General features: G+C 38.5%; 2 protein-coding genes across 9 annotated transcripts; one reads left to right on the top strand and one right to left on the bottom strand.

The window, feature by feature from the left end:
- Nucleotides 1-32,267: 32,267 nt before the first annotated feature.
- Nucleotides 32,268-45,686, top strand: LOC107829874 (DNA polymerase eta-like). 4 transcript variants are annotated; one of them, XM_075244023.1, is made up of 16 exons: nt 32,268-32,484; nt 33,009-33,129; nt 33,235-33,346; nt 33,427-33,591; nt 34,065-34,229; nt 34,366-34,469; nt 34,720-34,839; nt 36,468-36,591; nt 36,807-36,920; nt 37,028-37,243; nt 38,946-39,054; nt 39,147-39,271; nt 41,910-41,970; nt 42,068-42,219; nt 43,889-43,994; nt 44,823-45,686. In XM_075244023.1, the coding sequence occupies exons 1-16, from the start codon at nt 32,409-32,411 to the stop codon at nt 45,074-45,076; spliced, it is 2,124 nt and encodes a 707-aa protein (XP_075100124.1). In that variant the 5' UTR covers nt 32,268-32,408; the 3' UTR covers nt 45,077-45,686. The 4 variants fall into 4 exon arrangements, with proteins under 4 accessions (XP_075100124.1, XP_075100125.1, XP_016512827.1 ...); XM_016657341.2 differs by having other exon boundaries at nt 32,270-32,484; nt 42,077-42,219; XM_075244024.1 differs by lacking the exon at nt 37,028-37,243 and having other exon boundaries at nt 32,269-32,484.
- Nucleotides 45,687-48,104: 2,418 nt separating this feature from the next.
- Nucleotides 48,105-61,794, bottom strand: LOC107829875 (putative RING-type E3 ubiquitin transferase C3H69). Of its 5 annotated transcripts, none has more exons than XR_001658031.2 (6): nt 61,656-61,794; nt 60,447-60,534; nt 59,827-60,359; nt 59,167-59,236; nt 53,378-53,730; nt 48,429-48,563 (listed from the first exon to the last, which is right to left on the bottom strand). XR_001658031.2 is itself a non-coding variant. In XM_016657344.2 (5 exons), exons 1-5 carry the CDS (start codon nt 61,664-61,666, stop codon nt 48,339-48,341), a joined length of 927 nt encoding a protein of 308 aa, XP_016512830.1. In that variant the 5' UTR covers nt 61,667-61,794; the 3' UTR covers nt 48,105-48,338. The 5 variants fall into 5 exon arrangements, 3 of the variants coding, with proteins under 3 accessions (XP_016512830.1, XP_016512831.1, XP_016512829.1); XR_001658030.2 differs by lacking the exon at nt 48,429-48,563 and adding an exon at nt 49,870-53,057; XM_016657344.2 differs by lacking the exon at nt 53,378-53,730 and having other exon boundaries at nt 48,105-48,563.
- Between the last annotated feature and the right edge of the window lie 10,295 nt (nt 61,795-72,089).

Raw genomic sequence — 72,089 nt, 5'->3', positions numbered from 1 at the left:
GCTGTGGAGAAGAAGAACTCGTGTGAAATATGGACTGAATCTCATCACTGTTCTGTTTTGGGTATTTAAAATCACTGGGCAAAAATGCCCTATGCGATCGCGAAGAAGGTAATGCGATCGCATAGGGTAAGGGGAAGTTGGTCATTGCGATCGCGGAAGGGCTGCTGCGAACGCATAGAAGAAAAGGCTATGCATTCCAGGTTTGGACTTAATGAAACGCGAACGCGGATTAAAGGTTGCGTTCGCATTGAAGGATCTGGCTAAGCTATGCGATCGCGGATGAATCTATGCGATCGCATAGAACAAATGTGGGGCACCTGAAGGATTACTCTATGCGATCACAATGCTACCTATGCGATCGCATAGAACTGGATATCAGAACATCAGAACTGAAACTTCTGCAATTTTTTCTAAGTCTAAAACCATTCTGAAACACATCCGAAACACACTCGAGCCCTCGGGGCTCCTAACCAAACACACACTAACTCAATAACGTCCTACGAACTTACTCGAGTGATCAAATCGCCAAAATAACATCAAAATCAATGAATCAAGCCTCAAAATCATCATTTTTTATCAAACTTCATAAACTTTCAAACTTAGAGTTTTAGGTCTGAAACACGTCAAATGACGTCCGATTTCAACCAAATTTCACAGGAAGCGCTTAAACCACATATAAGACATGTACCGGGCGCTGGAACCAAAATACGGGTCCGATACCAATGCTTTCTAATCCATTTTCATTTCAAATTTCGAAATAAATTTCAGAAAAACAATTTCTTTTAAAAATTCATTTCTCGGGCTCGGGACCTCGGATTTCGATTCCGGGCATACGCTCGAGTCCCATATTTTTCTACGGACCCTCCGGGACCGTCAAATTACTGGTACGGGTCCGTTTACCCAAAGTGTTGACCAAAGTCAACTTTAACCATTTGAAAGCCACAATTTATCAAATTTCACATAATTTAACACATAAGCTTTTCCGGCTACGCGCCCGGACTGCGCTCACAAATCGAGGCAACTAAAGGTGAGGTTTTCAATGCCTCGGAAGCATGGAAAAAGGGAGAAAACTGGTGATGACCCTTTGGGTCGTCACATTCTCCACCTCTAAAACAACTGTTTGTCCTCGAACGGACATAAGAAGGAAGTACCTGAGTCGGGGAAAAGGTGAGGATAACGGTCCCGCATATCAGACTCGGACTCCCAGGTCGATGCCTCAGGAGGCTGACCTCTCCACTGAACACAAACCGAAGTAAAACTCTTCGATCTCAACTGGCGAACCTGCCGGTCTAGAATAGCTACCGGCTCTTCCTCATAAGATAACTCCTTGTCCAACTGGACAGTGCTGAAATCTAACACGTGGGATGGATCGTCGTGATATTTCCGAAGCATGGACTCATGAAATACTGGATGTACGGCTGATAAGCTCGGTGGAAATGCAAGTCTATAAGCCACCTCTCTCACTCAATCAAGAATCTCAAATGGACCAATGAACCTAGGGCTAAGCTTACCCTTCTTCCCAAATCTCATCACGCCCTTCATAGGCGACACTCGGAGCAATACCCGCTCACCAACCATGAAAGTCACATCTCAAACCTTTCGATCTGCATAGCTTTTTTGCCTGGACTGAGCTGTACGAAGTCTATCCTGAATGATCCTGACCTTGTCCACAGCCTCCTAAACCCAATCTGTACCCAACAACCGAGCCTCTCCCGGCTCAAACCATCCAACCGGTGATCGACATCGCCTACCATACAAAGCCTCATAAGGAGCCATCTGAATACTCGACTGGTAGCTGTTGTTGTAGGCAAACTCTGCTAAAGGCAAGAACTGATCACACGAACCTCCAAAGTCAATGACACAAGCTCGGAGCATATCCTCCAATACCTGAATAGTCCGCTCGGACTACCCGTACGTCTGAGGATGAAATGTTGTACTTAACTCAACCTGGGTGCCTAACTCTCGCTGGACTGATTTCCAGAAACACGAGGTAAACTGCGTACCTCGGTCCGAAATGATAGATACCGGCACACTATGAAGGCGAACAATCTCTCAGATATAGATCTCAGCTAACCTCTCGGATGCATAAGAGACTGCCACAAGAATGAAATGCGTTGACTTGGTCAGCCTATCAACAATGACCCAAACTGCGTCGAACTTCCTCCGAGTCTGCGGGAGCCCAACAACGAAGTCCATAGTGATCCGCTCCCACTTCCACTCGGGAAGCTCAATCCTCTGAAATAAACCACCAGGCCTCTGATCATACTTAACCTGCTGACAATTCAAACACCGAGCCACATAGGCAACGATATCCTTCTTCATTCTTCGCCACCAATAATACTGTCGCAAGTCCTGATACATCTTCGTGGTGCCCGGATGAATAGAGTACTGGGAGCTATGGGCCTCCTCTAAAATCAACTCTCGAAGCCCATCCACATTAGGCACACAAACTCGACCCTGCAATCTCAAAACTCCATCAGCATCTAAGGTAACCTGCTTGGCACCCCCACGCTATACCGTGTCCCTAAGGACACACAAATGGGGATCATCAAACCGCCGATCACGGATACACTCTAATAACGAAGAACGGGCGACCGTGATAGCTAATACTCTACTAGACTCAGAGATATCCAACCTCACTAACTGATTGGCCAAAGCCTTAACGTCCAAAGCAAGAGGTCTCTCGCCGATCGGAATATAAGCAAGACTGCCCACACTGGCTGACTTCCTACTCAAGGCATCGGCTACCACATTGGCCTTTCCCGGGTGATATAGGATAGTGATGTCATAATCTTTCAACAACTCAAACCACCTTCTCTGCCTCAAATTCAACTCCTTTTGCTTGAACAAATACTGAAGACTCTTATGATCCGTGAACACCTCACATACCACGCCATACAGATAGTGCCTCCAAATCTTCAATGTGTGAACAATGGCTGCCAACTCCAAATCATGCACTGGATAGTTCTTCTCATGGACCTTCAACTGCCTCGAAACATAGGCAATGACCTTGCCATCCTGCATCAACACTGCACCAAGTCCCATACGAGATGCATCACAATAGACTGTATAAGGCCCTGAACCTGTGGGCAAAACCAATACCGGTGTCGTAGTCAGAGCTGTCTTGAGCTTCTAAAAGCTCGCCTCACACTCGTCCGACCATCTGAACTGGGCTCCCTTATGGGTCAACCTGGTCATCGGGGCTGCAATAGATGAGAACCCCTCCATGAACCGATGATAGTAACCTGCTAACCCCAAGAAACTCTAAATCTCTATGGCTGATGCTGGTCTAGGCCAGTTCTTGACTGCCTCAATCTTCTTTGGATCAACCTGAATACCCTCTGCTGATACAACATGACCTAGAAATGCAACTAAGCTCAACCAGAACTCGCACTTCGAGAACTTAGCATATAACTGACTATCCCTCAAGGTCTGAAGAACCACTCTAAGATGTTGCTCGTGCTCCTCCCGGTTGCGGGAATATATCAAAATATCATTAATGAAGACTATCACGAGCGAGTCCAAATAAGGCCTAAACACTCGGTTCATCAAATCCATAAAGGTTGTTGGGGCATTGGTCAACCCAAATGACATAACCAAGAACTCATAATGCCCGTACCGAGTGCGGAATGCTGTTTTAGGGACATCGGATGCCCTAATCCTCAATTGATGGTAGCCAGATCTCAAGTCAATCTTTGAAAATACCTTGGCACCCTGAAGCTGATCGAACAAATCATCAATCCTCGGCAGTGGATACTTACTCTTAATTGTAACCTTGTTCAATTGCCGGTAATCAATACACATTCTCATCGAGCCATCCTTTTTCTTTACAAACAGAACCAGCGCACCCCAAGGCGATACACTAGGTCTAATGAAACCCTTCTCAAGCAAGTCTTGCAACTGCTCTTTCAACTCTTTCAACTCTGGCGGGGCCATGCGATATGGTGGAATAGAAATGGGCTAAGTGCCCAGAGCCAAATCGATGCAAAAATAAATATCCCTATCGGGTGGCATCCCTGGCAAGTCTGATGGGAAAACCTCAGGAAACTCACGAACCACGGGCATAGAATCAATAGAGGGAATATCAGCACTGGAATCACGAACATAAGCCAAGTAGGCCAAACACCCCTTCTCGACCATACGCCGAGCCTTCACATACGAAATAACACTGTGGGTAGAATGACCAGGAGCCCCTCTCCACTCTAAATGGGGCAAATTCGGTAAGGCTAAAGTCACAGTCTTGGCATGACAAAGATCGCATGATACGGGGACAACCAATCCATCCCTAATATAATATCGAAATCTACCATATCTAAGAGCAACAAATCAACACATGTCTCAAGTCCCCTAAACACCACAACACAGGAACGATGAACCCGATCAACCACTATAGAATCACCCACTGGTGTAGATACATACACAAGAATACTCAATGCCTCACTAGGCATAACCAGGTAGGGTGCAAAATAGGACGACACATATGAATACGTAGATCCAGGGTCAAATAGCACTGAAGCATCTCTATCACAAACCAAAATAGTACCTGTAATAACAACATCAGATGACTCAGCCTCTGGCCTGGCTGGCAAAGCATAACATTGGGGTTGGGCCCCACCTCCCTGAATCACATCCCTGGGACGATCGGCTGTTGGCTGACCCCCACCTCTGGCGGTCTTAGCTCCACCTCTATGACCTCTACCTCCACCTCTACGTCCTCTACCCCCGCCTCTAGCTGGCTGGGTAGGTTGTCGAGCAACTGGTGCCTGAATCATAGGACGAGGACCCTGCTGCTGAGAACTACCCGAAGCTCGAGGGCAAAACCTAGCAATGTGACCCATATCACCACAAGTGTAACAAGCCCTCGGATGCTAAGACTGCTGACCCTGTCGCCCTGAATGACTATCTCGGAAACTCTGAAGCAGCGGTGCACTAATGGGAGCTGGTGGTGCACTGAAGGACTGCTGATCCAAATAATGCATCTGAGAACCACGACCACCTAAGATACCATGCGATACCTAGAGAGCTGACTGAAAGGGCCTAGGAGGATGGCCTCTACCATACAAATCTCTACCTCCAGACGAGGTACCACTGAATATGCCTGAATGACGGGGCCTCTTATCTGACCCATGGCCACCTCCCTGTGACAGAACCATCTCAACTCTGCGGGCCACATTGGCCGCCTCCTGAAATGTGATCTCGCTCCCGGCCTCCTTGGCCATCTGAAGACGAATCGGCAGAATAAGACCATCAATAAACCTCCTCACCCTCTTTCTCTCGGTGGGAAGTATGATGAGAGCATGGCGAGCTAAATCGATGAACCTGGTCTCATACTGGGTAACAGTCATAGAACCCTGCTGGAGGCGCTCAAACTGCCTCCGATAAGCCTCTCTCTGAGTAACGGGGAGAAAGTTCTCTAGAAATAACACTGTAAACTGCTCCCAAGTCAAAGATGGCGATCCGGCTGGTCTCGCTAAGCAATAATCCCTCCACCAAGTCTTGGCGAATCCAGACAAGCGAAATGTAGCAAAATCAACCCCATTGGTCTCAACAATACCCATGTTTCTGAGAACCTCGTGGCAGCTGTCTAGATAATCCTAGGGATCCTCAATAGATGCACCGGCAAAAGTAGAAGTGAAGAGCTTGGTGAACCTATCCAGTCTCCACAAAGCATCGGCGGACATAGCCGCTCCATCGCCGATCTGAGCTATGGCACCTGGCTGAACTACCCCAACTGGCTGAACCGCTGGAGTCTGAATCTGGGGAGCTACCTACTCTGGAGTACGTATAGCAGGAGTCTGAGCCCCTCCTCCAGCCTAAGAAATGGCTGGTGCTACAGGAAGCAAACTTGTTTGGGTGACTCTCTCCATAAGGCCCACCAATCGAACCAGGGCATCTTGAAGAACTGGGGTGGCAATGAAACCCTCTGGGACCTGAGCTGGGCCCACCGGAGCTGCTGGAGCTGGAACCTCCTCATCATAATCAACATGAGGCTCCACATCTGGAACTGCTGCTCGGGGCTGAGCTCTGCCCCTGCCTCGGCCTCACCCTCTGCCCCTAATAGGAGCTGCTGCTGGGGGCTCAGGCTGTTGCGCGGTTGATGAAGAAGTGCGTGTCCTCGCCATCTGCGAAAGAACGGAGTAGAAATTCAATCAGTATTGGGGAAACAGAACCGCACGACAAGAAAGAACAGATGTGAAGTTTTCCTAACTCAGTAGCCTCTGCGGGATAAATACAGACGTCTCTGTACTGATCCCCCAGACTCTACTGAGATTGTCCGTGAGTTGTGAGACCTAAGTAACCTAGTGATCTGATACCAACTTGTCACGACCCGGATTTCCCACCCTTGGGGGTCGTGAAGGCGCATACTAATAGGAGCTAGGCAAGCCAACTTAGATTACCTTCCGTTTAACACATGTTCTTTTCCATAATTATCAACATGTAATAAAGGCATCATAATTAAAATTTCAAGCGAAAGTCTTAACTTATATAAAAACTGAATAGAAATGCGGAAAGTTTAACATAATCCTCTACCTAAGATTGGTGTCACAATGCTCACGAACTTCTAAGATTTACTAAATACAATCGTCTGAAGAAAATTATAAACTATTTGTTTCGGTACAAAAGATAACAAACTGAATAAAGAGAGAGAGACTCCGGGCCTGCGGACGTCAGCAAGGCTACCTCGGTGTCTCTGGACTGAAGTCAGCTCCCGATCAAATCCTACTGCTGAGGTCCAAAAGCTGCTCCTGGATCTGTGCAAAAAGATGCACAGAGTGTAGCATCAGCACAACCGACCCCATGTGCTGGTAAGTGTCTGGCCTAACCCCGGCGAAGTGATGACGAGGCTAGACAAGACCTACCAAAAACAACCTGTGCAGATATATGCAATAAAAGGAAATATACAGAATTTAAACAGCTAAGGAGGGGAGCATGCTATGGGGAGCTAACAGTTTCAAATAGAAATCCTCAATAACAGAAAGAAGTAACAAAGCCAGAATGTCAACAAGAATCAAGAGTCAACAATTTTCACGGCATCACCCTTCGTGCTTTTACTCTCGTCCTCACCAAAACAATACACGGCATCACCCTTCGTGCTTTACGCTCTTCCTCACCCAAACAACAATCACAAGGCAAATAGGGTAAGGAAATCTATAACCTCGAAGGAAATCAAATAAGAACAAGTAATGAAAGAAACAACATAACTCGGATATCAACAAAGAATCAGAAAGCAACAAATACACGGCATCACCCTTTGTGTTTTACGCTCTCGTCCTCACCAAAGCAATCATATAAATGAAATATGCATGGCATCACCCTTCGTGCTTTTACTCTGTTTCCTCACCATATAATCAATAAAATTGGCACGGAATGGTACATCGTGCGGCACGACATCACCCTTCGTGCTTTACACTCTTTCCTCACAATAGCAAACAATGCACAGCATCACCCTTTGCGTTTTATCACTCTTCCTCACCCAAGCAACAATCACAAACAAGGGGCAAGGAAGTAGACAAATAATGATAGAAATCCCGGCAAGGGAATACAAATAAACAGCTAACTCCCGGCAAGGGAGCACAATTAAGCAGTTAAAAACCCGGCAAGGGAACAATATCAATAATCTCAGCATCCCGGCAAGGGAGATAGTCAACAAAGCAACAAGCATCCCGGCAAGGGAGCAATTCAATAATTCTTTCTCTTTCTTTCACTTTTATCTCTTATCTCACTTTACCACCTGAGTCAACGCTCCAAAGGGGTTCAATCATTTCATATACTTTCACGCTTTATGATATACTCGAGCCAATGCTCCAAGAATGTACAAATCATAATTCTTCCTCAAACTCTTCACATTATGTGAAATTTATCAATTTAACAAGGAAGAGGTATCACAAAATCCGAATAAACACAAATAAGACTCATGGTCATGCTAGACTCTGGTGTATAGATACTCGTCACCATGCCTATACACCATACTCAACAATTAGCAAATAGCAAACAACACTCTAATCCTATTCCCTCAAGCCAAAGTTAGAACAAACACTTACCTCGGTCCAAAGAATAGCAATCAACCCTCAAATACCGCCTTTCCTTTATAATTCGACTCCGAAACAACGATATCTAGGCATAATTAATTCAATAATATCAATAAAGTCTCGATAACAAAATCTCATAGCTTAGATATGAAGTTCCTAGCATTCTTCAAAAAATACCAAAATTCGACCCCGGGCCCACATGGTCCAAACACGAGGCTCGGACCAAAACCCGATTACCCATAACCCCACGAGTTTAAATATATAGTTTATTTTAAGATCCGACCCCAAATTGAGATTGAATCACTCAAAATTCCTAAATACCTAACTCTACCCAAAACCCCTAATTTCTACTCTAAATTACATGATTTAGGTTTAGAAACTCATTAATTAATGAAGGAAGATGAAGGAAATGAGTGGGAATTTACTTACCCAAGAAACTTTGGTGAAGAAGTGCTCAAAAATTCGCTCAAGAGCTGTAGAGAAGAAGAACTCGTGTGAAATATGGACTAAATCTCGTCACTGTTCTGTTTTGGGTATTCAAAATCACTAGGCAAAAATGCCCTATGCGATCGCGAAGAAGGTAATGCGATCGCATAGGGTAAGGGGAAGCTGGTCATTGCGATCGCGGAAGGGCTGCTGCGAACGCATAGAAGAAAAGGCTGTGCATTCCAGGTTTGGACTTAATGAAACGCGAACGCGGATTAAAGGTTGCGTTCGCATTGAAGGATCTGGCTAAACTATGTGATCGCGGATGAATCTATGCGATCGCATAGAACAAATGTGGGGCACCTGAAGGATTACTCTATGCGATCACAATGCTACGTATGCGATCACATAGAACTGGATACCAGAACATCAGAACTGAAACTTCTGCAATTTTTTCTAAGTCTAAAACCATTCCGAAACACACCCGAGCCCTCGGGGCTCCTAACCAAACACACACACTAACTCAATAACATCCTAAGAACTTACTCGAGCGATCAAATCGCCAAAATAACATCAAAATCAATGAATCAAGCCTCAAAATCATCATTTTTTTTATCAAACTTTCAAACTTAGAGTTTTAAGTCCGAAACACGTCAAATGACGTCCGATTTCAACCAAATTTCACAGGAAGCGCTTAAACCACATATAAGACTTGTACCGGGCACCGGAACCAAAATACGGGCCCAATACCAACACTTTCTAATCCATTTTCATTTCAAATTTCCAAATAAATTTCAGAAAAATAATTTCTTTTAAAAATTTATTTCCCGGGCTCGGGACCTCGGATTTCGATTCCGGGCATACGCCCGAGTACCATATTTTTCTACGGACCCTTTGGGACCGTCAAATCACGAGTCCGGGTCCGTTTACCCAAAATGTTGACCAAAGTCAACTTTAACCATTTTAAAGCCACAATTTATCAAATTTCACATAATTTAACACATAAGCTTTTCTGGCTCCGCACCCGGATTGTGCACGCAAATCGAGGCAACTAAGGTGAGGTTTTCAAGGCCTCGGAAGCACGGAAAAAGGGAGAAAACCGGTGATGACCCTTTGGGTCGTCACAACGTCATACATGCAGAACTTATGATACTGGTCAATATGCTTCTAAGTATGTGTTTATCCCCAAATTCAACTTTTGTTTTCCGAAACTAAAGAATATTCTCTTAAATTTGGGTGAAAATAATTTTCAGTATATTTATGTTTTGTTGTTATAATAAATAAAGTACAAGGACAAACATCCTAAATATTGAATTATATTTATCACAATATGTTTTCTTACACGAATAACCATATGTTGCACTTTCAAGAGAGATATCAATATCGACAACAAGAGTTCTGATTATGGCAGAGTAACCAAAACATTAGAAGGAAACATATACCAAAAAAATTGATTAAAATTGATACCTTTAAACTATAATTAGATACCTTTAAACTATAATACATAATTATCTATTTAATATGGCTAAAATTGATTATATGTGTAAGTTCTGATGATATCCTTTCATTTTGAATTAGCGTATTATGCTAATATAATAATATATTTTGGTATTTAGATGATTGTTATAGTATTATATATAATAAATTTCTCATTAATTAAATTTTATTGTTCCTTCATATAAATAAATATTTAAACCATTATGTGTCATTATTAACGTGCAACGCACGTTTATAGATACTAGTTATTATAAAAAGCATGAATGATTTAGTCTAAATGTTGAACGAGTAAAATTCTCCGAAATATTGATCGACTTTTATGACCTTAAATATATAAGTTAAGGATATAATTATAAATCATTTAAGCGTGAATTTCTTTTCCATTTAAACTACACATACGCCGAACCTACAAATTAAACTCGATTTTGGGTCAAATTCTTTTTCGGACTCTACTCCTCACCGCCTACTTCTTCTCGACAACACTATGGAACTGTATTCTTCCACAAATATGTTTAATTGTTTTCCTTTTTTGTAGTTGCGGCGTGGGAATTTGAGTCATATTTGGAGAACGAATAAATAGTTTTACTTGATTTAGGAGTCTTAAATCTTTACAAAGCTACTATAAAAGGAAAATTAGTACTATACACTACTGACATTTATGACATTTTAAACGAAGTGGAAAATTTTTACTACTCTTAAAAGTCTTAACTCATTATATACATATAAAGTTAAAATATATTTTATGTTTCTAAATATTAAGTTACTATCTATTTAAATAAAAAAATATTTAATAGCCCAATTTTTTTTTAATTTTAAAGTCCTAAATAATACAAAAATAATTAAATGGCAATATTTTTCAATGTAAAATCTTATTGTAAAAAATAAAGATCTAGGGGTTTATATGAATATCTTTCTTTTTACGTAATAAAAATTGATCATAGATGATTGTGACGACCAGTCCGGTCGTTTTAAGAATTTACGCCTCGATCCCCTATTAACTGCTTTCTCCATGTTTGTTTCTACTATTGCGAGTTGCCGGGAGGAATTATTTGGAGTTTCGGAGAGTTTTGGGATACTTAGTCCCTAAATGAGAGCTTAAGTTTTGAAAATTTGACTGTAGTTGGAACAGTGTGAAGACGGCCTCGGAATGGAATTCTGATGGTTCTGTTAGCTCTGTTGGGTGATTTCGGGTTTAGGAGCGTGTTCGGATTGTATTTTGGAGGTCCGTAACTAATTTAGGCTTGAGATGTCGAAAGTTGAGTTTTTGAAGCTTCCGGTTCGATAGTGAGATTTTAATCCGAGGGTCAGAATGGAATTCCAGAAGTTGGAGCAGCTCCGTAGTGTTGAATGTGACGTGTGTGCAAAATTTCAGGTCATTCGGACGAGGTTTGATAGACTTTTTGATCAAAAGCATATTTTGAGAGTTTTGAAGTTCTTAGGCTTGAATCCGATGCTAATTGGTTGGTTCGATAATGTTTGAGGTGTTGTGGAGATTTGTATAAGTTTGGATAGTGATATATAACTTGTTTGTGCTTTTGGTTGAGGTCCCGGGGACCTCGGGATGATTTCGAATGTTTGACGGAAAGGTTTGGAGTTGTGAGTTGCAGCTAAGCTTCGAGGTTGCTATCATAACCGCACCTGCGGCTTGGGACCGCAGGTGCGAGACCGCAGAAGCGGTCGAGCAACCGCAGAAGCGGTTTGAGGCAAAAGGCAGTTGACCGCAGATGTGGTCAGGGCACCGCAGAAGCGGCACCGCATCTGCAGTAAAGCAGTCACAGGTGCGAAAGTCCCCCTTTAATGAAATGTCGCAAATGCGACAGGGTCTTCACAGAAGCGGGGCCGTAGGTGCAATTGATCACGCCCAACTATGCCTTATAAAAAAAATAATGTGGTCGTTGCAAATATAATCCGGTTTACAAGTCCGGAGTAGAATCCCACAGAGAGTTAACCTATCAATCACAATCTTTAGACTCACTAAACTCTTCAGAACCAGCTTCCCAAATGTTTGAATCACAAGTTGATGATTTCTTTAGTAACTAAGATTGCAAGTAAATTAAACAGGTTGTAAACTAAAACGCTAAGGTTGTAACCAATGAGGAGATAAAGCTAAGGTAAAGATTTCCCCTATTGATGGAATCCCTTTTGTTTATGCTTCATACAAATTTCCCAACACACCTCTATCAATCATGAACACTTTTCTTACCGTAAATCTCTCCCGAGTAATCACAGTAATATACTATTGCACTCTCCCGAGATACACTAGCTAGCTTTAATTAATACAGTTCACTTTAGATTGCACTCAAGGCTTCGTTATCCCTAATTCCGCCTTTAAACCCGCAGTTATAGATCCCTCTTATACTTTGGGAGTGGTGTTGTTCAACAATAACCTAAATATGCACTCTCTCCCGAGTTATGCACACTAAATAGGCACAGCTAATTGAGGATCCTGTCAATTAACTACAACATACACAAAGTTGAACAAATAAAGATTGAAACTAGCAATTTGTATTCACATAAACAAGAAGTTCATCCCCCAATAGGTTCCATCAAAACCTTAGACAAAAGATTTAGCTACTCATAACTATAGGTAAACAAACTAAGATAAGATTCATCATAAACTAGCAATAGAAATCAAAGAAAAGAAGAAAGATGTTTTGGGTGATCTCTCACAATGGTTTTTTCTTCCTAAGAAACTCTAAAAATCAATTCCCCCTCTCTTGGGCGGAGTCTAGTGTTTAAAATAGGGTTTTGGGATAAAAATCCCCTGTTTTGCACTTTAGTCCCTGAAATTTCCACCTCCTGCCGCGGTCGCGATAGAACCGCGGCCAAACATGGCCTCTGAATTTCTTTCTATCCGCGAACATCCTTCACCGCGGTTCTACCGCGGTCGCGGTAGAACCGCGGTAGACTCAGTTTTCTGATTCTTCAGCCTGTTTTGCGTGGTTCACTTGGGATATTTCATGGTTGGCCTCTCTTTCTTCATTTTTTTCACTCCAAAAGTGCTCCCTAGCCTTCCTTAGTCATATATAACCTGCAAATCATGAAAAGCACTAATAAGAGCATTTTGTTATCACTTTTATTATCAAAACTATGCAAGAAGGCGGTTATTTAGGGTCTGAATAAAGTTAAATTCACCTATTATCAACACCCCACACTTAAACCTTTGCTCGTCCTCGAGCAAGCTAAACCATACTTCTAGGCCTAACCATTTGACGCATTACCCCATGTATGTCACACCTTCCATTTTGACAGAACAGCCTAAGAAATGTGCCGGTCACACCCCAGTTGCAGACTCTACTGCCATGACACACTTGCGCTCACTCTAGTTACTCTAACAGAGGTGAAGGCTTAATTTTTCTTCCTGAGTCACATTCCCTCACATTAAAAATCTGAGAGCAGTTCCACATGCATAAAATTTAAACACAAGGAATCGAAGATATCAAGAATTCACTCACTCTCAGAAATAACATTCATATGCCACAAAAGATGCACCATAAGCATGCCCGTAGTGTACTACTCTACTAATGGAGCTCATTCAATCTAGGATCAATTAGGACTTTATTTAGTTGTAATGTAGGCTGAGGGACGGGTAGGATACATTTAGATATAAGAGTGACTACAACTCCCTTAGCACTTTAATACATATACTTTAACATTCAAACCTCATACTTATGTCAAGCCAAACTCCACTTTCACATTACTATACATCAACTCCCAAATTATTTAAGCATAATTATATCAAAAGTCACCACTATCAAAGAATATTATTATTATTATTATTATTTTCATTCTTTTCTTTCTCAATTCAAGTGGCTCTTGCCTTTTCAAATCAGTGCACCTTTCTCCTTATTTCATTGGTTCCACTCAAAAGCCAAACCAACCACCCCACACTTTAACTTTTACAAAGTTCATAAACAATTCAAGTGCTCATGAGAGGTTACAATGGTTCAAAAAGATGGTTAATTCAAGAAATTGGGTAGGGCTTGTAATGTGGTTGCCAAAGATTCAGGATTACAGGCTCAAAGGGGTTAACTACGATACATAACAATTAGGCGGGTAAAATATAGATATCTGGCTCAACAAAAAAAATGCCTATATCACTTTCAAGACTGAACAAACTACTATTTCGCTTTGCAAACACACAGGGCAAGTTCTAGGCATCAAATGCAATGCACAGAATACAACAAACCCCTCTCACACATAGCATGTAACTCATTCTGAATCAGTTTATCAACACACTCATACAAGCGTTCGAGCAAGGCAAGATGTGCAATATTAAGGCATAGATTTATAAGTCCACAACTGAGCCCAGACTTCACACTCTCAAGTTCATTTTGTTTGCAGGTGTGTACATCACGGGTAGAATTCTAGCCTTTACCTATCTCAGTTCTAACTACAAACGGAAAATCTACCTAACCCGGTTCAAGCAAAACCCTTGGAAAAGAACCGTGGCCAAAAGAAAAACCAAGGGGGGCTTGCTACACTACCTAAAAAGAAAAAGAAAAAGAAATAAATAACAAAATTTTCATGGACTACTTCCCTCAAGAGTACTGTCCAAGTGGTCCGTCCTCAGGAATAGCCCTTTATAAGAACAGTTACTTATATACAACAACATAAATTTCATGCTACAACACACACAATGTCTATGTACAGTACACATATAACTAGAGCAAGTCTCCCACCCCCACTTAAAAATAACGGCATGTCCTCATGTCATATCAAGAAAGTAAAGAGCAGAAGGGTAAGAAGACTCCCCTGAGGCTCAATCAGAGTCGGAGACGGTGCTGGGGTCCACATGGCAAGCTCTCCCCAAAGCACGGAACCAGGCCATGAACTTGTTCTCAGACCGGGCCTGCCTCTGAGACATTGCATACATTCGTGTGTGTAGGTCATCCACTGAGGCGCGAAGATCCGCGACCTCTTCCTCCATGGAACGCAGCATAGGCCTGGTCGACTGAGATCTGGCGAAGCCTGCCCCAGTATGAGGGCACCGAGAGGGTCCAACACTGTCAGTCGATCTCCTGGACGGTGCACTCGGAAATGGGTCATCATCCTCATCATCTATCACAATTGTTGCACGTGTACCCCTGCCCACTCTGATGCGTAAAGCGCGGAATGGTGCCTCAGGTGCCAACTCTCCATCGGCAGGACCTGTGCGGACCCCCCTCCGCAAGCACAGTGCAGTCACCAAGGAAGGGAAGTAAAACCCCTTCGACAGCAGCGGTCCCCGCAGGACCATTTCGTCACTAATTACCCGGGTTGCATCAAAGTCCTTCTTCGTCACGAAGCACCATGTCAATAATGCTCTGTTGAAGTTCACATCAGTGGTGTTGCTGGAGGGCATGAACCGGCTGCAGATGACAGTCAACCAACACTTAGCCAAATGTGTGAAAGAATTGGAGTTCAGGGTGCTTCGGTCTTTGATCCAGGAGGGGTGCCCCCCACACAAAGTACATCAGTCATAGCCTCCCACGTGACACCTGGTCTGCCATGGTAGAAGTCAACGTCGCCCATGAACTGGGGCAGCTGCAATACCTGTTGGACAGTCACAATAGAGGCATCTGCCACTATGCCTCGCACAATCACCTCCCGCAGCATATGTGCAGGGCAGTTCGCGTAAAACTCCCTAACAATCATCCGGTTCACCGGGTCGGGAGGATTAAAGAGGAATTCCATTTCCCTCCTCCGAATTTCTTCATACATGTCCTTCTGTTCCACGCGAAGGGCTGCCCAGTCAATTTGAATCTCGTGAATTAAGTTCTTTCCGGCCTTTGCATTAAAATCGTCCTCAGCTCGTTCTGATTCAAACCGGGACTCGTCAAATGTCGGCTGGAGGGATGTGCCCGCCCCTCTCCTTTGCCTTTTACGGGCCATAGTACCTGCAGGACGTCAGAAGAAAAATAAAATCAATTTCATCCTAATTAGTGCCAGTTAGATGGGTACTCAGACATCGCCACCTTATGGCACCAAAACAATGCCCCCATTTAATTCTTCTTGACAACTAGCTGCACAAACGGGGTGGTGAAGGTCATAACCTCCATAGAGGCCTCACAACAGAACTACTTACCACCTTCTGCCAACACCACCCCACACTTACTCATGTGCATATCTTTCCAACCATAAACAACACCCCCTATCATCGAGTACAACACTCCATAATTAGGGGTGGGTAGAACCCGCCCCTCAATATCACAACAACTCCAAAATTGTGGCCCATTTGATATAGTATTCAATATATATGTATATACGTTTATCCTTCACTTCAATCTTTTTCTTTCTGAAATTTCGATGTAATGATTCCTCTACCAACGCATTTAACTCCATTTGTTAGAATAGCTTCCATTGAGTCTCTGCACCTATCCTTTTTTTCTGAACCTTTGTTTGTTTTCGGAAAACAGGATTTGGCTCAGGATTGCCCATTTTTGTTAATTCTAGGGTTCCTCTGAATTTGAAAATAACTACAAACAATGGATTTAGCTAAAGAAATCGAAGCTAAGATAAGAAAATAGAAAAATGCCCAAAAATCCTCTCCGGGCCCACGTCTCGGAAAAAATTACGAATTATGGACACCCATTCACTCACGAGCACACTCGAACAAAAATCATCAAAAAAACTGACGCCAAAATCTCCCTCAAAACTCAAATTTTAAGTTGGGGAACTTTTCCTCATTTCTCTCAATTTTTACCCCAAATCCGAAACTAAATGACAAAACTAAGATTAGATTAATGGAATACAACTAGAAAGGAATTAGGAATCGTTACCCACTGATTTCCTCTTCAAAACTCTCTCAAAATCGCCTTCTCTCGAGCTAAAAAACAAATTTGATGTTATGAACTTCAAACCATCGAAATTTCTATATCTGCCTAGCGATTACCACATCTGCAGTCAGGGGGGACGCACCTGCGGTCCCGCACCTGCAGAAAAGGCATCGCAGGTGCGAAATTCACTTAACCGGGCTGGGGACGCATCTACGGTCACTTAGCCGCATCCGCGGTTCTGCATTTGCGGTCACCCAGCGCACCTGCGTGTGACGACCCTAAAACTAACCCGGTCGTGATGACGCCTATCGTGAAACTAGGCCAGCAGACACAACTCCCGAATTAATCATTTAATCAATAACAATCATTTTTAAGCCTTTAATTCATCAGATATCTCATAATATAAGTCTAAATGGACAGTGCAGAATAAATACATAAGCCCGACATCGGGGTATCACAAGTCACGAGCATCTACTAAGGTCTGAAAATATACTAAAACAATTTAAGGAATATAAGAGGGAGAAGAGCAGGGCTGCGAATGTTGGGCAGCTTCCTTGCTAACTCCAATGACTCTGCCACTAAGCAATCAACACCTGCTACCGGGTTCAGAAATACTTAAATCTGCATGCAAGGTGCAGAGAATAATGTGAGTACGCCAACTCAATAAGTAATAAAAGTAAATGAAAGCTGAGTAGTAAGAAAACACGTAAACCACGTCAAAATGCTACAAAAAATGCGGGATATTTCCAACACAGTACAGAAATCATTTACTTCATAAATCATGCAAAGTTTCGGTAAAACCTTTTAAACACAATTTTCAATAGTTTCAAACGAGTGATACTCAGGCATAACATAAATCAATAACCGCCCCTCGGGCAATAACATGGAACAACATCAGCCCCTCGGGCAATAATATGGAACAACATCAGCCCATCGGGATATATCACATCTCACACTAGGTACCCGCGCTCATTAGGGGTGTACAGACTCCGGGAGGGGTCCCTTACGGCCCAAACGCAATAACAAGCCATCTCGTGGCATAATCAATATATCACTCACTTAGGGTACCCATGCTCAATAGGGGTATACAGACTCCGGGAGGGGCCCCTTACGGCCCAAGCGCAATATCAAGCCATCACGTGGCATAATCAAATAGTCTCTTAGCCTCATATCAAGACACCTTGTGGCATAACAAATCAGGCCCTCAGCCTCATAATCATAAATCAGTACCACACTGCTGCGGCACACAACCCGATCCCATAATATCCTCGCAACACAAGCCCTCGGCCTTACTCAGTCAGAAATCTCTCATGCTACTTGGGCAACAGTAAAACATGATGCTCAGCTCAAAATATCATTTAAAATATCAAAATGGAGTAAATATGGCTGAGTTATGAAAATAGTAGAATACAGCATGACTGAGTGCAAATATGAAGTAAAATCAGTGAGGCATAGTAGTAAAAATCCCCTAAGGGTTCAAAATAGTTGGCACGAGGCCCAAAACATGGTAATAATTTCCAGAACACAATGTTAGTAAACAATTTTCAATCAAATACGCAACTTAACAGTCGTACGGGGCAGACTAAGTCACAATCACCAACGGTGCATACCCCCACGCTCGTCATATAGCATGTGCGTCACCTCAAAGTAGCACAACGATGTGAAATCCAGGGTTTCATACCCTCATGACAAACATTTACAATCATTACTTAACTCTATGCGGTCCAAACTCTAACCCGCGATGCCTTTGCCTCTCGAATCGGCCTTCAAATTCTCTAATTCTAACCAAAATAAGTATATTATCATCAATATATGCTAAAGGAACAAAGTCTATCAAAACATCGAATCACCCTCGGATTCAAGCATAAGAATTCCAAAGCTTCTGAATTACGAATTCGATCAAAAAGTCTATCAAACCTCGTCCGAATGACCTGAAATTTTGCACACACGTCACAAATAACACAACAGACCTACTTCAATTTTCGGAATTCCATTCCGACCCCAATATCAAAATTTCCAATGCCGAACGAAAAATGCCAAATTTTCAATTTTGCCAATTCCAGCCTAAATCTACTACGGACCTTCAAAATACATTCCGAACGCGCTCCCAAGTCCAAAATCACCTAGTGGAGCTAACCAAATCATAAAAATTCATATTCGAGATTGAATACTAAAAAGTTAAAACTTGATCAAACTTTTCAAATTTAAAGCTTCAAACTGAAAGTTGTTCTTCCAAATCTATTCCAATTATCCTGAAAACCAAAACCGACGATTTACATAAGTCATAATATATCACACGGGGCTAGTCATGCCCGAGAACTAGCGAGCAAAATGCAAAAGTTCAAAACGGCCGGTCGGGTCGTTACATTCTCCCCCACTTAAACATACGTTCGTCCTCGAACGTGCCCAGAGTTGTTCCGAAACCTATCAAATCACTATGTAACCTTACCATGCACATACCCGAGGGTGATCGTACGTCACCCTATCTCATATAGGTCCGATAACACAATGCAACTAAAATTTTACAATCCAACCTAGCCCATGAACCTTAGAACCACATTTCAACTTCTGAAATCCTCTACAAGATCAGAATTTCACATATATACTCCGAATAAGCCCAAACATGCTGTAACAAACCATACCTGCAACCTCAGATGCAATTACATGATATACCACATAGCTCAAACTCTCATAGCAATAACTTCTTATCACAACAGTTGCTCAGAACAACCGAATATCGATAATAAACCTCTTATCATATAAAGCCTTATTCCAACAATTCCGTATACTGCCAATGATAAATGAAACACGTAGAAAGTCATAACCATTCCTCAGATCAACCACTCGTGAAGCCACTTCTCCTTTTGGCAACGACCATAGCAAACTTCTGAGCCGAACATCGATATTATCCTTCCAACACGCTGAAACCGAATCCGTTTGTATTCATTCTAGATACCAACGATCTCATCTATTCCAATACAACTACTCTGGTGACATGACATATCAATACAATCTAAAGCCACAACTCGTGTAATCCGCGCACCAATAAGCAACAATCCAAATGTACTCAAATCATGAAAAATGACTAATATGAGAGAGTTGTACAACAAGCTCACCAGTACCACCACACACAATGCTGAGAACCCGTCACACATCGTAGAAACAGAACACACAAATCTAACTTGAAGGTTCATACCTCCATATAACTTTGCTGTAATGCGCGACCCTATCCAAGCATTGGTCTACATGAAACACCTCAAGTCATTATGCTCAAAATGACAACCACGGGCAATTTGATGTCTAGAACCAAAGCAAATCATCATAACCACGGCGAAGTAATTGACATAACATTACACAAACCCAAAAGGACACAACTAAGACGCCATCCACCGAGCAATACCCAATACTCTTCCCACTCGAATTCCACTAAGAGACCCCAATAAAACCGCACCACCTGTGCCTATAACCAACAAATCTCAATGCCTCGCAATACGTAAAGGTAACTCATAGATCTCCCCAGGTCACTAATAAGCTCAACAACAATCGAATCAACACATCCCTCAATAATACAGCTTGGAGTCATCCAAGCCGACTCAAGTTAGAAAACACATCCACATTGGCCTACCAATGAACCCCTTATCAAGGAGTCCCTGAAGTTGTTCCTTCAACTCCTTTAACTTCGTCGGTGCTATACGATACGGTGCTTGGCATCTAATCAATACCGAAATCAATAACCCTGTCTGGTGACATGTCCAGCAGTAGGAAACACACCCGAAAGCTCCATCACCCTCGGAACTAAATCAATGGTAGGAGTCTTTGCACTGACATCCATCACGAAAGCCCAAATAAGAAAGGCAACCCTTCCTAGCCATCTGTTGGGTCTTCAAAAATAAAACCACCCTACTGGGAACATAATCCGTCGAACCTCGCCACTCAATCCGTGGCATTCTCGGCATAGCCAACGTCATCGTCCTAGCGCAACAGCCCAGAATAACACGACACGGAGACAACCAGTCCATACCCAATATCACACCAAAATCTAGAATACTAAGCAACAAGGATCCATTCGAGTCTCCAAACCTCCAATAGTTACCCCACAAGACCGATATACACGGTCTACAACCACGACCTAACCTGTTTATGAGGACTCCCAATCTCCAAATCCATACAGTATGCGAATCACCATATTTGATCCCAACTCCACCGTTCGAATATACAACACACCTCTAATACTCAATCATTCCACGAGAGGTACTCCTATAATTCTTCTGTGCCACCAAGCAAACTCGAATATCAGCAGTCGATCCAATAAGAGAGTGTCGCAATACTATGAAGTATCCTCAAATCAAACACATCGTCCTTTCTAAAATGTATACCTTCATCAAGCCACACCAATCAGTGATCTCATTTATCTAGTCATCTGAAACTGTCAATGCTACTTAAGAATTTGTGACCTTCCTTTCAAAACTGAACCGTGAGCTCACACATGCAAATCTTAATCCTATATAACATACCGCATATACCATACCATCCTAGGATAAACATGAGAACTTCATATCCATTCGGAACCACAAGTAACTACATACTCAACTAGCCAAGAACTTTCCATTGATCCCATCGAGAAGAAAATCACTACACATCCCATGCTACTCACGCTCGTAGAAAATATACATCTCTAACCGTGGTAAAAACCATCAAGAACTCTCAATCTAAATGACAGTGCGGAATAAATACACAAGCCCGACATTGGGGTGTCACAAGTTACGAGCATCTACTAAGGTATGAAAATATACTAAAACAATTTAAGGAAAACATGAGGGAGAAGAGCAGGGCTGCGAACGTCGGGCAGCTTGCTTGCTAACTCCAGTGACTCTGCCACTGAGCAATCAACACCCACTACCGGGATAAAAAATACCTGAATCTGCACGCAAGGTGCAGGGAGTAATGTGAGTACACCAACTCAATAAGTAATAAAAGTAAATGAAAGCTGAGTAGTAAGAAAACACGTAAACTACGTCAAAACGCTACAACAAATGCAGGATATTTACAACACAGTACAGAAATCATTTACTTCATAAATCATGCTCAGTTTTGGTAAAACCTTTTAAAAACAATTTTCAATAGTTTCAAATGAGTGATAAAACAATGAGTAAACATGATAGAAATGTAAACAGCCCCTCGATCAAAACATGTACCATAAACCGTCCCTCGGGCATAATATCAACAGAACCAACCCCTCGGGCTACCTTACAATTACTCGTAATCATCCCCTCGGGCATAACATAAATCAAGAACCGCCCCTCGGGCAATAACATGGAGTAACATCAGCCCCTCGGGCAATAACATGAAACAACATCAGCCCTTCGGGCTGTATCACATCTCACACTGGGTACCCGCGCTCACTAGGGGTGTACAAACTCCGGGAGGGGCCCCTTACAGCCCAAACGCATTAACAAGCCATCTCGTGGCATAATCAATATATCACTCACTCAGGGTACCCGCGCTCACGGGGGTGTACAGACTCCGGGAGGGGCCCCTTACGGCCCAAGCGCAATATTAAGCCATCTCGTGGCATAATCAAACATGCTCTTGGCCTCATATCAAGCCACCTCTTGGCATAACAAATCAGGCCCTCGGCCTTATAATCATAAATCAGTACCACACTTCTACGGCGCGCAGCCCAATCCCATAATATCCTCGCAACACAGGCCATCGGCCTCACTCAGTCGGAAATCTCTCATGCCATTCGGGCAAAAGTAAAACATGATACTCAGCCCAAAATATCATTTAAAATATCAAAACAGAGTAAATATGGCTAAGTTATGAAAACAGTAGAATACAGCATGGCTGAGTGCAAATATGAAGTAAAAACAGTGAGGCATAGTAACAAAAATCCCCTAAGGGTCCAAAACAGTTGGGACGAGGCCCAAATATGGCACGAGGCCCAAAACATGGTAATAATTTCCAGAACACAATATTAGCAAACAATATTCAATTAAATAGCCGACTTAACAGTCGTACGGGGCAGACTAAGTCACAATCTCCAATGGTGCACGACCCCACGCTCGTCATCTAGCGTATGCATCACCTCAAAGTAGCACAACGCTGTGAAATCCGGGGTTTCATACCCTCAGAACAAATATTTACAATCATTACTTACCTCTATCCGGTCCAAACTCTAGCCCGCGATGCATTTGCCTCTCGAATCGGCCTCCAAATGCTCTAAATCTAACCAAAATTAGTATATTATCATCAATATATGCTAAAGGAACAAAGTCCAAGTGAAAATAATCAAATTAACTCAAAAATCCCCAAATTGGCTCAAACCCGGCTCCCGGGACCATGTCTCGAAATCCGATAAAAATTACAAAACTAGAAAACCCATTCGCTCACGAGTCTACCCATATCAAATTCACCAAAATCCGACATCAAATGGCCATCCAAATCCCCAAAATCAACTCTCCAAACCTTCTTCCATTTTTTCCAATTTTCACCCCAAATTCCCAAATTAAATGATAAGAATCAAGACATAATCATGAAATTTAACCAAATTTTAGTGAAGAACACTTACCCCAATCAATCCTCTAAAAATTCCTTAAAAAATTGCCTCAATCCGAGCTCTATATCTCCAAAAATGCAAAAATGGCCGAAATTCTCGAAATAGAGTACTTTATAATCTGCCCAGGCATTTACCCTATGCTATCACGGACAAACTAATGTGATAGCGAAGAATAAGATTTTCCAGCCCTTCTTTTACCCTATGCGATCGCGGCCATTCCTCCGCGATCGCGTTGAATAAATTTTTCCAACAACCTTCTCCAACTCTTCCGGACAGCTTCTAGTATAATGGCCATAACTTTTTGTACAAAACTCCAAATTATAATTGGTTTAACTTTCTGAAAACTAGACATCAAGGGCTACAATTTTTATTTTTGGATCATCTTCAAATTCCTTATAGATTTTAGATATAAGCTTCCAAAGTCGGGTCAGTGCAGCAGAGATTTTACTCTATGCGATCGCGGGAAGACTTATGTTATCGCATAGCATAACTCTATTTTTCCAAATTTTTCTGTATGCTAACGCACTGTACACCCCTGAAGCCAAAAACCAACAACTTGAAATGGCTTAGAAATGGTCCAAAACCACCCCGGAACTTACCTGAGGCCCTCGGGGCCTCAACCAAACATGTCAACACATCCCATAACATCATTCAAACTTGTTCCAACCTTCGGAACACTCAAAACAACATCAAAACATCGAATCACCCTCGGATTCAAACATAAGAATTCCAAAGCTTCTGAATTACGAATTCGATCAAAAAGTCTATCAAACCTCGTCCGAATGACCTGAAATTTTGCACACACGTCACAAATGACACAACAGACCTACTTCAATTTTCGGAATTCCATTCCGACCCCAATATCAAAATTTCCAATGCCGAACGAAAAATGCCAAATTTTCAATTTTGCCAATTCAAGCCTAAATCTACCACGGACCTTCAAAATACATTCTGAACGCGCTCCCAAGTCCAAAATCACCTAATGGAGCTAACCAAATCACAAAAATTCATATTCGAGATCGAATACTAAAAAGTCAAAACTTGGTCAAACCTTTTAAATTTAAAGCTTCAAACTGAAAGTTGTTCTTCCAAATCTATTCCGATTATTGTGAAAACCAAAATCGGTGATTTACATAAGTCATAATACATCACACGGGACTAGTCATGCCCGAGAACTAGCGAGCGAAATGCAAAAGCTCAAAATAACAGGTCGGGTCGTTACATTGCGGTTCCTGAAGCCCTCGCCTTTTTCCGCTTCTACGGCGCCGCACCTGCGATCCCGCATATGCAGGTGCGGTTATGACAGGTTCAACAATATCTGAAAATGCCTAAGTCCAAATCCAATTTCATTAAGCATCTGAAACTCACCTGAGGCCCCCGAGACCTTAACCAAACATATCAATCAATCCTAAAACATCATACAAACTTAGTTAAACCCTCAAATCACATCAAACAATGCTAAAACCATGAATCACCCTCCAATCTAAGCCTAATGAACTTGAAATCTCAAAAATTCTATAACTGATGCCGAAACCAACCAAACCATGTCCGATTGACCCTAAATTTTGCACACATGTCACATTCAGCATTACATATCTATTCCAATTTTCGGAATCGGATTCCGACCCCGATATCAAAATCTCACTATTGAACCGAAAACTTCAAAAATTCAACTTTCGGCATTTCAAGTCTAAAATAAGCTACGGACCGCCAAAACACAATCCGAACACGCCCCTAAGCCCGAAATCACCCTACGGAGCTAACGGAATCAACAGAATTCCATTCCGAGGTCGTCTTTATACTGTTCTCACTACAGTCCAAATTCTAAACCTTAAGCTCTCATTTAGGGACTAAGTATCCCAAAACACTCCGAAACTCAAAACAAATCCTCCTGGCAACTCACAATAGCAGAAACAATTACAGAAAAAGTAATTAATAGGGGATCGGGGCATTAATTCTCAAAATGATCGGCCGGGTCGTTACACTTGATAAGTATATTTTAAATGAGTTTAAAGTCATAATATGACTATATATTATGTTTGGATGTAGAATATAAAGTTTGGGAAAATCAAATTTAAATTGCGGAAAAACTGACTAAGGATTTTCCTTGTAACAAAGTTTTTTAAGAAATTAATTTTGTGTGTTATATGAGGTCTTTTAGGAAAATATTATATACCAAATTGAAGGCTTTGTAATGTAGTTTCCAATGCTCTTTACTGTTTGTTCATACGACATCTGGATAAACAGATATAAGCGTCGGAAGAAGAGTCGTGAAGCACACATGTGGTTGACTTTTCAACCTTATTATATATAGAAAACTTAGTCTTCTGTTTCCTCATTTTTCAGCAAATTCACGCACAAGCAAAGATTCCATAGCTCTCCAAGAAGTTAATTAGGGTTTTTAAGCAAGTCCATCATCCGCAACTCAAAAGCAAAAAGCGAACACGTCAACATGATCCTTATGCCATAGTTAAGACTTTGTCGTCCTCCTTTCTCCTTATAACTCGAGTTTTGGAAAGAGCTTCATGGCTAAGCAAAATTGCCACCTCTTTATTTTAGCCATACAAGCATACGGAACGGTGTGGATCAAAGGGAACAAAGTTTGGAAGCAAGGACACAAAAAGTATGTAGGGTTTTCGTTTCGTTTTCGGCATGATTTGGTTTAGCTATGTTCTAGCCTTTCTTCTTAATCTTTTAAGATTTGTTCAAGGTAAATTTCAGGATATATTGTATACTTTTATAGTATTCAATTCCATATGTTAATTATGGAAGAAACTAGTTTAGGTTGGAGCTTCAAAATACAACAAAAACAAAAAGGGTGAATCGTCCATTTGGCATATGCCATCCAGACTTTCGTTTGTTCCATTCCTTTGATGTTTTTATGTATACCTAACCCCCATATGATCCTAATAGCTTCATTTAAGATTATATAAGCTTAATTACCATGTGTTGATGCTTAGATTATTCCTAAATTATTTTTAGACTTTCATGTCACAAGTTAGCCACTATGAGTCGACATTACATTAACAATTCTGTTTTGTCGATCGTTTGACACTATTATGGATAACTGGATCTCCTTTAGTTTGATGTTATCATCTTGACTGGATATCCATTCCTGTGTATATTGTGGTGCTTGCTATTTTTTGGGATCATCCAGCTTTAGAAAAAACTTTGTCGAAATTTTTGGAAATTAAGAGTTGGACAATTTTTGAGTTTCTTGGTTCTAAATTGATTCTAGAGGTATCCTAATGAGTTAATGAGAATTAGTATCTCATGTACATACTCAGTTTCGCCCTAAAATAAGGATAGAATCCTCCGTCCAACTATGGACAATGAGCATTAGATTACATTTGTGATTCCGATTATGGTTTCTTTCATGATCTCTTGAGTCCATATGATGTTGCCACATGTGTTATGCCTCATACATGCTTACCTTGATTATGCCCGGGGAATGTAGCCCATAACGCTAGCGAGGCCTATTATATGTTGGGGCGAGATAGCCCATAACACCAACCAGACCTATTGATTATACATTTACCTGCTAAGGGGATATAACCCATAATGCCAATCAGGCATGTTATATACGCGTATATAGCTACTCTTTGCATTGCATGACTATACATGATGCTAGTTCAGATGTATAGTTATTTGATTAGTGTAATGCCCCGATCGGTCGTTTTGAACTTTAGCATTCCATTCGGTAGTTTGAGACTTTGAGTAGTTTTATATTATGTAGTATGACTTGATTGTAGGGTTGGTTTTGATTTTTGAGAGGTTCGGGATTGATTTGGAAGAATGATTTCTGTTTTAAAAGCTTTAAGTTGGAAAAGTTGATCGTGGTTTGACTTATGGGTAAACGGACTCGGAATCATGTTTAATTTTCCAATAATTTTGTATGATAATTTTGGACATGTCCACAAAGTTTAATTAAATTTCGATGAGTTTTGGATAAGTTTGGATTGTATGGTGATTATTTTTGGTTTCGAAGTTGATTTAAGCATAAAGGTTACCATATTGAGCAAACGGTCTTTGATTCGTATTTCGACTAAACTATTATATTCGTATCGTAATTTTGGAACCATAACAAATGAAATCAAGTTTCAACATCATATGAGAAATTTTTGGTCATTCTACTAAGAATTTGGGTTGGCAGATTTTTCAAATTAATTATGAAATTGCCACTAAATTCGTATTTAAAAATCTGTACTATTTTCAAATATTGAAACCAACATAATTCCTTCATTACATGGTCAAATGGAGTGATTCAAAAGCCTAACTTGACTGGTGTTTCACGAGGAATCAATTGGAGGCATCAAAAGTGAGTTTCGGGATTGTTTGGCATAAGAAACGAGGCAGAACAACTGGACATTTTTGGCTATTAATGTTGGAGTTTTTCTCATCTTGAAAGTTTGGGATTGGGAGAATTCAAGGATGTTCTTCAAGTTTTTTTCATGGGCTAAGGTCTAAACTGTAACCTAAATATTTTCCTTTGATTCATTCCCTTGGTTTCAGCTTAAATCCATGATTTTAATTGAAAACTCATTTAATTCTTTAAATGAAGACTTAGGGTTATGTCCTAAATTTTAAAAATAAAATGAGTTAGAGACAGTTATTTTTTGATTCCTTTTCGGATTTTGTTCACCTAATATAGGAGAAAACATACTCAAATTTGGCGAGTTTTGGAGGAGTATTTCGGGAAATATGGGACCCAACTAGTGTGAGTTGGACTCTTGGATTATGAACACCCAGGAGCGATGTTTTGGCAAATTTGTTGAGCTATCGGACTCCGATTGAGTCGATTTTCATCCGTGAGCTTGTATTGGTTCGGGCTTCACTTGGGTAAGCTTGGATTCGGAATCCAAAGTGGGCTCAGCGCTGACTTTTGTTGACTTTTTGGAGAAAATGTAAAGATCATAGCTTTATTTATTGTAATTAGTTTTTCTTGCATTATTTGATGTTATTAATTCATTTTTTTTACATTTGAACCGTGTGGAGGCGAATTTTAGGGGAAAGGATATTTTGGAGGATTGAGTTGGCCTAGTTGAGGTAAGTATTTGCCTATTTTTGTGTAGGGGAAACTACCCCTTAGGATTTGGGTTGATTGTGCTATTTATGTTATTTGAAAGCTGTGTACGCAAGGTGATGAGTGAGTACACAGGCTATATGTGGTATTTGACTGGTTTAAATTATCTAGACTCTTTCCATGCCTTTAATTGAATTGTCATAACATATTATGTCTCTCATTGTTAATCTACTTTTACATGCTCTATTTGTTGTTATTAACACTTGTTCTATCTCTTACTTGTTATTTTTCTCTTATATGTTTTAGTTGAAGTTATATCCTTCCTTATTGTCTTGTTACCTCTTAATTGTTAAATCACTTTTAGTTAAAGCTGTTATTTCATGGAATATCATCTTGTTGAGTTATTGGTGTTGAAGTTGTAATAGACGTTATCACAATGAGGCAAAGTTGTTAATTGTTGAGATACCTTTACTTGTTGAGCATTCTCATTCATTTGATATTGTAGAAATTCTTGTGCACATTGAGGTTGAGCCATGGGCTACTTGTTGTGGAAATATTGGTATTGTTGACTTTGTGGTAAGTTGTGGCACATGGACACTTGTGGTGCGAGTTGTGATTATGTTGTGCTATTGATATGCATGCAATGATATAAGGCTAGAGGTTGATATGCATTCGAAGATAAGGTGGGCTTGATACGCATGTTACTAGCAGGGGAACTACTTGCAGTCACGCGGTGAGATAAGGTAGGATAAAAAACGTGTAGCTATTTCGGAAAAAAATAATTTTCAAAACTAAATGTAAGGCTCACGCAGTGATATAAGGAAAGATTGTGATTGAAATTGTGAAATGTGAATACGAGGCGGTACTTCGGTTGTGATTTTCATTGTACATTCTATGTTGGAACAACTTCTTGCTTTGACCGGTCATTGTTCTCCTTCAATCAGTCATCCATATTTTAATTGTGTTTGGTTATTCGTTGTTATATTGGAGTTGGAATGATCGTGGTTTCTTGTGTGAGTCATGCATTCGACGTGATTTATTGTATTACTTTAACATGCCAATATGTGCCTCTATTATAACTTGGTGAATTGATTGTCAATGTGAATTTAATTGCGTGGAGTCACTATATCACATGTTGTTGAGTTATGGTAACATAATAGTTTAAATAAAAGAATTATTAACATGTTTTATTCTATGTGCCTCTTAAGACAGAACGCGTTATCTCATTCGGTACATTATTATTCTAAATGGTTATCGCACTTTCACTATAATTAGGTTTTCAAATTATGCTCATCATCCTGTTAGATGTTTCCCTTACTTAAAATTGTTATCATGTTTTTCTTTAACAAATTTTATGTTTAATTCGTTAAGTTAACTTATGTTTTTCTTTGTTTAAAAATGGCACTTTTACTCAATTTTATTGAATTCTAAATTAAACCCATCTTATACTCTATTTCATATAAATTGTATATTATTTTACTTTATTTGATTTCTAAAATAAACTCATTATTTTATTTGACACCTTACCTTATTCAAGATTGTTATTATGTTTTATGGTGTCTAAATATATCTTTCATTCATCTAAATTAATATTTATCACAGTTGCAAAGTACGTGGTAGCACGTTGGCTTTACCGTTCGAAGGTGATTGTTATTGTGGGCACGAGATGCCATATGTGTAAGATTTGGAAATTGTGGTTCATGACTTGTGGTTTATGAGGTATAGTGGCTCAGGGTAATTCTTGTTGTAAGTCCATGCATTGGGAGCGATTTGATTATTTGAGTTGTCATAGAGTTCATTTACATTTCATCAGTGTTCTAATTATGTTGTTTCTTTATTACTCGTTTACTACTTGCTGTCATTTATGATTCTATTACTTCATTGTTGGTTGTAAATCAATAATTTTTCCACCGTTGGTCTCACATTGATGTTCTTTCCATTGTTAGCTTATATATATCTGGAACATGTTTCTATGTCTAGTAAGTGTTTTGACCTGGCCTCGTCACTACTCTACCGAGGTTAGGCTTGATATTTACTGTGTATCGTTGTGGTGTACTCATACTATGCTTTTGCACATTTTTGTGCAGATCTAGGTATTCTAATTGTGTTGTTGAGAGTTGAGTCTATATGGAGGGAGATTTCAAAGTATACCTGTTTGACGTTCACATACCTCGGAGTCATTATCTTACTTCATTATGCTACTGTTAAATTGTAATTCAAAACACTATTGTCTTTAGAAATTCGAGTATGTTTTAGTAATGCTTATGACTCCGTACTATCAGTTTTGGAAATATATGACTATTGGCCGCTTGGGGCTATGTATGTCACTGAATGGTTTATGATAAATGATTAAATAGTTCAATTATATTATTAAATCAAGATGTGTTAGACTTACCTAGTCTTAAAGACTAGGTGCCATCATGACATCCTAATGTGGGAAATTAGGGTCGTGACAATTGGGGGGGGATATAGCCCAAAACGCCAGACAAGTACTAGTTCAGATAGTAGTTTAATTTCAGCACAGTTTCAGCTTAAACTTCGGTTCAGTTCCAAATCAATTGTTAGTTTAGACTCTTGTTTAGCTTTCAGTTTATATTCAAATTTCCATCTTATAGTCATACTTTAGTATGATTTACATATGCTTTCCACCCTATATATTTTGTACATATCGTACTCACGTCCTTTCTGGGGTGCTGCGTTTTATGCCACACAGGTACAGATAAATCGGGGCTTGAGCCACATCAGTAGGCCATTCACCATATGTTGGAGTCACTCCGTTTATTCCCTGAGTTACTTATCTTTTGGTATGTATACAGTCAGCTAGTTTGGGTATGGCAGGCCCATGTCCCGTCCAGTACTTGTTCAGTTCAACACTCCTAGAGACTTGTAGATATGCACCTGTGCAGTTAATATATTTTTATATGTCAGCTTGTGTTAGCCTTGTCGACCTTTTAGATTGTATAGTCCTTATCATCTATGCTTATTCTTGTTCAGTTTATATTCATGATTAATAGATTATCAACAGGTTTAGTGATGATCAACACTTAGTTTCAGTTATTCATCGCTGCCCAAGGCTGGGTTGTGACACAAGAGTTAAAGGTAAGTCCCGCAAAGTGTGATAGTTAGACCGACTATATTGTGTGTGGTATGTGTTAGCTAGTCAAGAACTATCGTGTTCAAAAGATGAAAGTAGCGAAGATGAGGATGCTAAGATGGATGTGTGGGAATACCAGGATAGACATGGTTAGGAATGAAGATATTCGGATGAGCTAAGTGTGGCCTACGTCGTGGACAAGATGCGAGAAATGAGGTTGAGATAGTTTGGGCATGTGAATATGAGATGTCCGGATGTCCCAATGAGAAGGTGTGAGAGATTGACGATGACGGGCCTGCGGAGAGGTAGGGGTAGGCCGAAGAAGTATTGGAGAGAGGTGATTAGGCAGAACATAAGTCATCTTCAGCTTGCTGAGGACATGGACCTTGATAAAAGGATGTGAAGGGCATAGATTAGGATAGAAGGCTAGTAGGTAGTTGATCGTTTTTCCTTTCGTTCCAGTAATAGTAGCGTTAGTCTAGTATTTTATATTCTTAGAATTCTATTACTACGTGATGTTACTTGTATTATGTTTTTTCTAGTATTTTGCTCTTGTTACTATTTTTCTAACTTTTATACTACTGCATTTATTCTATATACTATTATGATTTTGTATGCTTGCTTTGAGTCGAGGGTATGTCGAAAATAACCTCTGTACCTGCACAAGGTAGGGGTAAGGCTACATACTCAATACCTTTCGTAGATCGCCTGACCCCACTTGTTAGATTATATTGGTTTATTGTTGTTGTATAGTTTAAGGACAAATTTAACCTTTCCCTTATTAAAAAAGACATTCATGTGCTTCTAGATTTAGTCCATTAGGTAAATCCAGTTTATTTTTGCAACGACAAAAGTAGATTTGATCCGAACTATTAAGAGAGGTAAAACTGAATCATTTCTCAAAGTTCATGGTCAAATTTGAAACTTTCCCCCTATATATTAGGGTATAAAAGTTCAAATGTAACCCGCCTAGGAATTGGTGGGAAAAATAGGAAAAGACGATTGACGGGAGTGAGAGAATATGCCGGTGGCAAGGCCTGAGTCATCGGATTCTAGAGTTATTGCTCATGTCGACATGGATTGCTTCTATGTTCAAGGTTCTCATTTTTCTCTTCCCATTTACCTGAAAATTTTGGGATTTTCATCACATTTGATTAATTTGTACTGATATTAGGGCATAGGCAGACTTGACACTGTAAATAGATTCCCTTAATTTCCCTTTTAAAAAATAACAATTATTTCCATTCCTTTTTTGTTCTTACTGGAATCATCTATGGAATTTTAATGAAAAGCTACAACACAGAAAGTTGAATTTTCACATGTGAAAGCGTTGAAAAGACCCCATGGTCAGCATTTTCAATTAGGGCTAAATAATGGCCTGCTTATTGGTGTATGTAAGCAGTACAATCTTCATATTGAGAATTTAATTTAGAATTCTGATATATCTCTGTATTGAACAGTGTTCTTTCTGTATTGATCATCAGATAGTGATGTCATGAATAATCCATAATAATAGTGATGTTACCATCTTTTTCTTGTGTATTTATCTTTAGCTTTTTTCAATTTTGTTATGCTATGATATCATCTCTATAGTCTAGCTAACTGGTAACACTGTGTGTAGTGGAGCAGCGAAAGCAACCAAGTCTAAGAGGTCAACCCGCTGCTGTTGTACAGTACAATTCTTGGCAAGGTGGGGGGCTGATCGCTGTCAGTTATGAGGCTCGTAAATTTGGGGTGAAGCGGTGAGTGTGTGTAGCGTTGGCTGTATGAGTAGTTAAATAGTTATTCTTGGAGAACTACTGATACTCATCGAAGTGTTTGAGCACTGAAATATTTACATGTTTAAGCTCAATGCGAGGTGATGAAGCAAAGCAAGTTTGTCCGGAGATTCATCTTGTTCAAGTCCCAGTTGCCCGTGGTAAAGCTGACCTAAATTCTTACAGGAATGCAGGCTCAGAGGTCCATTGATACTGAAAGCTATCCTTGTGCTTTAAGAACGAAAAACGTGTGCTGATAATCATACCATTACATAACTGCAGGTTGTCACCATACTTTCAAGAAGAGGCCGATGTGAGCGTGCTTCAATTGATGAAGTGTATTTGGATCTCACTATAGCTGCTGAAGCAATGTTGGCAGATAATCCTCCTGAGTGCCTGGAAACAATCAGTGAAGAAGCAGTGAAATCACATGTTTTGGGTCTTGAGGTAGTAGATGTCACTTAAAGCAGCAGCTTTTTTTGTTTGTTTTTCCTCCTAACTGCAAGAAACTTTAGTGCGATCGAGTAATGGCATTCAAGAGCAACATTAGTTTAATAGCATGGAAGAGCAACATTAGTTTAGGGTATTGAGGTTGGATTTCGTCTAGAAGGTTGTTTCAGGCTCCGACAAATCAGCAGAGCATTTCATTGATCAATCAAGGCCTATTTTCTCATTTCAAGTAATGAAATGCTAGAACAGAAAGTAAACTCTATTATGTTTTGAAATGATAGTACTGGGGATAAGAAAATACATATGGCAGGCCTGCATAATATGATGTGACTTCTGCAAAATAATGTTGCAAATTTTTTCGTATTGGCCTTTCTTATACGTTTTTGCTTTTTTCTGTTTTACTTATATTTTTATATTTTATCCATATCCCTCATGTTCTGCTGATATCTGCTGACTTAGTTCCTGCACAGGTTGGTACCAATCCCAGAGAGAATGTCAGACATTGGCTCACCAGAAGTGACGCTAGTCGCCGTGATAAGTTGTTAGCCTGTGGAGCGCTTATTGTTGCAGAACTTAGGCTGCAAGTATTAGAAGAGACTGAATTCACTTGTTCTGCAGGCATTGCTCATAATAAGGTGGAAATATTTAATATTTTGTAACAATAATAAGGTGGATATAGTTCTCTGTTTAAATGAAAAATGCATCAATTTATATTTGATGATTTATCTTGGAAGAAGGTTTTTAGTAACTTGAGTATGAAATTGTGAGCAGATGCTGGCCAAACTAGCAAGTGGAATGAATAAACCTGCTCAGCAAACTTTGGTGCCTTTCTCATCCATCAGCAAATTACTCGAAACTTTGCCTATAAAGAAAATGTAGGGGTTTGCACAGAAATCCTCTCTTGACACCTTATTACCATCTTTTGAATAGTTAATAGTATGCTAGCTGCTTAATTATGTCTTACTTTTATTGAGGTTGAATTCTTTTCTTTTCATATTTCGGTCTTTTCCATTGACTGCTCTACAGTGTCGCACATGGTTTCCATAATGTAAATGATATATATTGGCTTGTTTATTCTTCTAAATACTTTTTTTAAACATGGCTTGGTATACAATTTGTTCGCAGGAAACAGCTTGGAGGAAAACTTGGAACTTCTTTGCAAATTGACTTAGGTGTGAACACTGTTGGGGATCTGCTCCAGTTTTCAGAAGAGAAGCTACAAGAGTATTATGGATTAAATACTGGGTGATAATCTACTCGCAGTCTCAGATGTGTTAGTTTTCGTAAATTTTTGGTCTGTCTATCATTGCCCATGTTGGGGCTGATTCCTTTTTTAAAGGCAAGAAGACCACTAGTTGAGTTAAAAATGTGAATTAAAATAAAGAATGAAAATAAGGAATTTGATGACCAAACTGTCTCAAGATATCTGAACTCACTACAGTTTAGTAATTATTCCATACTTCTAATTTAGGTGGATTTATCCATATCTAGTCTTATAGGGGCGTTTGGGTTAGCTAAAAAGTTGGTCAACTAGTTTTTTAAGCAGTACGAGCTTTTAAGATTTGCCCAAACACCCTCTTAGAATGCTTTTTTATCTCTTCTAATGGAAGTAATATAAACAGGAAAACTGGTCTTGTGAAACGCCAGTGTACTGATAACCTTGATTTTGCCTTTTCCCAATTAAAATCATCATTTTTTCTGTTGCTTCTTCTTGTGTTCTGCTTCTGAGCTGATATATATATATATATATGCGTACTTCAGTTTTATAATTTTTTTTATACTGTTTTTATAAAATTGTTTGATGTGCATAGACAGAGTAGAACACTTGCTTGCAATTTTGTAATCAGATTGGTCAATTATGTTTTATCCTAAAAGTTTCTTGTTTTTTCAATAAGGTTCTTTTTATACCTTGATAGACACTAGTGAAGTTGATTGAAAATCATTCTAAAAATTTCATTTCTCGATAACCTAATTCAACCGCTCGAAATTAGAATTTATTGAGTGACACATATTTGGCATGTTTAATAAGATGAGAAAAAATGATTCGAGTAATACATAAAGATCTAAATAAAATCCGATGGCATGTCAAAGAAATTGATTCTATCATTAACAAGTTGAACAAGGTTGAGATTAAATATTAAATAAAAGAAAAAGAAAAGATGCAAATGCACATGAACAATTGACAATTAACTATTATTTCGTATGTTAATCAGCTGATGAAATTAACTGTATTTCGTTATGGTGTTTTCCTGTTGTACAAAAAATTAGCTTTTGGTAAGCATTTGAAGTTGAAATTATACGGCACTCCCTCCATCCCAATGTGAATGCCACTATTATTATTTGGAGAATCAAACTATTTTTCCTTGAATATAATTTTCAGAACATCTTAAAAACATTTTTAACTATAACAATCAGGTTACCTAGGTTTTGCTGTACTTTTTTAAATATGTGAAAAGTTTCTGAATATTAAGAAATGAATGATTTTTTAATGTAGTTCATTAAATATTTAATTATTTCCAGAATATTAAGAAATGAATGGCCTAATTTACTAGATAAGTTGATTAACGCCTGTACTTCGAACCCTGCAATTCTTCTTGGATGGACTTGGATGGAGAGAGTGCCAAGTAATAAGCTCGCATAACCTAAAATTAACTTTAAATCAATTTTGTATTCAATGATATATTCCACCAACGTGACCTTTCAATATTTAGTTTATGATTGATCAACTTAAATTTTTTCCCTTACAATTGATTAACTTAAGTTTGTTGTCCACTGACAACACCTTTGGTTCTTGAGATTTAATACTTTTATTTTTAGTCTTAGCAGATAGCCCCTCTGTGACCTACTGACTTTGTTGTGCTTAACTTGTACAGTTCCTGGTTATGGAATACAGCTAGGGGCATTAGTGGGGAAGAGGTCAAGGAACGCCTTCTTCCCAACAGTCATGGTTCGGGAAAGACATTCCCTGGACCTCGAGCTCTCAAAACTGTTGCTTCTGTAAGTTTTTCCCAAACTGAACATCCATCTTCTGCATGATCACTGAACTATCTTACTCGTATCAGTTAGAAATAACTGATTTAGGGAAAAATAGAAGCAACGATGTTCTGATTTTTACTTTGTGTACATTTACATTGGAATTTTGTTTTGAGTTACTAAATGTTTCATCTACCAATTGTAATTGGACCTACTCTACCTTATTGATTTGTTTCTAGGTTGAAAAGTGGCTCAGTGAACTCTGCGAAGAACTTAGTGAACGTCTTCAGTCTGATCTAGAACAGAATAAGCGGATTGCACATACTCTTACTCTACATGCTCAAGCACACAAGGTTGGCTTTTCTTGTCATATCTCCAGCATGATGACATGACTATTTGCAAGTTCCCTAGCAATTTAGAGTTTCCTGAACTTGCATACTTGAATATGTGCTATGCGCAGTCAAATGACGCAGATTCGTTCAAGAAATTTCCATCAAAGTCATGTCCACTAAGGTATGAGACTGCCAAGATTAAGGAAGATGCCCTCAGCCTGTTTCAAGCAGGATTGCGTGAATATCTTGGCCAGTATAATGTGAAGACTTCAGGAAATAAAAACTGTGGGTGGGGAATAACTGGTCTTTCTGTTTCAGCCAGTAAAATAGTAGCCATACCATCTGTAAGTTCTAAGTTGCTAGTAACAATATGTACTTCTTTCATCCTTTTCCATTCATATTTATCCAATGTCCAAATCTCCATGCAATAAATTCTTGTCTGAAATAACATAAACCTCTGAGATGAGTAAACCGAAGTACCGAACGAACAAATGGAAGCTCATAAAGATGGTTTTTGTTTCTCTTAATGAGATATGAGAAAGTCCATTACCTTGTTACCTTGTTGCAATTGTTTGTTGCTTTATTTTCGCTGTTCCTTGAGCCGAGGGTCTACCGAAAACCTCTCTATCTTCACAAGGTAGGGATAAGATCTGCGTACACATTACCTTCCCCAAACCCCACTTATGGGATTATACTGGGTTTGTTGTTTTTGTAATGATATATGAGAAAGGGATTGCACAACTACTATTAATACTTGATATGATAAATTCCTTTTCGTGATTGCTTCTTTCAGGTTACAGTTTGGATATAATCAGTAAATGGCTTAATTCTTATTAAAGTTTATTTTGTGATGCTTTTCGCTATCTAATTGATTATCCCGAACTCCATGACTCCATCCAAATTGAATTTGCTTGTTGTTGATCGCATTTTTGCTACTTGTCTCATAGGTTCTTAACAGGTCTCTATTTCAGAAAGGAATAATTTTTTAATAAATGAACTTGGTCAAATGACTTTCCCTGCATAATGGCAGCATTGTCGCTGCTGACAGAATTCCTGTTGCGGTGTATATGCCTCAGGCAGTTTTTCCCAAATCTGGTTTACGGATATTAGTAACATTAAGGTGGTTAACTTTGTGGCAAGTGAACATGAAACTCTACTCTAACTCAAAGCAGCCTCTTCAGATTTACCCTATGTTCTATTTTCATTGATTATTTCTCAGTTTGAAATATGTTCAGGTTCTTGAAGCAACTATGGTGTGAAATTGCACAGTTATTAAAACATAACCTTGAACAAATGAATATCCATTGAATGAGTAATATCCTCTGTGCTAGATGTTCCTTTAAGGTGAACTATATTACGTGTATTCGCCGAGTTACCTATAAATTTTGTTGTGTGGAAGCAAAGATAAACAAAAAGGTAATCTCAGATTAAAGTCTATAGGGATCAAATAAACAAGAGGAAGTGCCATGAGATCTGTTTATGGTGAATTTTAATCCTAAATAAACGTCCAAATGACAAAAGGAGTTTACTTAATTTGAGGTTATTTGAAGAGGAAAGGATGAAAAACATAATTTCTCTGTTGCTAAATAAGGTAGTTTAAGTAGGTCAAGTGCAGCTGAGTGGAGCTACTAATGAAGAGCTCCAACTTTGCTCTTTGCTGCATGTTTCTGGCTAGTTATTTGACAGTTCAATTAAGAAGCTTGGACCCATGAAAGTGAATCGTATTAAAAAAGAAATTGAAATGTTTTATGGAAATCTTACTTGAGTATAAGGTTTCCTGTTGTTTCTTGGTTGATTTTTTACTTGAATGGGAGCCTTAGAGCAACGGTAAAGTTGTCTCCGTGTGACTTATAGGTCGCGGGTTCGAGCCGTGGAATGAACCACTAATGCTTCATTAGGTTATGCTGCTTACATCATACCTCTTGGGGTGCGGCCCTTCCCCGGACCCTGCGTGAATGCGGGATGCTTCGTGCTCCCGTTGATTTTTACATCTAGCATATGCTTAGTGTCATGGTATTAAATTCTCCTGATTAATTCTGTTGGCAGGGTACACGGTCTATCATGAATTATTTTCAAAACCAAGAGGAAACTTACCCTCAAGTAAAACTATCCAGCGAAAAGCTTATCCAAGATGCTCCACTTTTGTCCCCTTCAGGTTGTATGCCACTATGCTAGTTATCATCTGTATTTGTCTTTTGGCATTCTTTTGTTAATTGATTGTCTTACCTTTTGGAATTGAATTTACAGAGAACTGTCTAGGATGTGGAGGTCATCCAACTTTGCAGTCAACAGAACAACTAGCACGACATGAGGAAGATAAAGAGACTAAACGTTGCATAGAGGAAGAGGACAAGGAGATGTGTAAAGAAAAGGTTTGATGTCGTTCTGGTTTGTTTCAATCTGCATTGGTCTAATACAAGAACATCATCCATACAATATAATGTTAACAAGTCATGATTCAGATAAAATCCAGATTATTTTGAATATTAATTATGGTATATTTCAAAAAGCTAGTGGGGATTTTGTTTTGGGGGGGGGGGAGGGGTAGGAACGCCTTATCAATTTAGTGATGCATGTGTGAAACGTATTTTCTTTACACTTTCTCTTAAATGTCTTACTGATAATTTGCTTTGACTGCAATTATCTGCAATATATGTGCCTGGATCATAACCTACCCGAACTTTTGAGAGACAGGTTCAATAGAAGTGTCCAAGACAATGTAAAGCATGTTTCACGGGGGCTGCTTTTGCTTGGTGGAAAGTGAATCATGAGGCAAACCAACCTCAGTTGAGATTGCTCTTCTGTCTACTCCTCTCCTCGGTTTGCAATCACTTGCACTTGCGAAATACTTATATAGATGCAAATATGATACTTTTGAGCCGTGTTTGGGTTTAGCAGAAAATTCTATGTACTACAACTGTTATGCCTCAGTCCCTAATGAATCGGAGTTAAAAGGCTATATAAGGCTATATAAATCCTCGCTGACAGCAGAAAATTCAATATATTAGATTTAAAAAGATGTTGGTTAATTGAGTAAAAGAGTACATAAAAGCATTACAGCAGCATTAGGGGAAAAATCAAAGCACAATCACTTGCTGGCTTGAAAGCTTAAAGGCTACTCAACCCTCCTATATAGCGAACTATCAGGTGATGGAAGTGGGCATCTTTACTTAGAGATATGATACTGGCTTCGCTATATACCAGTAAAAATATTTAGGTCTGGCCCAAAAACCTTCTACTGTTGACTCTTTACAGTATTTTGAGACGTTGTGGGCAAAGTGGTACATCGAATGAAGTAGGATTATCTGGAGGCTGTTTGGGAGGATATGCTAGTTTGCCTGTTAACTTTGTGTGATTAGAGTAACTTACTGCGGCTACTGGCTATAGTTATTGCTAGGGCTGTCTAAGGGGAGGGTACGGGGACATTAAGGGTTAAGGGTACGTAAGTGTGGTAGTTACGGGTTCAATTGAACCCATAACTTTCGACGTGAAGTAGAAATGTATGTGTAAAAATTCATATACAAAAATAATAGATTTGAACCCATAACTTTAAAAATATAATGGGTTCAATGTAAAAAATCTTAAAAGTTGAACCCATAGAGTTTAAATCTTGGATCCGCCTTTGGGTACGGGGAGGGTAAAGGTAAGGGGAAGGTTCCTTAAGAGTACTTTTCTTAACGGTATTTAAGGGTAAGGTTAAGGGTATTTTTTTGGGTACGCTACCAGTACCCTTACCGGTCCTAATGGTACCGGTACTTATGGGTGCGGTACCGGTACTTTAGGGGTACTTAGGGGTATTTTAAATTAAGAATTAAAAAAATTATATTTAAATACAAACAAGCTTTAATGGATTAAAAAAATTCAATACTTTTATTTCAATACTTATAAAAATAAAATTACATATTTTTTTTCAATTTACGGAGATTTTCAATAATTTCTATTGGTTCTTCGCTTGAAATTGATAACACTTGTTCTTCTGTGTCCCTACTGTCTCCGGCAGATAGTATTTCACTACATGCATCGTTGTCTTCTTGAATTATTTCTGGAAGGCCAAAGTTTCTTCTCTTCAAATATTTCAACAAGTCTTCATCGCAAATATTATTTCTAACAGTTGTTCTAGGAAAACCTGGAAAAACAGGATTATATGTTTTTGTATGTAACTCCTAAACCCGGACTGGTTAGAATTTGTTTCAAACGAGGACCCCCGTCCCTAGCATTATCCCTAGTAGATCTATTACACACTTTTACCAGTTTAGGAGCCATTTTTAATAATAAATGATTAAAATTACAACAAATAGCAACACAAGTATAACAAAAATAAATGTGAAAATTAATATGAGTTGCCACCTGGGCTACTTGACAGTGAGCTTGGGCTAAGTAGTGATGTGGCTAATTGCATAGTCATTTTTTCATAATGAAAATGGCCTCAAGCAATAATGTCTCTTTACTCTGCAAACAATTAACTAGTACGAATCTACATCCTTGAACTTCCTATCTTTTGTTCAGGTCAGTTCTATCTTGTGCGCGTCATTACACAAATCTACATTCTTGAGCTTCCTACTTTCATAGGTTACAGGAATCTTTTATGCTTGTAGCTTGATATTTGGATATTTGGTATCAGCATTACGTTTTCAGGTCTGTTCGGTCGGTCTTAAAGAAAGAGAAGAAAAGTTTTCTTTTTCTATTTTGTAGTTGATACGTCTTCCCTTTTTGTTATCTTAAACTCCTCTAGCCTTTTCCGAAGGGGGGAAGACAAAAGATGAGACGTAAGTGTTACCGGTAAATAAAGAAAGAGGAGCAAACCATATACACTGATTGCAATCTCAGAAGCCCGCTTAATTGAGTTGGGATATCAGTTATAACAATTTCAGTACTATGACTTATTTTGTGCTATAAATTATTTGATGGACCTGTTCTTTAGACTTTCAGTGAGATTCCTGCTTTCTGTATTTCCATTTTGATTATCCTCTACGGTATAAAACCTTTATAATCTAGGGTCTTTTTGAGCAGGGCTTTCTTTTATCACCTGAACAGCTACCAGATAAAGAGACTTTGATATGTTCTTCACCAGGTATTTCTTCCTATTGGTTCTAATAGCTAAAAATTTGGTCAATATTTCCTTATTGTCTTTTGCTTCTGCCCTATTTTTGTTTTAATTGGACTTTTAGATCCTTTAGATGCTGAAGTGTATCCGAAATGGGAGAAAGAGTATCCGAGATGGGAGAAAGATCAGACTGAATCAAGTGGGGTCTCCCTTACTGAAAAGAGTAGAGATACTTTTGAGTCGGAGGAAGGGAAGAGGAAGTCCAATAAAGAAAAGGTTTCAAACTCCATTCTATTATTTCATTGCTTGATATAAGAAAATAGAAAGTTACTTATTTCATGGATTACAACTGTGTATTGACTGTGTTCTCATGTTTCTCCTTACACATTTAGCTTTCCTAAAATGCGCAGGCTTTTCTTTCTTCCCCATTCTTGTCCTTTTCAATATGATTGCTCTCGTACTTTCCTTAAGAACTGTGCATTTTGCTATTCCTTGTGTGATAAGAGTGTGCTGCTTAGACTTAAAGGCAAGTTCTACAAGGTTGTAGTTAGACCAACTATGCTTTATGGAGCAGAGTGTTGGCCTGTCAAGAACCCTCATGTCCAGAAGATAAAAGTAGCTGAGATGAGGATGTTAAGATTAGGAATGATATGTGGGCATACCAGGTTGGATAAGATTAGGAATGAAGTTATTTGGGATAAGGTGGGAGTGGCCCCTGTGGAGGATATGATGCAGGAGGTGAGGTTGAGATGGTTCGGGCATGTTAAGTGGAGAAGTATAGAAGCCCCAGTCAGAAGGTGCGAGAGATTAGCCTCAGTAAGTATTAGGAGTGGTAGAGGTAGGCCTAAGAAGTCTTGGGGAGGTTATTAGACGGGATATGGCGCAGCTGGAGCTGACTGAGGACATGGCCTAGATAGGAGGGTTTTTGGAGGTCGAAGATTAGGGTAGAAGGCTAGTAAGTAGTCGAGTGTTTCTCTGTCTTACTCAGTGTCACTAGCATTAGTGTTAGTGTGACATCCTTTTATTCATAGATTACTATTACTACCTAGAGTTTAACTGCTTTCTTGGCTTCGTTCTTTTCTATCTTGTTGTTATTCCTACTTGTTGCCATTACTTTTTTTCATCTGTTCTCCCGCCGGGGGTCTATCGGAAATAGCGTCTCTGCTCTTCTAGGGTAGGGGTAAGGCTGCACACATCCTACCCTCCCCAGACCCCACTTGTGAGAAATTAATGAGCCTGTTGTTGTTGTTGTTGTTGCTTGACTTTAAGATGACAGATTGTTTGAGCAGTCAGATTTAGGTTTCTGACAGATTGTTTGAGCAGTCAGATTTAGGTTTCCTTTCTTCATCTTTCTTCTTGTTTAAGTATTTATATTTTGCGTAGTATGTTGTAGTAAAGCTCATCACTTGAGTAATTAGATTTAGATTTTTTAATTATTTATACCTTCAACAATATATGTATTGCAGTAAAGAAAGAAATCATTATGCAACCTCCTAACAACATGTAAAAGATTTACTATGTTGAGGCTGATAGATCTCTGTTGGTTGGTTTGAGATCATATTTCTATAATCTAAACATAAGAGGTCAAATAAAAATTTTAAGCATCACATCATTTATCAAAGAGATCTATCCTCATAAAAAAAGATTATCAAAGAGATCTTTCCTCTCCTTCTGCGTGTTGCAATGTTATGCTTCACATATAAAAACAGACCATGTAAAGTATTTGCACATCTTTTCTGCACTGGAACAGGCATCAATGATCAGAGCACTGAATCATTTGTATGAGTTTCACCTATATCCCTTTCAGATTGTGACATTCCATTTTTGGATTGGATGCCTTAAACTTGTCTTGGAGTAAATGTCCAATATACCAATACTGAAAGTATCTTTATTTTGATTGCTTCAGAAAACTGTTTTTAGCTTCTTTTTGCTATTGTTATATCAGGGAATGCAAACAATCTCGCGATATTTTCAAAGTCAAAACTCTGGCTCTCTCATACAGATAGAACATGCTAGCACTACTAATCTTAGCGAATCATCCTCCTTGTCAGGTAACAGATTCACCAGCCAATGTATTTTTTTTCCATTAACTTCCCATTTTTTACTCTCTCGTCTCATTTTTTACATGATCGTGGTTGATTGAACATAGTGTTTGAGATATTAATTTTTTTTTTTTTGGTTTCCCACCTGGTGTCCGGTACCCGCATTGGAGCCCGACTATATCCGGATTTGCGCCGCGTAGGGCCCCATTCGGGGAGAAGCGCTCCCTACCAAGGATTTTTCCATACCCAGGGCTCGAATTTGAGACCTCTGGTTAAGGGAAGAGCAGCCCCATCCGCTGCACCACATCCTTTGGTGGTGTTTGAGATATTAATTTGACTTGGTGGTAAAGGGAAATATTAAAGTAATAGTTGGATAATTAGATTAAAATGAGCATATCACATCAAAATTTAAACTGAACAATTATATGATTAAAAGTTGCACTCTCTCTGTTACATGACATTTTCATTTTTTGACGTTAAAAATCTTTCACATTGTTCCATATATATATTCACATTTTTTCAAGAATTCATATATTTAAATTATTTAACCTTCAACTTTGATGTGATGCCTATGTATCAAACTAACTTTTCAACCATTGCTTTGATATTTTTCTTTCATCATCACAAATAATAATATATAACTCAACCTAATGTCTTAAAATTCATGTCCAGTTAAATACCATCATGTAAGATGAAAGGGAGCAAATATAAGACAGAATTATTTGTGAAATGGTATTAAATATTTTGCGACATCCTAAAATAGAAGAAGGATGTCATAAATTTAGAGCAGGGAGTATTGGGTTTCTTCCTTATTTTGTATTTATTTGTATTGCGCAGGCCCTCATGGTGAACAACCTCAAGAAAATTCACTTACAAGGGGTGAGTCCAGTGTCGATGCACGTCTTTGCAGCCAGTTTAAAAGACCTGCCTGGAGTTACGACATTGATGAGATTGACCAGGATGTCTTGAAGGAGTTACCAAAACAAATTCAAGAAGAGGTACATGCATGGCTCAGGCCTCAGAAGCGATCTAATACAGTGAAAAGGGATTTAGGTATTACTCGTTATTTCTTACCTTCAAAGGATAAATAGATGCCAACAAACAATTCCTGTAAAGAGGTGGATAACGTCAGAGGCTTATCTGGAGCTTCGTGCCCAGATTGAGCTGGATCCTATTGAATCAGGAGACCATCTTAACAAGTTGGTTAGTCATTATACTCGGTCTTGACATGCTATATCCTATTGTTGTTGAATATTCATTAGTTCTTGGGATTGCTAAGTGCAGAAGTCTCTACTTCTTTGAGATCAGGATGAAGAAGCATGTCCGTTAATATCACGGAGTGTAATGTTATTCAGAGCGTAATATTTGTGTACCTATTAGGTTAGTCATTATATTCAGTCTTGACCGCAAACTGTTGTTAAATACCTATTAGGTCAGTCATTATAATGTTATTCAGAGCGTAATATCATACTGTTGTTAAATAGTCCTTTGTTCTTGGGGATTGGCGAGCACAGAAGTCACTACTTCGAGATCAACATGAAGAAGCTGCCGGCTATATCAATTGTCTAATTTTATTCAGTGTAATACGTGTTAGGTTGCTATAGGCTGTGTTTTGCTCTAAGGATTGGCATGTATATTCTTGAAAATGAATAAATGTAAATATTATTATGTCATGTCTTATATGGACAAGTTTGCGGTCTATTCCCTTCTGTTCTGGAAAATGGGATACGTTCTTTCATTTATTTATCTTCTTCTTGAGTTATGAGCTTTGTAGCGAATGCTTCTTATAACAGATATTTGAAGGCTTGATTTTGTTGCTCGTATATTTTGTTTTTTAGCTAATGTGCAGATTAAAAGAAAAAGAAGTCTACATGATATCCTCAGCGGGGGGAATGTTGGCCCACATTTGGAGGCGGAGCCGGAATTTGAAGTTTATGGCTTCTAAACTTGTTGTTGAACCCATAGCTCGTTATACTGGGTTTACAATTGAATATTTACACATATTTAATGGATTTCCTAATATATATATAAGGTCTAAGCAAAAGTTAGTGGTTTCATTCGAACCCGTAACTTATACTCTCTCTCCGACTCTGCCCAGATTCCATCAAAGATTATTGTCAATAAAACTTTAAGCTATAGCTTTAAAGAGCATCAAGCTTGACTCCTTTTTCATTTGCTTATAATTTGTCATTGAAATAATTGAAAATGAAGGAAGTGACTATTTATATTGTAATATTAGGGTAAACAAATGCAATTTGAACTGATCTCTTGACATTGGGGTGCAACCTGCATCTATATCATATAGTTTTTCTGTTAAAATCACCAAAGAAATTGAAATTACCTGGAAGAAAGAAGGAAAACGAAAAAAGAAAAAAAGAAGTTATTGGACCACGGGAGAAAAAAAACGTTGCACTTGAGGGCAAGGACAACGTAATTCTCAAACGGGTGCTGAACTTGTGATGTCTTTGCAAATGGCGAGCATGTGTTGGGATTTATTCGACGAGGGCGTCGAATTCAACTAGTTGGGGTGGTTTGTTAGACCCTTAACAAAGCTGATCGGCAAGCGGCACGGCAGTGGCGAGGATTTGGCATGATGGCCTTGTCATTGGCCTATGTGCGGGGAAATCAACATGCAAGACAATGCGGGTGTTGTCGATGTCAACATACTGTTGCAAGGGCAAGTGTGACGGACTACACTTCGATTTGAGGGCTACGGTGTGACGGACTACACCAAAACATGAGTGGGATGCGTGCAAGCAAAGTCCAAGACCTTGACGGAACTAGGCGGGCTGAACGGAAGCTTGACAAGGCAAAACGGGAAATACCTCGGCGCTAAAATGGGGCAGCTTAGTGCCAAGGCAGTGGCATTAGCAATATGATGTTGCCATGACTTAGGTGAGCGGGCTGGCACCTAAGGAACTTGTGGGCAAACGACTTAGCAAAGGGAATCGCATCATGGCTTGGTGACTTGATGCTGAAAATCAGATGGCATTGGCAAAAGGGCAGACTTGATCAAGTAGAGGCGACTTGACATGACCAAGCGATTGTGGCAGCGGACGTACGTGAGGCTAAGTCATGGGCGACGAGCTGTGGCGATGGCATTGAGCGGGAGCAGTGTCAAAGGCCAAGGCTGGGCGCAAAGCCAGCCTTGGGCGTGAAGCAGTTGGCTAAGAAACGCGCACATGCAACGCACATGGAGTGGTTTTCAAGTGTGTTGTGCACATGCCATGTAGTTGGGCGGTTACAGCTGCCTTTGTCCAAGAGTTGCTGATTATAGGCTAAGTCTATGCACGTTTTAGGCATGTTCTAGGCATGACATGCATGTTTTGATCATGGGGATCATGTCTTATCAGTTGGGGGATGTCAACTGAAAATAGGAAACAATTTTGGGCTGACTACACTATATAAATGTATGTTAGCAACCCCAAAAACGGGCTAAGTACCTAGGGAGGGAAATTAGCAAAGATGTAGGCATAAGGTTGTCTATGTCAAGGCTTGATCATGGCAAAATATGTGTCATTGCCTTGCCAAACGAGTGGCAGCATGGAATGCCTTAGCCAGGGGCTTTTATAGGGCAGATTCATGCAAGTGTCAGCTATTTTTGTGAGTTGGTGTCTGCCAAGGGTGGCAGCACCTTGCCAAACTCGAGAATTTCCTTTGTAATTGATTTTATAAAAGGTTGGGAAAGGGTTCCCGTAAATCTGCTTGTGTCCTTCTATATTTACATTGCCTTAGATTGATTCTAAGTGTTAAACCTCGAAAGCAAAAGAAAATCGGGCAAGGCTGAAGTCAAGTGGGGACTTGACTGCCGCACAGCGGGCAGCATTTTCGGCGGACAGAAAACGCCCATATATATATATATAATCACAGAGAGAGGGGTCTTTAAATGATTAAACCAATCTATGAACATAGTCCGATTCCCTTCTCTTCCAGGAATGCAAAACCAAAAACCAGAGGAAACTGGGAAATATAAGAACTCTCATGAAGTAGGGAGAATTACTATCCTATATGAGAATAATTGGATTTCGGAAGATGAGAATAATTAGCAGTACATATATTATTTGCAGTGATACTTCAATATCAACTTTTGAACTACTTGCCCATCATCCAAAGCCAAGATTCCAACATATAATACTAAATAAAAATGAGCAACTAACAATTGAGAAACTAAAAACAACCCGCCACCAAAAAATAATGTCATGGGGCAAAATAAACTAATTAGAAAAGGTCAATAAGCATTACTCACCAAAACCAAAAGCTTAATTCTGAAGGTTCATATCAGATTAAAATTTGTTCAGTGATTAAGAACACCTTTACCCAAATTCCAATATCTACATAGGTTACATCCAACAATCATTCATCATCACTTGTATCAGAATCGCGCAGCCATAGCATAAAAGCCATTGCTTCGGCAAATTCTTCCAAGTCTCCATCCCTATAGTCCTCAAACAAAGCTCTGAAGCTTTCCATATCTCCATCAGAGCCGCTTTCCGTTTCATCTGCGTCTAAGAAGCTTGAGCCACGTAAGTCGGGCATGAGGGTAGAATTCCATAGCTTTGAGCCTGGCTTGACAGTGTGCTGTAAGACAACAAAGAGGTTTTCTGTAAAACGACTCATATAAGTCAACCACGCCCTTTAAGGTTAGTTGATGAGAAATTAAGGAAATTCCCAGAATATTATAAAGAACATATTTAAGTAGCTACACAGTAAATGATTCGCACCAAAGGCATATGACAATAAGCTTATCTATCGCACATAGGACTTCCGAAATTCACTTCCTTGGTAGCAGACACCACAAAGTGTAAAAACAACACACACACACACACAATATCCATGAGCAGGGAAACATGTATTAGAACTGCCATGCCACTCAATATACACATACTGTGACTATTTGTCGTCTAAAAGTTCACCTGGTCAAAGCGTGAAGTAGACTGTAAAGGTCAATTTTACAGTATATAGAAGTTTTACTGGAGTTTGGATTCCTTGAAAAGAAGAAGCACAAATCTGTGATAATTAAATCGGAGAAGGTCCAAATATACCCCTCAACAATGTAAAATGGTTCATATTTGCCCTCCTTTAATAGTTGGGGGCAAATATAGCCTTGCCGTTACTAAAATGGGTCATATTTACCCTTAATTTCAAACGGAAAAAATTATTAGGAGCTAAATATCACCAAGTTTTGCCACGTCCACTTTTATCTTATTTTAAAGTATTTTTTAATAATAGATCATCTCCTTCACCATCCGAAAATTCTCTTAGAAAAACCAATTCCCAAGCTCAATCACCATTTTCCAAAATTAATTTATTTCACTATGTAAAACCATTCTCATCAAAACCCACCAATCTGTTTTCTTTCCCTTCATCCATCATTTCAAATTCCACCATTTTCATGACCAAATCTATATATTCCAATCCAAAGAAAATCCAAACTGCTAATGATGGTAGATTGCAATTTAGTACTCAATCAACTAGTGTTTACCAAAGACTGCAATATTTTTGGTTATGAAAATGGTGGAATTTGGTCATCTAATATAATCACTCTACAGCTCACCAAACCCACCATTCTGTTTTCCTTTTTCTTCATCCCATCATCTCAAAATCCACAAATTTCATAACCAAAGTTTTATTCCAATTTTAGGGGGGGAGGTACTTGCCAGGTGCGATTCTTTTGCCCATGCAAATCTGTCTCTAAGGGCGATTCTGGTAACACGATAGCATGATTATTTTTCAGATTCGTGCAAACAGTAGCAAATTATTTTTTAGACTTGGTCGATTTTTTTGACTGGAAAAGGAGAAATTAGTGTTAAGAGAGGCATAGCCATTAAAGGAGCCATAGAGAAAGGAAGCAGAGGAAGGAAGAAGAGAGTGAATGAGCTGAGTATGGGAAATATCGAATCTCATTTCTCATGTATTGTACATGTGTATATTTATACAACACTTAATCACCTAATAATATATTAGCTGTTGACAGTTGTACATATGACCCACTAACTAACTTCTAACAACCTAACTAACTTCTACACTATACATTCTTCTCAACACTCTTCCTCAAGCTAAGGGATGGAAGAGGTTCTTCATTCCCAGCTTGCTAATCAAATACTCATGTTGTGGTTTGCATAGACTCGTGGTGAGTAGATCAGCAGGTTGTTCTTTAGTCCCTATGTGTTGTGTTTGAATTTGACCACTCTGAATTTTCTCCCTTACAAAGTGACAATCAATATCAAAGTGTTTTGTTCTTTCATGGAATATGGGATGTGTTGCAATCTGTATAGCAGCCTTACTATCATAGAACAGCTGCACAGGATTGGTTACTGCAATTCCAAGCTCTCCAAATAAACCAACTAGCCAAGTGACTTCAGCAACAGTAGCTGCCATATTCCTGAATTCTGATTCTGCTGAGCTCCTGGAAACTATGCTTTGTTTTTTAGACTTCCAGGAAATTACAGCTTCACCAAACTTGACTATATAACCAGTGATGGATTTCCTTGTTTCCACACACAAACACCAGTCTGAATCACAATAGACAACTAGTTCCTTATTACCTTTTGCTGGCATAAACATGCCCAAGCCTGCAGTTCCCTTGATGTGCTTGACTACTCTTATAGCTGCTTCCAAATGTGATTGCTTAGGGGCATGCATATGTTGACTCAGTACTTGAACAACAAAGGCAATGTCTGGCCTTGTCATTGTCAGGTACAGCAGTCTGCCAACAAGTTTTTGATAGCTTCCTGGGTCCTCAAGTTGTACATCTGTAGAGGCTTCCCCTTTGTTCATAAATTCATCAAATGCTACTGAGGTGAGTTTATGATTAAACTCAAGAGGTGTAGCAACAGGCTTACTGCCAGCCAATCCCATCTCAGACACAAGCTCAAGAGCATATTTCCTTTGATTCATCAGAATGCCTTCCTTAGATCTACAGAAATCAATTCCCAAAAAGAACTTTAATTCTCCCAAGTCCTTCATTTTAAATCTAGCCTGCAAGTCTGTTCTCACTTGATAAATGAGCTTCACATTGTTCCCAGTGACCAATAGGTCATCAACATACACTAAGATTACTATTAGATCACCACCTACCCTTTGTGTGAAGAGTGAGTAATCATAATGAGATTGAACAAATCCCATATCCTTGAGAGCAGAAGTCAGCTTCAGGGAGTCTGCTTGAGTCCATACAAGGACTTATGCAATCTGCATACTTTCATCTGATGACACTCCCCATGGCTGGCAAAGCCATCTGGGATTTGCATATAAACTTCCTCAAGAAGGTCTCCTTGGAGGAAAGCATTGTGCACATCCATTTGAAAAATGAACCATCCCGATGCTGCAGCGAAAGCCACCACAAACCTTACTGTCACCATTTTGGCCACAGGAGAAAAGGTCTCTTTGTAATTCAACCCTTCAAGCTGACTATACCCCTTAGCAACCAGTCGAGCCTTATACCTCTCCACCTCCCCATTGGACTTATATTTGACTTTGAACACCCACTTACAGCCAATAGGAGACTTGCCAGGAGGCAGATCAACAATGGACCATGTCTGATTTTCCTCAAGAGCTGCAATTTCAGCCTGCATGGCTTCTATCCACTTAGGATCAGTGCTGGCCTCAACATAGGAAGTAGGTTCAGACACAGCAGGATATATAGCAATACAAGTCTGATAGGCAAGAGACAGCTTGTCATAACAGACATACTGGGAAATGGAATAATTGCAAACTGCTCCTTTAGAGGGGACAACATAGTCTTTTAACCATACAGGAGGAACAGAGGTCTGAGGGGACAACATAGTCTTTTAACCATACAGGAGGAACAGAGGTCCTGGATGATTTTCTAATAGGATGAGGAGGAGCAATAGGAGAAGGACTTGATAATGAAGGGTAAGAAGATGGTTGAGGAGAATCAACTGATGAACCTGAAGTAAAAGAAGGAGAGCCAGATGGAGGAGGTCCAGGAGAAGGGATGAACTGAGGAGGTGAACAATCAGGTTCTATCAAATCCAAAATAGGAAATAGAGTGGAAGAGCCAGAGAGGTCATGCTTAAAAGGGAAGATATCCTCCTGGAAAACAGTATCCCTGCTTACAAAGAATGATTTAGAGTGAAGACCATAGAGAATGTATCCCTCTTGCACAGAGGAATAGCCAAGATGGACAACAGGAATAGCTCTGGGACTAAACTTATCAGATTTACTAGTAGAGGTGGCATAACAGAGACTTCCAAAGACTTTCAAGTGCTGGAGAGAGGGGACCTTACCATAAAGTTTCTCAAATGGGGAGGCTCCTTTCAACAAAACAGTAGGCAATCTATTCAAAAGATAGACTGCTGTGGAAACACACTCACACCAGAAGTGGAGTGGAATAAAGGCTTGAAATCTCAAAGCCCTTGCCATGTTAAGAATAGACATGTGCTTTCTCTCAACTTTACCATTCCGCTGATGTGTGTACATACAGGAACTCTGATGAATGATTCCATGCAACAACAGGAGACTAGTTACCTGCTCATTGAAGAACTCAGTACCATTGTCAGACCTGAGACACTTAACCTTGTTATCAAATTGAGTCTGAACTAGTGCTAAAAACATTTTCAGCACAACAGATTTTGCCTTTGTGTTCATTAAGAAAATCCAGGTATACTTAGAAAAGTCATCCACCAATGTCATAAAGTACCTTTTACCATTATGAGTTGGGACCTTGTATGGACCCCATACATCAGCATGTACAAGTTCAAAAGGAAGGTAGAACTAGAGATGCTGTGAGGAAATGGCAGTCTAGATTGCCTAGCAATAGGACAAACAGTACAATGATGATCTTGCATAGGAATGTAAGGTAAACTACTAATTTTCTGTAGAACTTTTAGAGATGCATGTCCCAATCTCTTGTGCCATAGAGACACTACAATTCTTAGTAGGCTTACAAGAAACTATCGTATTGGAACTAGAGATATTATTTGCAGAAGATGCTAGCTTGTTATTATGCTTTGCATTCAGCTGCTATACTGGTCCTTCAGGAATATCTGGCTTCAGGATGCAAAGTCCACATTCTTCCTTACCAATCCCCATTACCTTCCCACTCAAGAGATCCTGAAAAAGACAGAAATCAGGAAAGAAAGCAACAAGACATCTTAACTCCTTTGTAAGCTTTGAGACTGAAAGCAAGTTGTATTTGAAGTCTAGAATGTATAATACATTCTGTAATGATTTAGTTTTGAAGATTGTGGAGACTCCTGAGTAACTGATAGCAATCTGCTCACCATTAGGAAGGTGAACCTTGTTATGGTCTATACTAGTCAGATCTTTGATTTCACTTAGTAGTTTGGAATTGTGCACCATATGGTTGGAGGCCCCTATATCTACTATCCAGTTACCATTAACTAGATGAGACATGAAGGCTCTTATAGTACCTGTGTTATTCATAGTTGCTGCATTAGCCACTGATTCTACCTGCTTTCCTTTGTTCAGCATATGCAATATCTGATCATATTGTTCTTGAGTAAACACTGGAGCAGGGGAAAACTGAGGAGTAGGTTGTGGAGATGGTCGTGGAATAGGCTGAGGAAGGTCAGGAGATTGAAATCCTCTGGCAGTAAATGTATTGTTCACCTGAGGGCCTGAACAACCTCTTTCTCTTGGCCTTGAAATCAGTAGGGTATCCATGAGCAGGTGTCCTTGGTATGACCTTTCAAGTGACAATAGTCACATTGTAGTGTAGATCTCCCAAGACTGTTTCTAGATTTGAAGTTGCTATTTCCATTTCCTGCATTAGTTTTACTCATCAGTGTTGTAGAATCACTAATGCCAACACTTAGAGCTGCACTGTTTTTCCTTTTGACTCTCAACATTAACTACCATAGCATAAGCCTGATTGACATTTGGAAGTGGCCGAATCATAAGAATCTGATCTTTAGCATTGTCAAATGAATCATTTAAACCAATAAAAAACTGATACAATTTCTGTAGTTGGTAATGTTCTACATGTTGCTTTGATTCAGGGCATCCACACGAAGGAGGAGGAGCTAAAGCTTCATACTCATCCCATAACTCTCTAAGTTTTGAGAAATACTCTGACATTATTTTGAGTCAATTTTGCAATTTCCTTGTGAAGATAAAACGATCTAGCAGCATTCACCTTATCAAATCTTTCACGAATGTCTTCCAAGACCTTGTAATCTTAGTAGATTAGGTGCTACAGTGTTCATTATCCAAGCTAAAACGATAGCATTACATCGATCCCAAAGTTCATGAAGACTTGGATCATAAAGCTCCATTCTACAGGTTCCTAGCACAAAACCTAAAACCTAACTTGTTTTTGCCATGCAACACAATTTTCATAGATCTACTCCAAAGAGAGTAGTTTTCAGATCCTCGAAGCTGAATCGAGATGAGAACAGTACCTTGAGTATCAGAAGGATGAATATACAAAGGATGATTGTGATGAACTAAGTCAATATTCTGAGTATCAAATGTAGGTGATGTAACAGTAGCCGACGCCGACTCATTTTCATTAATCGCCATATTAATTTTGTCGACTTGGAGATTGAGGAGAGTTACTTACTCAAATTGTTGTGAAATTCAGGAAGAAATTGGTGAATTGCTCAGAAATCAACAAACCCTAACTAGAAGGGGAGATCGTATTTTCAGCTGCAACTTGAACCAGATGAGAAAAAAAAAAACAATCCTCAATTGTACCTTCTCTTTACTCGTTTGCCATTGTTGAACCCATCGGAATTAAGCCCAGCTCTGATACTATGTTAAGAGAGGCATAGCCATTAAAGGAGCCACAGAGAAAGGAAGCAGAGGAAGGAAGAAGAGAGTGAATGAGCTGAGTATGGGAAATATCGAATCTCATTTCTCATGTACTGTACATGTGTATATTTATACAACACTTAATCACCTAATAATATATTAGTAGTTGACAGCTGTACATATGGCCCACTAACTAACTTCTAATAACCTAACTAACTTCTACACTATACATTCTTCTCAACAATTAGCAATAGTAAAGGTGTTAAAAGGAGTGGTAAGAATTTAAGGCTATGAAAGAAGAAGTTTGGGTTTGAACGGGGATGAATGCTTGAAAACTCTTACCTCGTTGTTATTGACCAGAAGTTCTTTTTCTCTTTTTTTTGATTCTTTTCAGATGGGGAAGAGAGTAATGGGGAGACAATGACGAAGGATTTTGGCTTAAGTTTTATCCACGTCAGCAGCAAACTATGCTTATCAGACTAATTAAAGATAACCAGTCCTTAGTAATTTTTCCTTTGAGATAAGGGTAGATATGACCCATTTTAGTAACGGCAAGGACATATTTGGCCCCAACTACTAACGGAGGGAAAATGTGAACCATTTTAAAAAGTTCAGGGGTATATTTGAACCTTTTCCGTAATTAAATTGATGAAAATAATTAGCGAAAAAGAAGCAGGGAAAGGCATCTGCTTAGGCAGGTGCTTATACTTTTGTAAAGAGCAATTATCCAAAAAATACTTTTGTATGGAGCAAATAATAAGTGAAAAACTAAATTACTAATTCTGATATAGCCCGCTTTCTACTAAAGTTTGAATTGGCACAAGTATGAAACACTCTTGATTTTATATGAATAACCAAAGAAAATACTCCCTCTGTTTCTTCTCCTTTTTAATATTGGAGAAATCCCCTGTGAGCTTATAGCCAACTCCAATTAGGCCACAGGTCCAAAGTCTGAGGAGTATGAGGAGTATGAGCCTGTGCCTCTACTAGTCTTTATCCAGGGAAGGGTTCAAGACCTTGACGAGCGCATCCTCACCACTGAACCAAAGCTCTGGGACAACTCCCTCCATTTCATCTTCATTTTTACTCATTTTTAGACTGTTCCAAAACATTGATAACACTCTATATTTGGGAACTTTTTAGTCATACCATTCCTATTTTGCCCTTAATTACTCTCTCTTATAGAAATGGCATAACATGTTCCAGACCATAGAATTCGTCAGATATTTTTGGTATATTATACATAATTAGCTCATGTCTAAATCATGTAAAGTCTTTCTTCCATTTTTAAACAATTAACGAGTCAAATACCGCTATATAATATAAAAAAGGGGGTAATAAGCTAGAAGTTAGAAATTACCTGATGAAGAAATTCATTTAAGTTCTGAGTAGTTAAATAAATTTCATATTTTGGATTCTTGATAAAGGTTCACAGATACTACTTGTAGCATATTATGTCAAACATCATTCAACAAATCTGTCACATAAATTTCGATGAAAGGAACAGTAGATAACAAATAGAGCCTACACAAACTAACATAAATTGTTATCTTATTAATCATATGTTATCCTCAGCTAACCAAAAACAAGTTCCATATTCTATTTTATTTCCTCACTTACCTTTGTATTATCTTCCTCCGCGTGTCTTTGGGAGCACATGTTTTGTTCATAACCTTAAATCCTCATGCACTTAGCTTTAAATGCGTTTTTCTGTGTTACTCGAGGGCGCAAAAGGAATATCGATGTAATTCAACTGACCTCCAGCGGTGTATTATATCTGCTGATGTTACCTTTTCTGAAAACCAACCATACTTAACAGGTTCAAGTGATCACTTAGATATTTCTGAGGTATTACCAATTCCATCTTTTAGAGATTCAACCACTAAGCCTCCTTCACCTTCCTCCGTAACTCCATCACCTACAACTCCAGTTTCATGACTTATAGCTCCAGTTCCACAACTTAATGCCCAAGTTCCCACCTATAGCTCCAACAGCTCCCGTTCAACCTTCTACAGCTCCACCATTCTTGACTAATCAACACTGTTAGTGTCCAACATCAAGACGTCATGTCCTAATGTGGACTTGTCTCCTCCTAGTCCTTCAATTGCACTCCGAAAAAGTATTTGATCCACTCATAATCCCAATTCTCATTATAGATGTTTGAGTTATCATTGTTTATCATCAAGCCATCATGCTCCTGTATCATCTTTATCCTTAATTTCTATCTTTAAGCGCTATGTCACCCTGGATGGCAACAGACTATGATCGAAGAGATATTTGTTTTACATGCTAGTGTATTCGATAACTTGTTCATCTACCTCTAGGTAAATCCTATGTTACGCAGACTCTCCAAAACAGATGTCGCACCCGACATGCACCCATCTATATTTTCGGAGAGTCCGAGCAACATAGGGTAAATCTATGGTCTGATGATGGGTGTATGCAGTCAAAGTTGGTCCAGATGGTCAAATTGATCGACTTAAAGTCCACCTTGTTGCCAAATGGTATACTCAGATATTTGGGTTGGATTACAGTGATAATTTTCCTCGTGGCTAAAAAAGCATATTTCCGTCTCTTTAAATCTAGGGCAGTTGTTTGGTGTCTTTAATAGTTGGACATTAAGAATGCTTTTCTCTGTGGTGATCTTGAGGATGTGCATATATGAAACAACCACCTGTTTCCTTAAAAAATATTAAGAACGCTTTGCTATTACTTGATTAATTAAGATGGCTTCCTTAAAAAATATTTTTGGTAAAAATAAGAATAAGGGAAAATCCTCATGTTGTTCCTCCTTCCCTGCCCCCAGCTCCCCGAACCAAACCACATATCTCTTTACAATATTTTTGTCTTTAAATTTGAATTAAAAAATTTAGGTCACAATGCTATAACAAATTTTCAAGGCATTGCCTTAGATATTTTTTTAACATCTTTTTCTCTCTAATTTCTATTTAATTTTTTTTTAAAAGCAATATTCAGTCGTTGGGCCTGCTTAGCCCATTTAGCCCGGGACCATGAGTTCATAGGCCCGGCCCGGGCCGATTCCCCCAAAAAGACCGTTTAGCCCGGGACCGATAGGCCCGTTTAATTAAGGACCGCCCCGGGATCGTTTGGACTGGCCCACTTGGCTCGTTTAGGGACCGGACCGGCCCACATGCCACCCTACTTGCAGAGAGACTAATCATTCAGTATACTATCGATATATTGTTCTAAATCTGTGCATTTATTTGGTATTTTATGTTGATGATATAGTGATTACGGGCAATGATCAAGATGGTATAATTGAATTGAAGCAGTATCTCTTTTAGCACTACCAGACGAAGGACCTGGGCAGATTGAAGTATTTCCTACACATTGAGGTCACTCGGTCCAAATCAAGAATTGTTATCTCACAGCATGTGTGCGCCCTAGACATTCTTGAGAAAACAAGTATGACAAGCTATAGACTAGTTGATACTCCTATGGACCCGAATCTCAAGCTTTTGTCATGACAGGGGAGCCCTTTAGTGATCCTGGAGGGTGTAAGTGGCTGGTTGGTAAGTCGAACTATCTTATAATGACTCGGCCCTATATCGCTTTTCCTGTGAGTATTGTAAGTCAATTTATGGAGTCTTCATTTGATAATTATTGGGATACACTTGTTCGTATTCTTCGATATATAGAATTAGCCCCAAGCAAAAGATTGCTTTTTAAGGATCGACACCATGAGCAAATTGCTGGACACACAGACGCTAATTGGGCAAGATCACCCTTTGATAAGCGGTCTACATCTAGATATTATGTCCCGGTAAGAGGTAATTAGGTACTTTGGAAGAACAAGAAACAAAATGTGATCGTCCGATCGAGTGCAGAAACACAATACTAAGCAATGGTTGTGGCAACTTGCGAACTAATTTGGATTAAACAGTTACTAGGAGAATTGAAGTTTGGAGGAATCAGTCAAATAAAACTTGTATGCACTAATTAAAGTGCTCTTTATATTGCATCAAATTTGGTGTTCCATGAGAGAACTAAACACATCGAGATCGTCTGTCACCTTATCAGATAAAAGATGCTCTCGGGAGACATTGATATGAAATTCGTGAAGTCAAATGCTCAGCTTGCATATATTCTCGCCAAATCCTTCACTAGTCATCATATCAGCTTTATTTGGAATAAGCTTGGTACATATGATTTAATGCACCAGCTTGGGAGGGAGTGTTAGAATCTTATAAGTATTTATTAGAATCTTGTAGAAATTCTAGGATCCTTTAATCAGATAATTTGATTTTCTTTCCTTTCTTAGGACATGTATACTTATTTATTTAACCCCCAATAGCTTGAGGGAATAATCAAGCTGAATTGCTGTCAATTCCTTCTTCCTTGTATTGTTTCTCGCAATTATTAATTAAAATATACAACTGCTATTTGGATGCATATAAAGACAAACAGATGTCTTAACATTCCGCACCTTGTAGAAACAACTAGCTCCAAATTGGCAGGTCCCGTTGCCAAAGTCAAAATTCTTGCAGTCAATAGACCTGAAATCAAAGATTGACAGAAAAAGTTACTTCAGAGGAAAAATACACTATAATTTCACTTCTAAACTTTCTTTTGCCGGAAGAAGGGGAAGGGGAAAGCATTTTATAGATACACAAGTTTGAGGCAACACTGAGATACACCCTGCATCCCGAACTACTTTGATCTGAAAATTAAAAATCAAAAAATATTGCGTGATAACTGATATCCATATACTTACTTTTAACAATCCGAAAAGAAATAAAAACTGCGCCGCCATTTAATGACGGATGGACATTTTATAAATAAGATCTCCCACAAAGTATAAAAGCTAATTTTTCAATTCAGACTACCACCAATAAACAAGTGTTATCCTGAAATAGAATACCATCCTAGTGAAGATATTCAACATATACTCTTACAAAACTTACATAACATGATTGAAATTAGTATATGATATCTTAATACATGAGTTAAAAAATCATTTCAGAAACTGTTGTCTGTCATTTTGGGACAAGTCACATCCATACTAATAGCTCTTAAAGCTATTCGAGTTCAGAATCCAAAGGGATAACATAGTTAAAATAAATAGGAAGAGGAGAATCAGAGGAACCTGAGTTTTGCTTTATAGCTGTTAATGATTTCTTGCTTTTCTTCTTTTGTTGAGTACCAAATGACACTTGGAATTACAAAATATGAAAGCTTTCGGCATACAGGACAGGCCCTCAAAGTAGAATTGACATTCATCCCAATTGAAGGAGAACTGCTGCGCCAATTCCTGATACACGATATACAAAATGGATGATCACACTCAGAAAGTATCCCAAATTTCCGCTCGGCCATAATTGTCTTAGAAAGAACACGCTCAAGGCACACACCGCACTCTATCTCCTGACTATGCTTCAATAAATCAAGCTGATTTTCCCTCGTTTCACATGTTTTCATATGCTCCTCTTTTTTCCCTTGTGGACAATTACTAGCAGTAGAGGAAGAGCAAATTGACTGATCAGTTGCATTAACTCTCTTCAACTCAACAATGTTAGCTGATGAAGATGGAAGTGAAGGTTGTGATCGAGTAATTTTAACATGTTCGTATCTACACCTGCTGCCAAAGGCACAAATTCCTTTTTGGTAATATGTGCACACCTGCAACAATAGATCAGGTAAAATCAATTAGATGATGAAGAAGAAAATCAAAGCTTTACACTCTAACCAAAATCTCCAGAACATTACATTATTTGGAACATCTTCCGAATCATGCAAGAAATCACAGTGCTCTCCTTTTAGACATGCTCCACGTGCAAAGAACTTGCAAAGAACCCTGGAAAAGATTTTCGAAAAACGCATATGAGTGTATATGACTATCTACGAGAGAAACTAATTCATTTAGGATTAACAATCAACTTCGCCAATCCCAACAACTACAATGTATTGTATAGACAGTACAATGATAATGATCTGGAAATGCTAGAATGAAAGATTTTACTTATACAGCAGGCAATTCATTTCTTTTCTGTTATAGTGGCCGTAAACATCATAAAATAAACAATTAGTTTAAAAAACCATTTCACGATCAATAACTCGGGTGATGTTTGGTTGAGAGTAGGAGAGAAATAATCCCCACATAAAATTTAACATTTAACATAGTTAATACAACGTTTACTTGTTTAGTTTCACTTTTCCTTTCCTCATCAATCATTGCATCATTTTAACCATGTTTGGTTCATTTTTTTCTTTTACGCATAAGTTATGCGGGATAAAATGTGGAATAAGAATGGGGAATAAGCAATACATTGATTAAAACTATTAGATGAAAAAATAATCCTTAATGTTCTAACCAATGTTTTACAACAACAACAAACCTAATATAATCCCACAAGTGAGGTCTGGGGAGTATAGTGTGTACACAACCCTTGACTTGTGAAGGTAGAGAGACTGTTTCCCATAAACTCTAAGCTCAAGCAAAGCACTTTTAACCAATGTTTTATTTCGTTAAAAATAACAACTTTTAAAATACACATAGTATCATAATTTTTAACAGAACAAAGCAAACATCCAATATTAAATAATCCCTACATTATAAACCATCTCAAATGAACGACTAAAGCTCCTTAACGGCATTTTCAGTGACAAGTTTCTGAAGTCCCATCACAAACAGACAAAGCTAGGCACCACAACAAAGTTTCAAAAAGAGTTAAAAGAGAGATTACTAAAGCATGTAATTTAAAGATAAATCATCCGTAACAAAGAGAGGGCGAGTAAGGCATCGTCAACTAAATTCCAATGCTCTAAAAACTTAAAAGAAAACCTACTTCAGAACTAACAAGTGATTTTGGAGAAGTAAAGCAGTGTAGTTTAAAGGAAAAACAATAAAAATAACAAGTTCTACTGCTTGAGAATTTTAAAATCCAATCCTTCAAACCTAATGCTACAATTTTTCACCTTTTCGACATGGCTTCGACCTTCGATTGAGATTTGAAACCCTAACAGGGCACAGTTGATGAATTGAGAAGTCAGTTCAGCGGACTGTAGTCTAGGGCTTGTGGCGGTTTCTATGTTGTTCAAACATTACTGGTCTCTGTTCTATTTTATATCTTATTAATAATTAATTAATTAATCATTGGGTTAATTACGTTAAACAACTTATAAATATGACTCAATTTCTATACACACCCTATATTTTAACTGACTTTTGGACATAGATTTAGTTGAAACTTAAAAAAAAAATTAAAGTTGTATTGAAAAATAATTTTTGAAAATAAAAGTTGTGCATTTTACTTGAAAATTTTGAATTTTGTGAGTGGACGAATAATTTTCACCTGGTCAGTTTTCGGAACTTGAAAATTTTTCTTCAAATTTTTTTTCAAGAATTGATCAAATTCCATGAATAAATAGTCTTTCAATTTTTATTTTATTATTTTGGAAAAAATAGCCAAAATCTATATCCAAACTGGAGCTAATAGAATCAAATACTTACACTCCCTATGCAATGAAAATTCTACACGTACACCCCTTATGAGGTATATCCATAATTTAAAAAATTAAAATATAATTTAAAATTATAAAGCAACATGTTTCACGCATTTATTTTCATAAAATTTAAAAGAAGATAAAGTTTCAATTTGTGTATAATTTTTATTATACAAGACGTTTAAATATTTTTAGAAGATAGGGATAGTATCATTATATTGAAGAGTTTCAAAAGATAAAAATATTTGCCAAATAAAATTCTAGTAATTTGAACACTTCTTTATAATATTACAAGTAGCTATTTGATTAACCGTCTTAAGTAAAGAATTTTGAAACATTTGAATTTTTTCATTTTTTGAGTTGGGGTCGAGGTCGTGGTTAGGGCCGGGACGAGGTGAGGTGACGGGGGGAGGGGGTCGTGCTCAGGGTCAAGGTCAGAGTTGCGGGCGAGCCCCAAGTCGGTCAAGGTCGGGTATCGGGGTCGAGGGTCGGGGTTTGAGTATAGGGTAAGAGTTGGGGGTCGAGTGTAAGGGTCGATGGTCGATGGTCAAAATTCCACAATCGTGGGCAAGTGTCCGGTGTCGAGGTCAGGGTTGAGGGTCCTGACTCCCGACAATGTCCCCTCAACCTCAAACTCGACATCGAACCTCGACCTCAACCTCGATCCCGGACCCTGACCCCAGACCTAGAAACCCAACCTCGGACCCCAAACCTAGACCATTCGACCCTTGATCTCAGATCTCGATTACGACTACGAACTCTATACCTTGACCTTTGACTTTAGACCTCGGACAAACTCTGAACCACAAAATGTGTCCCCATAACATTTGAGTTCGTGTTTCAGATCCCAAAGTTCGAGAGCGAGCGTGGGACCGGTGTTGAGAGTTTATGGGTCGAGGGGAAGGGGAAGGGGGTGGGACAGAGGCGGGGAAGTGAGCCAGGGAAAGGGGTGACTATTAGGCCAAGGGCAAAGTCGTTGTATAGGGAGGGGGAGGTTGGCCGGAGCGGGGGTACTGTGGTAGGGTGACAGGGTTGTGAGGATGTAGGTTAGGGGTCTAGGATATGGGTGGTGAGGGTGTGGATCTGGGGGTGAGGATAGGGCGGTAAAGATTAAAAGATAGTGTTGAAATTTTTTTAATTTTAGTAGGGATGGAGAAAACTGAATTCACAAATAAAATATTTTTTAAAATATTTAAGCCAACTAAATACGAAAGAATTGAAAAATATTTTCTAGAGGGTTCTTACTTAATTATGTTATGATGTCCTTGTAAACCTTGGTAACTGATTAATGCATAATGGAACTCAAGAGTAGAGACACGATTGGAGACGAGGGAATTCAAGAAATGCTAAAATGTTTATTTATATATAATAGTTGAACCCATGACCTAAAATATTTTATAAATTATTTTGTCATTATGCTAGAACGAGAAGCTTTTTTTGTGTTAATGGATTCAACTATTAACATATATTTATGTAAAAATTCAATTCACCTATGCAGTCTATAATTTTCTAACAAAAGAGATTTAATTAATCATTTTCGGTCAATTTGGCTCCGCCACTAATGGAGAATTGGAGATATCACTTCTGCCACCGCACAACATATTAATAAAACAAGCATGGGTGAATTGAGTGTTTTAGTATTTTTCAAGCTTTTTGCAGATTAGAACTAATTTTCAAATACTTAAAGTTGTAGCAACTAATCCGTGAAATTCAACCAGGGGCGGTTCGACACTATATGGGGCCTTAGGCGAAAATAAGAAGTGAGGCCTTAAATTTTTTAATTTTTTTAAGTCTTCAACTTTTCTTTTCTTTTGGATTTTTTGAATAACCGGATGCATATTTTCTTGTTAACATATTTATATTCTAAAAAAATAAACAATATGTATGGAGTAAAATTAATAAAATAATAACTAACAAATGAGAATAATACTAGAAAGTTAAAATGATATTACCCAATGACTGACTGATTCAAGAAGTTTGAAGACTTTGATTCCAAAGTATCTAGTTGTTGGTTTGTTGGAGTCTTGGAGAAAGAAAGAAATCTAGTAGAAAGAACGTGAGCATGAATAAAGAGGAAGGAAGAAGAGTATGTCTCATATATGGAATATGAAGAGTGAAATAAAATTGTAACTTTGGGATTTACTTGGAAAGAGTAAAAACCGATTTTTTTCTAATAATTCCTTTTCAATTGATAATATAGTCAAGTCAAATCTTTAATTTATTTATAGTTTTATTTTTTTTATATGAAAAGTACAAAATTACAAAAATATTATTTTTTTAAATATCTATAAACCTATAAAATATATATTATTTCTAAAAAAATAGTGTTAGAGTCGGCCTTGTTTACATCACAACTTTGTGGATTCCGTTTTAGATCGAGTAAATTCTATTTAAGTGTCTTAGGCAGATAATTAATATAGTTAAAGGCAACAATCTCTCTCTCTATATATATAGGGCCAAAGAACAAAAAAGGTCCAAAAATATCCCTAAACTATGGTATATAACTCACTTATATCCTCTGTTAGTAAACTGGGCCAAAAAAATCTTTCCCGTTAGCAAAATGGGTCACTAATGCTTTCAACCTAATGGCTCATTCCTATCAGCACTTTGTATCCTACATGGCATCCACATAAACCATGACATGGCAGCCACATAAGCGGACCATTTCATAAACCTGCTCAAGTTCCAAATACGCGGATTCCAAATATCAACGCGAAGGCAAAAGACTCTCATTTCCAAAAAAAAAACCCAAGTTCCTCCATGTCTGTTCTTCCATGGCGATTTGAGAGGCGAGGGGGTGACAAAATCGAGCAAGGTTTAACAACACAAATTGAAGATCATTTGAAGATATTCGGGTAATTTTCCCTTCTATTTATTGGGTCTCTATCTCGAACTTCAATTTATTTATTTTTTGTAATTTTCTAAGGTTTTGTCTGGTATTTCTGATCCTGGCTCCTAGTGTATAGTGTTTACATGTGGGTCTTGTACTCTTTTTGTTTGTTATCTTTGTTGTTTCCTTATGTGGTGTCAATTTGTGCCCTAGGTGTACATCGTTTTTGGCTGCAAGTGTTCTTTTCACATTTTTTATCATAGTGTGGTAAAGGTTGGGTTGTTGAAATTGACAGAATCATGTGCGTTTCTTCTTAAAGACAGTGTTTTATTTTTGCTTTCCACTGTGGTTTGAAATCGACAAAACATGTGCTTTATGGATTTCTAAATGCATAAAGGTTACAACATTGTAGAGCATGCTGTCAAGTGTGCAGGACCAACAATTTTATGTTAGTGCTGTTATTTAGCCTAAAGCAGGGTTTCTAAGTGATAAAACAATGTCAAGCGAGATGCTGAAATAGTAAACCTAGGAACATGATATCTAATGCATGACATGCTTGGAATATATTGGTCCTAAACATGGATTCTAATGTACATATGGGAAATGTAAACCTAAAGCATGGTTTCTACCCATTGATATTGATAACATATATGACTACTGTAGACATGTAATTTTTGACCCTCCCCAAGATTTTTCATATTTTAGCACGTAAATATTTAATTTAGGCTTAATATAGCTATTTCAACTAATTTTTACTCTTTTACTTTATTTTTATTACGAGAAAAATGAAAATTACCAAAAAAACAATAGTTTCATTAATGTGTTGTAGTCATTTTTAATCTTGAAAAATACCAAAAAATAGTTTATTTTAACGGTCAATCTTATTTTAATAGTTATTTTATTTAAGTAGGACTAATTAATAAATGATGTCGTATTATTAGGCTCGTTCGCGAAAAGAATAAAAACTTGGGCTCGAACGCCCATTTTTAGGCCTAATTTTGGACCTAACCCATAATTCTCAAGCCCATAATTCTTAGGCTCATGCCCCTAACCTAATTCCTACACCTACACCTAAAAACCTTAGGCTGAACATTCATGGAATCCGCCGCTGAACACATCTGAAGGACACCCTCCCCATCCATCTTAAAAAGAAGCAGCCATTTCGATGGCTTTTTGTTAACAAAAAACAACGCACCCCCCATCTGTTTCTTCAACCCTTAAGGCAACCAAAAACATCTACATACACAACAACCTCCATCTTTCTTCGATAACACCAAGGAAAAGCAAGTTTTGTCCTTCTTCTCCATCTTTATACATCTTTGTTTACACGAAGACTTACTATGTAAACCCCCATGTAACACCAGTCCATTACCACCCATAAATCACATTTTCCTCTATTAAAATCACCATGTAAACTCACCTAAAATAGCAAAAACGCAACTGAACAAAACAGCCTCAAAACAGTGCAAGTCCTAGCCAAAAATACATTCAAAACACTGCTGAAAAGCAGCCATTAAAGGAGCTTCAACACCCACGAAACCATCCACAAAACAGCTTCGAAATAGCTCCGGAATACGGAAAAACAGTAGCTATATTCCAGCCATCGAACCAGCAGCAGAACCAGCTGCAAACACTTCCGAAATCACTAAATCGGAGGTTCCGTCGAGGTCGTCGCTGTTGGTTCCAGTCGTAGTCATCATTGTTGTTTTGATCATTGCTTTGCAAAAAATTTAAAGGCAATATAAGGTACATTGTTATCTCTGTTCCATCCTTTATGATGTTGTGCATTCATTTATTGCTTCTATTATTTATTAGCTACATAGCACTCCAATTTGATGTTGATGATCGTGATTACTTTATTATCTTTGGGCTATTAGCTTAGTGCTATAAATTAGCAGATTCAAAGTATTTGTTTCACGCAGCCCGAAGGCAATTTTGTTGGGTTACATGATATTTTATTTGTTTACACTATGATCATGAATGTATAATTATAGAAGAGGTTCTTATGTGTTGGATTAAAGTTAGGTTGACTTGAGGTTAGTATTGAGTGGCTTACTTCTCTCATGTTTGAAAGTTGAAGATAAGTGTTAAATATTTTGATGAAATTTGGCAGTGAATGAAGGAATTGTGAAATAACTTTATGGCAGAGTTAATGAATTTGAGATTGAGTGGTAGAAACAAAAATGGATAGAGTTAGAAATATTTAAATAGTTGTCCTGCTGCTTCGGTTCGTACTATATTATTAGTATTCTTAACTCTCGTACATCACTTTCTTTGGATTATCCTTATCTTAGTTGTTTGGTTGTTTATCTCAAATATATTTGTATGGACGATTGGATGGAAGTGATTCTAATGATTGAATGGGGCCGTGGGGGAGTGGTAGAAAGGCCGAACTAAATAAAACCCCTAAGCCCATGGTCTTCATAAAACTAGCTAGTTTTTTTATAGAAAAATTGAGGTGCGCTGTGCCAAATAAAAATCTTAAAATGCATGGCCCTCACTTAATCAACTTTTAATCCTTAGAAATCGAGGCGTGCCATTGAGTTGAATTTTCATGGCCCTCACAAACTTGAAGATGCGTAGTTTCTTTAGGCGCGCTATTTTAAAAATTACCTTCCTAAACTCGGGTGTGCATTTATGTGACCCAAATCCAAAGCTCAACAACGTTAGATAAAATGTGTCGTGGACCGCGGGTGCATTTATGTGACATGGTTCAAGACATGTTTTAGATGACGTTGAATCTTTCCTAAAAATAATTAAACAAAAGCAGTTATAAAGTTAAAATTGTACCATAGGTTAAAACATGTATTAGAATCAGATAATAGGCCAATTATAATAGTTGAGCGACCGTGCTAGAATCACGAAATCCGGGAATGCCTAACACCTTCTCCCGGGTTAACAGAATTCCTTACCTGGATTTTTGTGTTCGCGGACTGTAAAACAGAGTCAATCTTTTCCTCGATTCGGGATTTGAACCGGTGACTTGGGACACCATAAAATTATCCCAAGTGACGACTCTAAACTTTTGATAAAATGATCCCATTTCGATTGTCACTTAAATTGGAAAAAACTCCCTTATACTTTCCCCTACGAGTATAGGAAAAAGGAGGTGTGACAACTACCCTCCCCTTTTCACTAGCCAAACCCCAATATTTATTTACAACAAATTATTACAGACCAATATTGCATGAATTACACAAGTAGAAAGGAAAACAAGAAGTTACACTATAGAGAGCCTGAAAATAGGCCCAAATGATTTTCTCAAGCCTCCAATAGCCTCAAATGCCAAATTCCATACACAATATCATTGTCTAGGTGCGTCAGAGTTCCCTAAGGATCTCAAGGATCCCGGGCAGTGCTTACACCTAGACTTTATAACTAGAACTGAGTAAGTACAGTGTGGAAGAACCAGCTCTAGTGTGTCAGAGTTCAGAGAGATCTCATAGGGATCCCAAGGCAGTCACACACTTGAGGGGCAGAACTTAAGGATCTAAGAATGGAGTGAGAGTGCTTGACATAATTTTTGAAAAGTTTTAGCAGGAAAGTAGTGTAAAAAGAGACTTAGTTAAAATAATTTTGTAAATAAGAGAGTTGTTTAGTAAAACAGCTTTTGAAAATAATTGTGTAATTAAACACACAGTAGGCCAGTCAAACAAGTTCAAAAACACTCAAATAACAGTCCTTCACACAGGGGAATGTGAATTGGGGACACATAGAGCACATAATATACATGAGCATAGCAGTTCTTGTGGGGGTTTAAGGATTAGGGGATAGATATTGGTACCAACACAGTAGAAATTTCAGAAACAATCATAGAATCAACCATTTAAAGTGACAGATTAGTTTGCATATCAAAACTGGATAACAAGTAGACAAGCATTCAAAAAAGGGTAGAGTCATGTTGAGACAGACCACTAGGGGATGGGGTAGAACATGTTCTGAAAGGACCTAAGAAGGTTAGACTAGCATGCTAGATGAAGCAATAATGTAAACATATCAATTGCATGTTGAACAACAAAACCATAGATAGAAACAAATTAGAAACATGATAAATTAAAGCAGTAAAAGAAACATATTGGCTTTGGGACTCGAATTGAAATCAGAACATACAAGTAGAGAGATAGCAAACACAAACTGAGGAATAGGATAGCACAATAGTTAACCTTGGTTTGCAGCTGGCTAACTCAGAATAATAGCAAGTAACCAAAGAGAGAGCGGAAGCGTTTTTGAGTGTGAGAGAGTTTTGAACTAATGTGTTCGTGTCTTGTGTTAATGAAAGAGCAGGGTATTTATAGTTTGAAAACAGGTAGAAAATAAGGCAAGAATCATAGTTCAGCAATAATAATGGAACTATGTACTAATCAGTGTAAGTACTTCCCTTTAATAAGGAGTTAAATAACAAATAAGGAAAGAAATCAATGTACGACCAATAAGGACAGACTTCAAATACAATAGGTATAGATTAAACAATTAGGGTCATGTTCAGAAAATTCTAATTAAGGAGATAGTCGGTAAGAATCAAGTAACAATACAGACAAGGTAAGTGAAAGTTAATTTAGGCAAGCAAATCAATCATATTGAGTAGGAAGGTAAGAATCGAAGGTTTAAAGGAAAGTTTTCAAATTAAACCAAGAAACAAGAAATTCAGAATCAATCAAAGAGAAAGTCATGAAAAGAGTTAGCACTTAGCATATAAATAAAGTAAGACATGGATAGTCAAGAGTCGACATACAACTCTAGCAAACATAAGAGTCAAACAGTATTGATTCAATGAGAAAGAGGCAAGTCTTGAATAGTCAAGATGAACTCAAGATGAATACAAGCACACAGAATCAGTGTAAGTTTAGGCGAAACTCAGTAGAAACATATCAAGGCAAGATAGTCACAAGAAATCATAGAAACTCAAAAACGAGGATCGGTCAGTCATGCTAATACACAGAACCAAACGAAAGAACCCTAAAAATTAGGGCTTTCAATATAGAAGAGTTAAAGATGCAGTAAGCTTATAGAATCAGTCAAGATATGTGAGAAATAGAAGTTTAAACACAAAGAATCAGTTAAACAAGGTTTTAAAAAGAAGTTCCGAAAACCCTAGTTTTAGAAGAAGATGAAAAACACTTGAAATCATATGATTCTTATAAAGAACCTCAAGGATAGCGTAAAACATTCAAGAAACAAACTCAAATCATCCTAGATCTGAGGTATATAAAAGAAATTAGGGTCTCGAAAGAACCTATATAGAGATGAAGAAACCTGTCTAGAAACTCAAAAGATCGTAGCAAATATAGAATGATTTTGCTTGAAACCACACTGTAATAGCCAAGATCAGCCAGGAGATGAACCCTAGATGCAAGTCGGCATGGCCCTGGGCCCTTGAAGACCTTAGAGAAGGCAAGCATGGCATGAGAGAAGCCATTAGAGGCTTAAGAGATGATGAGAGTCACTAGAGATGACCGGAGAGGGGAGGTTTGCAGTTGGATATTAGGGTTAGGTTGAGAGTGTTTTGAGAGAGGAGAGGATCTTAGGGCGGCGAGTGTAGAGAAATGATTAGGGTTAGGGGGTCGTTTGGAATTAAAAAGGAAAGAACAAACGAGGGTCGTTGATCTTTTAGATCAACGACCAGGATCTGATAGGGCCTTGGGTCGGGTAGGTGCATTTAGGGCCTGGGTCGAGTAATTTAATTAAGAATTGGGATGGGTGTTGGGTCGAAATTAGGCTAAAATTGAAATACAATTTAGCTAAGTTTTAAATAGCCAATTTAACCCTATATAATTTATAATAAATAATAAATAATTTCTAAAAAATAATTTTGTGTACTAAATAATTAAAAATAGATATTTAACATTTTAAAAATATAGAAGATCATTTTATGCATATAAATGTAACCATGCGTTAATAGGGCTAGTATTGCAAATATGTGCAAATTAGTTTTAAAAACACAAATGCAATTATAAAAAATGTACTAAAAATACTTAAGCACTATTTTGGAATAAATATAGGATTTAGATAACTAAATTACCACAATAATAATTTGAAGGATAATTATTGGAAACTTTATAAGTAAAAAGGGAAGAATTAAATCATTTTAAAGCCTTTAAAATTATAGAAAAATTATAAAAATCCTGTGCATATTTATATATGCATATATATGCTATTTTGAAAGTATATATGTCTATAAAATATATATAAAAAACTGGGTATCAATACTTGCTCACCATTTTTATCCATGTTCTCTTAGGTTAAAGATTGCCCCAAGAATTTTTTGATGAGATCTTTCTCTTTTCTCAGTTGTCGCAGGTGTTTTTCCAACTCCGGTTTGTAGGGTGTTACTTCTTTTGCAAAAGACCGAGTCATACACGAATGAGCTTAACCTATTGTCTGCCCATGGAAGAGAAAACCGTGAAGAATAAAATAAAATAGATTCCTGAATTAGCACCAAAAACTATTTTGAACATTATAGATTGTCAATCCCCGACAACAACGCCACAATTTGAGGAGCGCAAAACACAACACGAAATTGATGTTCGCTAGCCAAAGATAGTATAGTTAAATTATCATCTTCACAGGGATTGAATTTAAATAATGCTCTAGTAGTTTTTGGTTTAACTGCTTTTCAGATTGATCAAAACTTGAATTGGATCAATTAGGAACTATGATTAACTACTAAAGTAAAACAATTGACTGTTGACTGCAAAGAACTAGATATTAGCAGAGTTAGTTTCTTATCAATGTGAGGAATAAGGGTCATGACATGATAGATGCAGGATAGCTATTTGGGATTTAACTCTAGTTTAATTCACTCTAATGTTTTAATGATTCTCACGAGTTCACTCGATGATTAGTTCAACTATGTAGTCAAGACTCGTCTCTCGATTAAACTCAACTCTACGAGGTAGACTAATATAAGCACTATGAAAATATGCAAGCATGCGTTAATGGATTAGTCTTCAGGAAAACATCTCTCGAATATTCTCCTAACTTGATTTAATCAATTTCGATTACTTAAGAGAATCACTGAATTAAACAAACAAAATAATGCAAAAATAATCACCAAATATTCCTCTTTTGATTAAATA

This window comes from Nicotiana tabacum, chromosome 22, assembly GCF_000715075.1.
Source record: "Nicotiana tabacum cultivar K326 chromosome 22, ASM71507v2, whole genome shotgun sequence".
NCBI lineage: Eukaryota > Viridiplantae > Streptophyta > Magnoliopsida > Solanales > Solanaceae > Nicotiana > Nicotiana tabacum.
This window is presented reverse-complemented; position numbering and strand designations above follow the sequence as displayed.

What these genes read in the sequence shown, in the direction of transcription:
- LOC107829874 (XM_075244023.1), top strand. Translation starts at nt 32,409, where the DNA reads ATGCCGGTGGCAAGGCCTGAGTCATCGGATTCTAGAGTTATTGCTCAT. An exon ending in CACATGTTTTGGGTCTTGAG is followed by an intron (nt 33,592 to 34,064) that starts GTAGTAGATGTC and finishes GTTCCTGCACAG; the next exon opens with GTTGGTACCAATCCCAGAGA. An exon ending in TATTATGGATTAAATACTGG is followed by an intron (nt 34,840 to 36,467) that starts GTGATAATCTAC and finishes TAACTTGTACAG; the next exon opens with TTCCTGGTTATGGAATACAG.
- LOC107829875 (XM_016657343.2), bottom strand. Translation starts at nt 51,110, where the DNA reads ATGGGATTTGTTCAATCTCATTATGATTACTCACTCTTCACACAAAGG.